Source organism: Pinus tabuliformis, chromosome 4_2, assembly GCF_031772625.1.
Source record: "Pinus tabuliformis cultivar Carrire ecotype Pingquan chromosome 4_2, CPIR1, whole genome shotgun sequence".
Taxonomy (NCBI): Eukaryota; Viridiplantae; Streptophyta; class Pinopsida; order Pinales; family Pinaceae; genus Pinus; species Pinus tabuliformis.
In genome coordinates, this window is record NC_142304.1 from 444,879,744 (window position 1) to 444,951,832 (window position 72,089).

Consider the following 72,089-nt stretch of genomic DNA (forward strand, 5'->3'; position numbering starts at 1 on the left):
TTATCCTCAAATTTTGTTTAAATAGGAGTGCACCCTTCATACAAAGGGTTTTCAATTGTTAACTAATTAGTCATTAGTATCTAGTTTCTAGTTGTTAGATGGAGGTTCCAAGTTCCATCCAAGATGTGATTAGTAAAGTGAGGATAGAGAATTCTTGTAATATATTGTAACTCATTTTATGAAATACATATTTCCACTTTGATATCCAAGATGTGATAGTTGTTCAAGTGTGCTTATTGAGGAATGGAGGGCCCCCATCAACCACAGTTTGCACACCTTTATACATATTGGTAATATAGTGTAGTTGTTTTATTTCATTTATTTTCAGCAAGTGTGTTTTCATTTTATGAAAGTGTTCTTTTCCTTTCAACAAGTGTGATTTCATTTCGGCAAGTGTGTTTGTGATTTCAATTCTTCAAGTGTGATTTCATTTATGCAAGTGTGGTGTGATTTCAATTCTGTAAGTGTGATTTCATTTATACAAATGTGGTGTGATTTTAATTTCAAGCAAGTGTGATCTCTTTTATGCAAGTGTGATTTCAATTTCTTTATGTTTGGTTTGGTTTGGATTATATTGATTTAATTAATTTTTTAGTTAGTTTCAATTGCATTAGATTAATCTATTTTGATAAATAACTACCTAGTACATATAGTACAGGTATACCTCGTCAGTTCTACGAAACCCGGGTTGACAATTAATGACAGGGATTTAACTCGCAATTAAATCACCCAACAAGTATATTTATGTATTCTTGATTACATGGTTAATGAAGATTCATGTTTCCTTCCTTTATATCAACATTTGCAATGATTTATGTTCATGTATTTCTTTATGTTTTGAGCTAATAAAATTCTGCAGAAGACTACTTGTCTTTATTTGTTTGTGCTTGTGTGTAGGCTTGAGATTGATAACGAAAGAGAGAGATCACTTGATTGTTGCAAGATGATTCTACATCAGACCCAAAACCCTTCACAAAATTGCAATGAGGCAAGGTACTTGCTCAAATCATATAACATTAGAAACTACATGGAAACTATTTGAATGATCATTTGAATTGGGTATTTTTTTTGTCTTGAGTTAGCCATATCTTTTTGCTATCTGGTGATCCTACTAGGGCATAGGATTGCAGAGGAATGACTCATTGTGTGTAGAATTTACTACAACAATTTTCTCATGGATATGATCTTTTAATTGATGGAAAGTATCCATGTGCATTATTTCATGACCATGTATTTTCATTTCATGTCATGTATCTGCAGTGTATTATGTTGGTGACCATGCTTTGTAATTTATTGTATCAAGAATGGGTATGCCTACCCCAGTGGTTATCTACATGATTGGTTGATGAGTGTTATAGGTCATGAATGGCTTCTTTTTCTTTGACTCCTTCCTTGCACCACTACAATATTTCCATCACCATAATGTGTTTCAGCCATCAATTTCTATTTTGACCTCATATATTAGGAGGTATCTATTATAGCCTTATTTTTCACCTTATCAATTTGTTTGGGAGACCCATCTTGCTATGTGGATGAGACTACTTTTATTTTCTAGGAAACCCAATTTGAAGCTTCATTGCTCCTTTCCCATTGGCAAGGAGCGAGCATTACTTCCTCGTCCTTTATAAGGGGTAATGACTGCCTAATGCATCCTAACATAGTGTGATGACATTTCTTTGCTTCTATATTTGCTCATTCACGAGGAAATCAAACCCATACACCTCCAAATTATATAGGTGGATAAACCATCAATGAAAATCCAATCCTAAATTTCCTAGGTAATCAAAGAATATATAATAAGCTCATAGTAATAGTTTATTAGTCATTAAAAATAAAAATAAAAATTGGACAGGGTTCACTTTCTTTCTTGCTTATACAAAAAAAATAAAAGGGGTAGTTTGGCCACAATAGTGAACTAGAGGGTTGGGTGTGATACATATTTATATCAATAAGTGGCAACCTTTAGTTGTGTCTCCCTTTAACATGGCACTTTCTTGTTCCATTGTATTACAATTGGATTATAACTTGCCTATGAGGTGTACCATACATATGAGCCATTTACTCCTCTATATGGTTACTCTTCCAGCCATTATATAGTGTGTTTCAATGCCTAATTCATTGTTACACAATATCTTGTGGTTCCTTTGTGTCAGTGATATGAAATCATTCTTATGTTTTGTAAAATATGTTCAAGGGAAGTGTATTCCGGTGTCAATGATTTACAATTTTGTTGACCTTCCATGTTGGCCATCCTTGTATCAATTTTACTTAGTAACTTTATCTATTCACATCTTAGCTTTGTTAAGGTTCATGTTGTTGGTCACTTTATTTTTTTAATGATAAAACAGTCGAGTGCCACATTAATTATCAATCCGGGAAAGTCTGATTATTCCAAAGGTGACTACGTACTGTATGTACTCAATCTTAATGGTATTAAAAGTTGTAGTATAAACAGTCTACTATCTTATGAAATCCATACTCTGTGTTACAGCAGTTATAGTAGTTACAACCTATTGCAGAAAATGAAGTAAGAACAAATATCTTAAAAGAAACAAGTCTGCAAAAGGAAGTGATGGTTGTCCTGCAACAAAGGATCAGGACCCTATCCTCAGAGTAAGGACTTTCAGCACCTGCCTCTGTTGGCCAGTTCACGCATACACTCTGTGAATCCTAATCACCGGTGAGGTCTTCATATACAACAGTAATCAGCTAAAAGGAAAACAGAGTTTTAGCAAAAGTAAATATCATTAGAAGCAGTAACTGTAATGTAAATAGAAATCACACACACACACCACACAACAGAAAGAAGATGGGTGAATCTTGTGATGAAGGTGGGCCCTGTCCCTCTCACAAGATTCCCCAAAACACAGGAATTAAAATAAAATGCTCAGAACATAATTGTATTCATCTGCCATTAAACCATATTATAGAAAGAGATTCAGTCTTATCACTTCACTACAAGTTCTGTATTACCAGTTGTTACCCCCTTCTCTAATGTAGATGTCTCCTCTTTATAGAGGAGACATCTATTACAACAGATTTTCATACATTCAGTTTTAACCCTTTTGTACCAAAAATAAGGAAGCCAGTTTTCGATAACAAAATATTGTTACGGCTACGAAGATCATGACCAATATAGTAATCGGTCAGACTCTTTTGCCGATGCAGATTTTTTACGCAAATCCCAACTGTTCCTCAAAATGCGCATGCTGTTCGTGGTGTTTCAGTGTCGAGGTTCATGTTGTTCTTGCTGTTTCAGCTTCACAGTTTGCGCTGTTTCCGCTGTTTCAGCAACGAAAGAATGTGATCCTGCCAGTTAGGCAGTTTCAGCAATTAGTCAACACTTTAATCATTTTCCGGAAATAATTATAAAGATAGCATGTTTACGTGTTAAATAATTAAACAAGTAGTAATGAGGAAATTTATTCTGTACTTTTTGGAGTGATTAAGCCAAAACACCTAGCAAAGGCTTTCGCTTAAGGGTTGAAGAGGGTAATACAATGGTAAAATATACACTCAAAAATAGACAAAATGGGAACCTAACACATGTAAATTGACGGAAGATACCTCAAGGCCCTCCTTTGATAGATGTCTTCCTATCAACATAAATTCATTGTCTAGGAAGTGCATCTAGAAACTAGTAGTACCTTGGAGCTTATAGTCATCAATGGTAAGTTTCCTTGTGATTGACAATGGTTTTTATCTCATTGAACCATGATCGATAAAGTCTATGATTTTTTGATGTTAGCTACTCTATTCACACTCACTAGACTATACTATGTACCTTGGGTTCCATTTTCCTAATTGGTGGGTCCTCTCACATTTGTTAATAATATATCGCGATGACTAGTAATCAGATGATTTCTACCATGCTTGGCATGAACTCATTTATTCATATGATGTAGATTTGTACCATTCGTAACATCGAGGTATTATCATGACTCGTGGCTCCTTCTTGAGCTGAACGGTCTATGCCTTTAGAGTTGAGCCTTTGTTGACTCTCTTGGGTAGCAAGGTGTTGTCATTGCGATAAACACCCTCCAACATTTTGTGTACACTCGAATTTTGGAGGCTTCTGTGGATCTTACGATCAGTCGTTCCATAATCACTTCTTGTTCATCTGATTCTTTTGATCTCCCTTCTTGGACTGGAAGTGTTGAAGTGAATTTCTCACACATGCTTAGTCTGTAACAAGTGCATGAGAAAATTATTTTACTCAAGATTGGACAATCATATCACTTTTCTATCAAGACTATGCATGTGTGATGTCCAATCCATGTCGACGGTCATTTCAAATTAGCAATGACAGTTCCTCACATTATAGCTACCATTTTACTTCTATTTTGGTGAGTTTTTCAAACTGTCGCTCCCTTGCACCATTGTTTTCGCGAGTGTCGCTTTCATGTTTTCAGCTATCTCTTTCGCTTGCTTGCAATTTAACTAGTTTTTTTTCATGTTATTTTTTCTCTGGAATGTGTTGTTTTCACCGTCGTTCGTATATCGAAAGTTTCATTCACATTTTTACCTTCATATAGAAAATTTTGTCTTCTGGCATGGGAATTGCTGCTTATCATGCAAAGTGGAGTTTTGGGTTGTTTTCAAGGGGAAATATTTGTGATAATGATTTTTTCTTATCATTTAGGCATGTTTCGCATTCATTTCCAAAGATTCATGCATTGTCACACAAGTGTCATCATCATCATTGATAAGTCTATCTTCAGTGTTGCACTTGTCGTAAGTTTCTGCAAAAGTTGTCGCACTAAGGGAAGTATGCGTTCATATGTTCTGGATGATCTACGTTGTGTTGCGAAGTGTCTAAGTGTGTGGTCATAGTTACGTTCTATCACTATTCACATCGGTTTCTTTGATCCAACACTTAACCAAATTTTTGAAATTTCCTAGAAACCTAGCCTCATCCAGCCCTTCTAAACTTCGCATTGCGTAGCCTTAGCTCTTAAGAAACAATCTTGTCTCTTGGTGCTGCACAATGCACAGTATCTGCCTCCTAGAACTGCACATTTCATAACCTCAATGCTCTAGCCCAAGCCCTGACTCCCAGAACTATGCAATCACATAGTCCCCTTTGTCTTCTAGAACTGCATAGTTGGATGAACCAATGCCCAACCCCTCAGCCTAGTTCAATGAGCTCTCAAATTGAGCAATATTCTTCCTTAGCCTAGCACGATTTGTGCATTGTACAGTCTTAGATCCCATGCTCCACCGTTAACTGTCTGAGCTGCAAAACTACGCAGTCACTAGGCCTTTCCCTTGGCGCACCACTGGTTCTGGCTCAGTCAACGGATTATCATGGAACATCTTAGATAGGGGTTTATCAGAGTGATGTTGTCTTTTCATGAGTTGATTACAGACACAGGAACTCTACCATGCTATGGAAAGCAGATAAATAGGAAGACAAAGAAGGAAGACATGTTAGATGACACCTAAGGTGCCGATGAAAAAGGATGATCATAAGGCAAGAAGTCGAAGGAACACTGGAATATGATAAGGACCACATGAATACTACATTTGATTTACAACCTTTTTTAAGATATATCTGAAAAAAAAATCACATCTCTCATGAATTTGAAGTGAGAATGACAATTTATCATTTCCAAATCATTATGTCTTCAATATCATGTATTATCGCAAAAAATGAAACTCATTTCATGTATTTTCTTTTAAGTGTTTTGATCTTGTTTGCAATGTAGGCAAAGTGTCGTCTTTTCGCATACTAGTTGTCACATAACATGTAAAAGCCAATTCTGATGGTTTCAAGGGTCTACCTTCTTGTATATGATTTTTCGTAACCATGTAAACATCGATCACACTCATTCACAAAGTTTTACGCAATCTGGCACACGTGTCGTCACAGTCATCACAAAGTGTATCTTAAGTGTCGCACTTGTTGTAACTAGTCATAAATTGATCACACGGAGGGAAATATGTTGTTCATGTGTCATGGGTGATCTATGTTGTTGTGTTTTCAAGTATTCTAAGTGTGAGATCACAATTGAAGTCTTATCACTATACACATCAGTCTCACTAGTCTCACACTCAACCATTTCCGAAGAGGCTTCCTGACCAAGCAACTTGGCTCCACCTGACCTACCCGAACTATGCACTGTGAACTCAAGTCTTCAACCGAACATAAAGATCATAGTCCTGATCTTCCTTAAAAGAAATTACACCCCCAAAAGATCCTCCCTGAAGCCAACAATGCTACCACTTTTATAGGGAAGATGGCGGAGATATCTAGGTACAGAAAATAGGTAAAATAGTGATCCCTCAAGATCTCAGATCTTGAGGGATTCGCAAAATCATTAATACTGCGTTACTTCTTCCCTTTTCTGTTTTGTGCTGGTATCTCCGTGTCCTTTCTTGGGTTGATTCGTTGTGATCTGGTTCGTTTCCGGTCTTCCGTCAAAGGGACAGCAGTTAGCTCATCCTTGTCTTTACTTTTGGAATGGCCACCTCCTGTATTTCCTCCCTCCTGCACATAGAAATGATGACTATCAGTGCTTTTCATTAATCTCTCGTGTTTCATTATAAATTCTTATCATTACCTAGATTTCTCATGCAAAAGGCTTTTGAAATCTGATGAAAAGATAACAAAATGACCATCGAAACATACCTTCCTTGGTACTCCACAAAAGGGACTCATAATTGGACCAAATCAACCCCTCAGACATCTCAAGGGTGTGGAAACTTGGTTCCAACACCCCCCCATACTACTTCGGGTGAGACCACAGTCCGCGCTCTGTAGACTATTGTCGAAAGGGACAATGGTATAGGGATTTATTTGGCTAATTAACTCCAAACCTGGGTCAGGCCCCAACAAGCCAACAAATGGTTCCGTTGTCGGGACCATGATCTATTAGAGATGTCTAATGTTGTATCCAACTAAGAAAGAAATTGAAGATTGGTTGGATAGGAAGATCCACAAGTTTTGCAGCGCAGGAGAACAAGAATCCATGACTATCAAAGAAAAAGTGGTTAGACTGACACTTGTAAACAGAGATCCATGAAATTATCTTCGCATATTTCCCTACTGAGTTGTATGAGTGGATAACGAAGCTAGCAGATAGCCAAGGAAGGTGGAAACTTGATAATCCTATTGTGTGGACCCTAGAGTTGGTGTGCAGACTGGAAGCATTGGAGGATAAGATCTCGCGCACTGTTGATCATTGGCTCGATCGAATTATAGGAGGATTCATCATTGAGTTTGCAATAGATACTTCAACCAGCTATAGTGAGGTAGAACGCTGCTTCCTTAAAGGACCGTGAGGTAAGTACGTTAAGTCTCTGAACACTTGGATTAAAATGCTATTGTGTGAAAAGAAGATTATGCGAATGCATTGATGTTCATGGCTACACAAAGTGGAAGAATTTACAGAAATGAAGGAAGTACAAAACTAGAAACTAGCCTCTTGATTTCACCTCCATGAGGGGGTGAGGGAGAACTCGCGAAGGTATCACCAAGAAGTGTGATCAATTTGATAAGTCAAAGGATTTCGTGCATACCACCCCCACCCACACTGTGGAGTACTAAAAAGGTATGTTTTTAATGATCATTTCAATGGATTTTCAGTGGGACTTGTGAATCTTTTACATCATGAATGTGGAAAACAATAAAGAATTGTGACAAAATATGTGGAATTAGTATGCAATACTTAACCGCTGATAGTTGTCATTCTCCTGTGCAGGAAAGGGTAAAGACGAGGAGCTGCTGTTCCAAAGAAAAAGACAAGAATAGGGTAACTATTGTCCCTTTGACGAAGGACCGAGTGCAAACGAGGCTAAGCAGGTTGAAGCAAACTGGTCCAGAAAAGGAGGAGAAGGCACTGGCTCGGCGGAGGAGAAAAGAAGTGATTAAGGATTAACAGTTTGGCGAATCCCTCAGGATCTTCGATCCTGAGGGATCGCTGCTTTATTTATCTTATTGCTTAGACATATCCGCCGTCACCCTTATATAAAGCGACGACACTGTTAGCTTTGGGGATTATGCTTTTATGTAACTTTCTGTTAAGGATTGAACTTTGATCATCGAGTCTCGTTGAACTTGGCTCATTGTACTTTCTGTTTCATGCATTAATATAAACTTGGTGATTATCTTATCTCTGCGTCTGGATTAACTTAAAGCGGTGTACCCTTGAGGCTAAGGGCCTGGCCCTGGAGGACACTTTGTTCTATATCACTACGATTTAATTTCTACGTGGTTTGCTTATCGTCATTAGTTGGTAATCGGATATGCTTTATAAGTTACATCATATGCTCTGTTAAGATTCGTTCATTAAGGTTCTTTATATTGACTCTGCATTATATCGCCAATACCTTCAAAGTTGATTGAATATTATTAGACTTAATTGAACATTGTTATTATTTTGTTACGGAGCTCTCATGCTGTGCATTTGTGTTAAGGAAATTATCTGAAATATGTGTTCTTTATGTTTCAGGATTATTGCTGTTCCATTTTGAAACATAGTTGTAATTCTTGTTGATGATTGGTTTTAAATTAGATTACTTTTCAAGGGTGTTGTGTGTGTATGATTTCCAAATGCTGTTCCATAATTAGTAATTAGTGTTGTTCGCGCGTGTTGCGTGATTTGCTTGGAGAATGAAAGATTGGAGTTTTGATTACAATGAGTGCATTTGAGCTGATAGGATAAAGCTTGATTATTGCTCGCGAGGTTTAGTTATTCGATTGCTGTTCCATTTCAGAATTGCTGTTCCATTTTAAGCATTGTTGTTCCATTCTAGATTTGCTGTTCAATTTCTTATTTGTCGTTCCATTTTTACCTGCTGTTTCATTTACTCGCATTTGGTGTGAGAGACGATCTGTGGTTGTAGTGAGCCTCGACATTTACTGCCTCGCTCCCAGACCCGTGGTCCATGCTCTAATTTCCTTTTCATCAGTTTCCAAAGGGATGGGCTATTACTGTCGAACCCTTGATTGATAAAGTTGCCTACCTTTAGGAGTGTGTGATTTAGTCATTTTAAGTAACTTAGTCATAAACAAGCATCCGTTTACTCTTGTATTTTTGCAAAACGCTATACTACTAGCATTACTCTGACAAATAGCCTCAGATTGAGTCACTCTTTGAAATAACCAAATGCTCCCGGATTGACATATTAATGTGAGGTAATTAGAGGTGAAAGAGACCCTTTTTATAGCTCTACATTTTGGCGCCGTTGCTGGGGAAAGAGTGTAGCCATTTGTCCTTTTCAGAGTAGTGTACGAACCTGCTAGGGAAGAGTTGGATCTTAAAAACGAAAGGTAAGAACCTGCGTGCGGAGCATTTAAAAGCCTTGCTCCACTATCTGCTTTCCTAACAGATTTGCTGTTGCTTTGTTTGAATAGAATTTAGTAGTTCATTTGAGTGCATGACTAAGCAGAAAAAACCAGAAAAGAATATTAAGCTTCCATCCAAACTCGAAAAAGCTAAGGGGCCGGTGACCCTTGGCCGAACAACTTTCATAGATGAAATCTATAAGAAAACAAAATCTCAGCCATCAGTAGGTCCCAGGAAAATCATTTCTAAACAACCTACTAGTTCCCTTCAGGCCACAGGATCACCATCTGTAGCCTTTGCTGAGGTGCATAGTCAAACTGAAGAGCAGGACTTTCAGGAAATTGAAAATTCTACTCCAGAACTATTGCAGGAAGGGAATTTCAGCAACTTTTGTGAAGGAGAAGGAGAAACAGGGGAAACCGAGGAACCAAAATCTCCCATTGGAACATATTAGCCATTAAGCGGCCTAGATAAGGGGAGCACTGCGAAAATCATTGTTGAAGGAGTCCAATCTCCTCAGACATCAGGTATTCCTCTTATCCCAGATAAAGGAAGTGCCATAAAAACTATCCCTGATAAAATCGTTCCCTCTCAACCTAGGAATACCCTCCTAGATATCCCAGAAGGTTATTGGCATATATTAGATCCTATGGCTCAGAACCAGCCAAATACTCAAACCTCTACATTAACATACCCTATAGTGGATTCTGCAACAAATGCGCCCATGAAAGCTATCCCTCTTCAACATATCCCTACATTTCACGGTCTCACATCAGAAGATTCAGATGCATTTTTATTTGAATTTGATGTGTTGTGCAGGGGATATGATTACACCACCGATCCCCAGAAATTAAAATTATTCCCCTCTACATTAAAGGGGGCTGCTTTAAGATGGTTTATGGGACTAGGTGGTGGGGTCATCAACAATTGGGATCAAATGAAAGAATCCTTCTTAAAAAATATTAGGATTATTGTAGGTCTAGAGAATTGAAAGACGAAATATTCCAAATGACAGCCAAACCGAACGAAACATTAGAAGAATATGTGGAACGTTTTCAATACAATTTACAAAGATCTCCTTATGCATCACTACCTTTACCTGATAATGTGTTAAAAACTGCATTGATAAGGGGCATGAAGGAACAATGGATTGAAACATTAAAAATCATGGGAAAAGGGGATATTTATCAGGAGAATTTTGCTGACATTATTGATTTATGTATCAGGAGTTCGAGAGGCAGCACAAGAATAAAACCGGCAGAATATGATCGGTTTGCAAGAGACAATAAAATATCAACAGAAGGAGTAACGCATGTGGAGATTGGAAATTTATTAGAAACTTTTAAAACTGATATTCTAGGGACACTAACTACACAACTTGATATTATGCAGGCCAAACAGAAGCAGATGGAGGCAGAATAGAATTTGGCAATCTTCTGCCCACGATGTAGAAAAAACATAGTCACAAGGAGTGTCCACTGGATACAGTCCAAACATGTGCCATCTGTACAAATGATCATCTTACGAAAAGCTGCCCCTCACTTCCTGGATTAAAAGCAGTATACAAGGAAGCAGAGGAAGAACCAGAATCGGTGTACTTGATCAACCAGCGCCGCCAGTGGCAGCCAAGACAATCTGGTATGTTTTCAGACCCAACCTCTTCTTTTCAGCCTCCACAATATAATGCTCAACAATATAATATGTGGCAAAATTAGCCCCAACCCTCGTTTTCAAACTGGTCACCACCATCGTTTCCTTCTTCAAACCCGTGGTTGAATCAGCCAAGCCAATTTGGTTGGCCGAATTTCCCTTATACTCCACCATATTGGCAAAATATCCCATACCCTCCGCAATGGACTCCCCCTACTTCACAAAGTTCACCCTGGCAGACAAATTGGCAAAGACCAATGCAACAGCCAGTAGGAACTATTCCGCTCCCTCAACCTACTCTGCTAGCTCTATAATAAAATCCCCAGTCTAATCTGAGACCGCAACTCCCAGCCCAACCCAACCCCAATCCAAATAACAGATCGGTCCAATCTCTTCAAATCATAGAATCACTAGAAATAGGACCCGACCGGCGGGAGTGTAACGATCTTCAATTACGATCTGGACGTATCATTGAAAATGAGGGAGATAAAATAGTTCATATTGAAGATCAGTTATCAAGAGAACATCAGTTGCAACAAGAGGATGTAAATAAGCAGCAGACTCATAATCAAGCAACCACATCCTCTCCTTCGTTCCCAGAATGATTAGTCATATCTCGACCTTTACAGTATCCTGACTTTGACATTCTGGGAGAATTACAAAATTTGTATATAAAAATCCCATTCCTCCAAGCCATTCAAGATATTCCTATATACGCAAAAACTATTAAAGAATTGTGCATAAAGAAACCAAGGAGGAATATAAAAACTAATCCAAGAGTCCAAGTAGTCGGTACTTTATTTGATTTATTATCTGGGAAAGAAACACCCATTAAATATGAAGACCCAGGAAATCCAATTGTAACTGTTCAAATTTACGGTCAGACCCTGTCTAATGCCTTAGTTGATCTAGGAGCTGCAATCAATATTTTAACAACCACTACCTGTCAAAATCTCGGCATTACATCTATAGAACCTACCTCTACTTTGTTAGAATTGGCCGACCAATCTGTAGTTAGACCAGAAGGTACTCTACATGATGTCATGGTCTTTGTAGATTCCTGGGAATATCCAATCGATTTCCTGATAATTAATCCAAAAACCCGACTTGAGGGACACCCGCTAATCCTAGGTAGGCCTTGGCTTGCCACCGCCGATGCTTACATTGGTTGCCAGAAGGGAAATATGACCACAACCAAAGGACCTGATATCAAGAATTTGGTTCTATACCCTCCAGTGCAGCCAAGTCTCACAATAATTAAAACTAACAAGTATCCTGTATCATACCTTACTGATAACATTAGATCTCCATTGACTATACAAGAGGCACTTGATTTTAAAGATCAAACAGAAGATGATGCCATTAACAACTTCATTAGTCAAATTGAATCCGGATCCTGCACACAATGTCACATGAAAAAGTAGCATTTGATAATGAATTAGAAGAAGATCCTCTGAAAGACACACATGATCAAACAATACCTGTTACTTCTGTCGCAAATAGTAAAATTGTGGAAATTGAACTGGGAAAAACTTTAAATATCAATGCCAACCTCACATCTGAACAAGAAACTAAGCTCATCCATTTGTTAGGAAAATATCAACAAGCATTTGCATGGGATTACCTTGATATGAAAGGAATCGACCCACAATTGTATACACACCACATTTATATAGAAAAAGATGCTAGACCTATCTGTCAACCGCAAAGAAGACTTAATCCTCATCTAAAGGATGTGGTAAAAGTGGAACTTTAGAAACTTTTAGATGTCAATTTTATTTGTCCTGTTTCTGACAGTAAATGGGTCTCTCCGCTTGTGGTGGTACCAAAAAAGAATGGGAAATGGAGAATTTGTGTGGATTACAGGGAACTCAATAAAGCAACACAAAAAGACCACTTTCCTCTCCCATTCATAGACCAAGTGCTAGATACTTTGGCAGCAAAGAAATTCTTTTCCTTCCTGGATGGCTTCAGTGGATACAATCAGATTCAGATTGCCCCTGAAGACTAGGACAAAACTACTTTCACTTGTCCTTGGGGAACATTTGCCTACTGAGTTCTACCCTTTGGCCTATGTAATGCTCCCGCCACATTCCAAAGGGCTATCCTTAGCATTTTTGCAGATTTAATAAATGATGGACTTGAAGTATATATGGATGACTTTACACCATATGGAGATGATTTTGATCCAGCACTAAATACCCTAGAAAAAGTCCTACAATGTTGCATAGCTACCAGACTTTGCTTAAGCCACGAAAAATGTTACATGATGATGACTGAAGGACTTATTCTAGGACACTATGTTTTAGCAGCCGACATTCAGGTAGACCCGGCCAAAATCCAAATACTATTGCTTATTCCCACTCCTACTACTCAAACAGAGGTACGCAACTTTCTTGGATTTTCTGGATATTATAGACGATTTATAGAACATTATTCACACATTGCTGCACCTTTATATGCACTAACTGGTAACATTGATTTTCTTTGGACAGAAAAATGTGAACGTGCTTTCAAGGAATTAAAGAAGCTCGTATCCACAGCCCTAGTCCTTCGAGGACCAAACTAGGACTTGCCATTTCAGATATCAGCGGATGCCTCAGATACAGCCATTGGCGCAGTCCTTGGGCAGGAAGAGGATAAAAAACCATACGCTATCTATTACATCAACAAAAATTTATCCCCTGCTGAATTAAATTACACTGTTACTGAAAAAGAATTCCTAGTTGTAATACATGCTGTCAATAAATTTAGACATTATATTACAGGCTATCCTGTTATTTTGTATACTGATCATTCCGCCATAAAATATTTAGCAAATAAGCCTGTCACAAATGCCAGAATAACTAGATGGTTGATCTTATTGCAGGAATTCGATATCATAATCAAGGACCAGCCCGGCCAAGAGAATCCTGTAGCCGATTTTCTCTCTAGAATGCCAAATCCAATTGATGCAGCAACAGTTGAAGATCAATTTCCGGACGAACATCTGTTTGCTGTTGCCGTTCGAACACCTTGGTATGCTGATGTTGCCAATTACCTTACAGTAGGTAAACTACCAAAACACTTAACCCCTAATGAACGAAAACAGATTGTTCAGAAGAGTACTCGATTCTCCTGGATTGGGGGCTATTTGTTCCACACAGGGGCAGACATGCATATCAAGAGATGTGTTCGAGAAGATGAAATCTTTGACATCCTAAAAGCCTATCATGACGGACCATGTAGGGGACACTTCGCTGAGCGTAGAATTGGACACAAAGTATTACAGACAGGATATTATTGGCCCACGATTTTCAGAGATGCAAAGAAATTCGTCCAAGCCTATGACAGCTGCCAGCGAGCAGGACGTCCTGGTCAAGCTGACGAGATGCCTCTCAAACCACAGCTAGTCATCGAACCATTCGAGCGATGGGCTCTTGATTTCATTGGACCCATCAACCCCTTATCAAATCAGAGAACATATATCTTGGTGGCAACAGAATATGTCACCAAATGGGTTGAAGCAGAAGCATTGCCAAGAGCCACAGAGGACTCTGTCATACAGTTCCTGTTCCATCTATTTATACGTTATGGCCTTCCAAGGGAAATAATTACAGACGGAGGACCACAATTTGATGGCAATAGATTAGCTGCAACACTTAATAATTATCATGTCCAGCACAAAATCACTACTCCATATCACCCACAGGCGAATGGACAAGTAGAAAGCAACAATAAGGTAATAGAATCAATCCTAACAAAAACCATTGAGTCACATAGGCGTGATTGGGTTGCCCGACTACCTGAAGCACTCTGGGCCTATAGAACAACATGTAGAAGCACCACTGGTTACTCACCTTATCAATTAGTGTTTGGAAAACAACCCATTTTTCCTATAGAATTTGAAATCTAAACATTACGAACAGCACAGGAAGTTGGCTTAGATCTAACCGAGGCACAGATTAATCGACTACAGCAGATCAATGAATTGGATGAAATTAGGCTCTCTGCATTAGAAAATACAACATTGATTCAACAACAGTGAGCTAAATGGCATGACGCTCTCATCAAAAACAAAGTCTTCCATGAGGGAGATTGGGCTCTGCTATATGACTCTCGGTTTCAGGACTTCCCTGGGAAACTCCAGACTCGTTGGTTGGGACCATACGAAATCCAGAAGGTAAATGAAAATGGGACCATCACTTTAATCACCATTGACGGTTCTAGATATACCTTCAAAGTGAATGGCCACCGAGTTCGTCTCTATCGTAAACCACTCACTCGGGAATCCTTCTGACAATAGCTACGCAATGACACTGATATGGAGATTTTAAGAGAGGAAGAGAAGTCTTCCTCACCTGTAATTCATTAAGGAATTCATTTCTTTTTACAATTTGTACATAATTTCTTTTCTTCAAACTCGTTCGTGTACATATGTTTGAACCAAATGTGTTCTTTTTCTCAAAGATTTCGATTTTTGCCGTTCCTGAAACGAATGGCATTTGCGTGTTTCTGCTGTTCCTTTTCAAAAGGAACAACATTTTTGATTTCTCGATTTTTCTGTTGTTCCTTTTCAAAAGGAACAGCACTCTCGATTTTTCTGCTGTTCCTTTTCAAAAGGAACAACACTCTCGATTTTTCTGCTGTTCCTTTTCAAAAGGGACAACACTCTTGATTTTTCTGCTGTTCCTTTTCAAAAGGAACAACACTCTTGATTTTTTCCTGCTGTTCCTTTTCAAAAGGAAAATCACTCTTGACTTTTTTTGCTGTTCCTTTTTCAAATGAACGACGTTTTCTTGTTTTGCTGTTCATTTTCAAAAGGAACAACACTCTTGATTTTTGCTGTTCCTTTTTCAAAGGAATGATGTTTGCTTGTTTTGATGTTCCTTTTCAAAAGGAACAACACTCTTGATTTTTGCTGTTCCTTTTTCAAATGAACGACATTTGCTTTTTTTGCTGTTCCTTTTCAAAAGGAACAACACTCTTCATTTTTGCTGTTCCTTTTTCAAAGAAACGGCGTTTGCTTGTTTTGCTATTCCTTTCTCAAAAGGAACGTCATTTTGAGTGTGTTGCTGTCCTTTTTTTCAAGAGAGATAGGATTTTTTTTATTTTCTGCTGGTCCTTTTTCAAAAGGAACGACATTGGTGTGTTCTGTTGTTCCTTTCTCAAAAGTAACGGCATTTGCACTTTTGAGACCTATGCTCCTTTGTTGTTCTTTTCTCAAAAAGGAACACTTCTAGCATACTTTTTCTCTCCTTGTGAAACAAGCTTATCCCTTTTGCTGATCCAAATTTGAGGATGCTTCTTGCTCCTTTTCTTTCAAAGTCTTTTAGAGACAACTATGCACTTAGGCAATGAATACAAAATCACAACATACTGAAATCAGGAAATTATAAATCGTTATCTTTATAAGGCTCTGTATTGGTAAGAGGACAGAAGGAAGGACATACTTATCTTTTTTTGTCATTGTCTTACTAATTTTGCCCTGATTGGTTATCTTTATCATGCCATTCTTTTTAATCCCCTTTGATTTTTGTTTAGGAATAAGAGCAAAGGGTTTATATCCTCCTATTGAGATGATAAGACTTCTTCCACCATTCCTACTCTTAAGGAGTGTTGAACCACCCTTTGTGTATATATAAGGAAAAGTGCTTTATGAAAAAAGAAAGTAAAAAACAAATGAATTATAAATTGTCAAATGTAGGATAGGGGGTCTCATCAAGAGCCAGCCTACCATGATCATGAGGATGGAAGTGAAGTGGCATTCCCACTATGGCCACCACACCAGGGATATGGTCCAAAAGGTATATCAAATAAACAAACCTTGGAACATGAGGTCTCATCACGAGCCGGCCTGCCCACTCTTTGCCCCCTCCTCGTGAATGGCATTATGGCTAACTAGTTACCAAGCCAGCATAATGGCCTACACTTTGACATTACATTCCTTAATATGCACATAAAGGATCATGGTTCCACGGGTGAAATAAACAACTCTTCCAAGGTTATGGACATCTGTCAGCAGCAGAGCACTGTTAATGGTATCAAAGTCACATTGATTACACCAATAGGTAGGATACTAATACTCTTTTGTTTCTTATATCCTAAGCACTAATCATACATTATTTCCCGACTTATATATCGCATGAACATTTATTACACCAATCATGGCAAAGGAGGTGACAATGACCACTTGAGATTTGGCAAGTATGAGAGACGTCTTATCCCCCAGCCTCGCATCATATCACAACAGCCTCTTACGTAATATGCGATCCAACTTTACACCTCGATTTCGGTAATCCGTTGTTTTTCTAAACATGACATATTTTCATACGTTGTTCCTTTATGACTTGGTTATAGATCGGGTTCCGCTCCTTTCTTTGACGGCTGGGACAGCCTATCGCATTGTGGGGGGGGGGTTAACCTCATTATTCCTCGGGTTATGTGTCAGCTCACTATTCGGGAAAGATAGTGTACCAGGAAATGGCACGGTTTAACGGCATGATATTTCTATTTTTTTCTACACAAGTTGCTGTTCATAAGTCATTTCTATTGCATACTCTGTGTTTTTTTCTAAATCCTACGATTATTACCCTCTCTGTGTTTCAAACAGCACAAGCAGTTGCTGTTCCATTGAGAATCCACAGTGAAACCATGGGAGGCAGGGCAATTCGAAGTGAACCATAGGAGTTGACAGTCTCCGCTGCTGCTCGGGAGATCCTGGAAAGAACAAGATGGCTGACTTATCTCAATCTCCTGCAGGAGTCCAATGAAACAGTGGCGATGGAATTTCTGCAGAACCTGTAGGAGGATCACTCCACAGTGAGGGGGAAACGGATAGTGGTCACCGACGATATAATCGCAGAAGTCTCGGGACTACCAACCACCGGACCTGTATGGACACTAAAGAAGGAAAGACTACAAAAGATCATGGAAATTTTCTAGGATGAAGGCCAGAGCTTAACGATTAAGGGGAAGGGAGTTCTGCCAACAACGCTAGGAGAACCCTGGGCAGAATTAGCAAGAACAGTACAAAGCTACATCACCTGCGAGGGGAGAAAAGATTTGGTAAGGCCACGACATCTTAAACTCTTAGCTGTTCTAAAGTAGAAATGCTCTGTAAATCTTCTTGCACTTTTGAATTCTTTACTTCATGACGTCGCACGAAGCCTAAAAAAGGCACAACATGTAGAGTCAGTTGTCAGCCACCATGGATTAATCAGACTAATAGTTAGTCATAGCCTCACCCAGCAGCAAAGTGGGTGGGAAGAACTAATTGCAATAATTGAGGGGAGAGCGACAGCACCTTCCCCAAAATGTAAACATACTACAAGCACACCAGAACGTCCGGAAAAACGCAGAGAATTAGGAAAACAAAAACATGCTGCGAGCACATCTGAATGACCAGAAACATTCCAGGAATCAGCAAAGTGTAAGCATGACACTGATACACCGGAACAGCCAGAGAAACACAGAAAATCAGTCTAGTTAGCCCGGATAAGAGGGAGGCTGGAAAAACTCTAGGAAAGCACCAGCCAGCCAGTGGTAATTGAGGACGAGCAACCCTCACGGCCAGAAGTAGAAGAAGAACAAGTCGAAGGAGAAAAGGAAGGAGAGGTCAAGGAGGCTGAGAAATCCGAAGAGGAAAATGAAGAAGTAGCTGAGCATTCAGAAACAGAAGCTGAGCCTCCTGAGACAGAAGCTGAGCCTCCTGAAACAGAAGCTGAGCATCTTGAAATGGAAGCTGAGCATCCTGAAACGGAAGCTGAGCATTCTGAGGCAGAAGCTGGACAATCCAGGCAGGAGGAGGAAATGGGATAGCAGGTAGGTAGCCCACCACAGGACCCAATGGGAAAAGATGAATTGGCCGCAATCTTGGCCAATATGGGCAAGTATGGCCAACCTTCCACTCCATCATACCTCTGCGACAAACCCCAGGAAGAAGATACATTCGAAAAACCACATGCAGAAGAGGCGGAAGAAGGAAATCTGCCTGTTCATGATGAAAAGGAGATAGGAGACACTGAACAGGAACAATCTGTTCCCAAGGCACCAGAGGAAATTCCAGAGGAAGTAGGGATAGAAAAAGAAGTCACGGAACCAGTTAGAGTTCCTACCCCAGAACAACCAAAACAAAAAAATGAAGAAGCACCCCAGGAGAAAGATCCAGGGACTAGTCACGGCCTAGAATGCAACAGAAAGCCTGCTGTTCCTTCTAACAAAACATTGGAAATTAGGGAATTACGAAAGGAATGACGGAGGTTATTGAGCATAATAGCCCAGCTCCACCAGCAGATCAGGATCCTGAAAGCAAGGCAGAGGGTAAGGAAGACCGCCGGGAAGAAAAAGATGACCACTGCAGTAAAAATCCACAGGATAAAAAGGCGGAGGTCCAAAAATCGCCCTCCTGATCAAAACCCTGCTGAAGATCCAACTGCTGTTCCAAATGAGGCTAAAGGTCCAACTACTGTTCCAAATGACGCTGAGGGACAGACTGTTGTTCCATTTGAAAAGGAACAGCAGCAAGCTGGTATTTGTGTTAAAAAAGAAATGGACAACAAGGAAATTCAAACAGAGGCACCACCCTCAGGAGTGATAAGGGTTCTGAACTCGAAACAACGCAATAAGAAACTTCAGGTAAAACTCCCAGCCTCCACTGCTGCATGGAAAAGAGATCCAAAGATAAGGACCTTGCACAAGGGATTAAAACAGGCTCCGTAAGAAATGGAGAGGCTCAGAGAGCAAACAGTCCCTCGCGAGAAGTATGAAGAACTACAACAACAACTAAGGAACGTCAACCAATCTGAAAGCCAGGCCTTTGAAGGGTGGTGAAAGGAATAAGAGAAAGTTGTAAAGGTAACCCGTAGGCTAGATACTGTTATCAAACAGATGGATACCTTGTGTTCTTTATACAATGATGTTTTAGCATGTAGGGCCCCTGCCAAAAGCTATGCTCTGTTTTTACTGGAACGATACTTACAATTAAAAATAAAAGCCATTAAAGCAGGCGCTTCGATACAAATTAACACTGTCAATGACTTTATAGATTATTGTAAACATTATGGGGTGAAGGTCCAAAGATTGCTATGTGAATTTTATTTGCATAACCTCGTGCTAGATCAGGAGACTGAGCTGAACCCTGGCCCTTTTGTTGGGGACTTTCAATTGCAAGCATTCATCTCATTCGGGGTTAATCAGATTAAATGAATCAAAGCCTATAACACTTTCCAGAGGCAGGAAAATGGCCTAGACTTGTGGCTAAGGGCTGAGCCTAGGGACCCAGTACAGTTGTGGAAAGCACATAGAAACCTCATGAGAACTCCGGATGTCATCGAAACGTTAGGACTGATGCACGAGGCACTCATTCAACAAAGTTTAGAATATTTTCTTTCTATCAAAGACCTCGCTATTGATGCAGCCAAATTCCGGTACCGAATCTATAATCCAAACATCCAACTCAGGGAGCCATTTAAGTATGAGATTTTTCAATTAGCTGCCAACTGTTTGAACCTCTATGGCAAAAGCATTTTGAGGGCAGGGCCATCCTGGTTAGGATATAGATTCCGCAGTCCAATTATCTGGCACCCTGCACCCGGATATCAAGCCCTATATGAGATGCCTGAGGGTCAAACAAGCCAGTTATTTGACTACCTAGTCACTCACCATGGCTGTAGGCCTCCGCATGAGATTCCTTCTCCAGCCTATTCTCTCACTGCTTTGCATGTCAACTACAACGTTTTCATGAGGGCATGAAATAGGGTAAGCAAGGGGGTGTGTGGAGTACTAAAAAGGTATGTTTTTAATGATCATTTCAATGGCTTTTCAGTGGGACTTGTGAATCTTTTACATCATGAATGTGGAAAACAATAAAGAATTATGACAAAATATGTGGAATTAGTATGCAAGACTTAACCGCTGATAGTTGTCATTCTCCTGTGTAGGAAAGGGTAAAGACGAGGAGCTACTATTCCAAAGAAAAAGACAAGAACAGGGTACCTGTTGTCCTTATGACGAAGGACCGAGTGAAAACGAGGCTAAGCAGGTTGAAGCAAACTAGTTCGAAAAAGGAGGAGAAGGCATCAGCTCGGTGGAGGAGAAAAGAAGTGATTAAGGATTAACAATTTGGTGAATCCCTTTATCTTATTGCTTAGACATCTCCTCCATCACCCTTATATAAAGGGACGACACTGTTAGCTTTGGGGATTATGCATTTATGTAACTTTCTGTTAAGGATTGAACTTTGATCATCGAGTCTCGTTGAACTTGGCTCATTGTACTTTCTGTTTCATGCATTAATATAAACTTGATGATTATCTTATCTCTGTGTCTGGATTAACTTAAAGTGGTGTACCCTTGAGGCTAAGGGCCTGGCCCCGGAGGACACTTGCTTTTGTATCACTATGATTTGATTTTTGCGTGGTTTGCTTATCGTCATTAGTTGGTAATCTGATATGCTTTATAAGTTACATCATATGCTCTGTTAAGATTCGTTCATTAAGGTTCTTTATATTGACTCTGCATTATATCGCCAATACCTTTAGAGTTGATTGAATATTATTAGACTTAATTGGACATTGTTATTATTTTGTTACGGAGCTCTTATGCCGTGCATTTGTGTTAAGGAAATTATCTGAAAGATGTGTTCTTTATGATTCAGGATTAATGCTGTTCCATTTTGAAACAGTTGTAATTCCTGTTGATGATTGGTGTTAAATCAGATTACTTTTCAAGGGTGTTGTGTGTGTATGATTTCCAAATGCTGTTCCATAATTAGTAATTAGTGCTGTTCCATTAGCGCATGTTGCGTGATTTGCTTGGAGAATGAAAGATTGGAGTTTTGATTACAATGAGTGCATTTGAGTTGATAGGATAAAGCTTGATTACTTCTCGCGAGGTTTAGTTATTTGATTGCTGTTCCATTTCAGAATTACTGTTCCATTTTAAGCATTGTTGTTCCATTCTAGATTTGCTGTTCAATTTCTTATTTGTCGTTCCATTTTTACCTGTTGTTTCATTTACTCGCATTTGGTGTGAGAGACGATCTGTGGCTGTAGTGAGCCTAAGAATTTACTGCCTCGCTCCCAACCCGTGGTCCATGCTCTAATTTCCTTTTCATCAGTTTCTAAAGGGATGGGCTATTGCTGTCAAACCCTTGACTGATAAAGTTGCCTAGCTTTAGGAGTGTGTGATTTAGTCATTTGAAGTAACTTAGTCATAGACAAGCATCCATTTAATCTTGTATTTTTGCAGAACGCTATACTACTAGCGTTACTCTGACAAATAGCCTCAGATTAAGTCACTCTGAAATAACCAAACGCTCCCGGATTGACATAATGTTAGGTAATTAGAGGTGAAAGAGACCCTTTTTATAACTCTACACACACTACCACCAGTGTCACCGCCTTCAGCCCCATCTTCACCCATACCACCTCCGTCACCACCACGAGTCGATATGGCAAGCGTGATAAAGTTGCCCGTATTCAAGGGAAAAGGAAATGAAGATCCAGACCATTTTTGGTTCGTGATAAGGGCTGTATGGGAAGCGCAGGGAGTTACAGATGATAATATAAATAAAACGACACTGGTCAACGCTCTGCAGGTGATCCAAATGGAAAATGGCATCAACCCATGGTACTCATCCACCCATATTATTCATTAACCCATGGAATTTACCCATGGTATTGTAAATGACATCTGCCCGTGGTATTGTAAAATCCTCCCATGGTATTCATTCACCCATGGAATTTACCCATGGTATTGTAAATGGCATTTGCCCGTGGTATTGTAAAATCCACCCATGGTATTCATTCACCCATGGAATTGACCCGTGGTACTGTAACTGAAAAAAACTATAAGTAACAAGTCACATTTTGTAAAAGGATAAATTGTCCGCCACAATGTAGCCTTTACAGTTCAGAGACATGTAGCGACCACATCTCTTCTTAGAGATAAGCTACCATCGCCCTAGCTGGTTTATTTCCATTACTATTTTAAATAAAAGTTTCTTTGTGGTTTTGTTTATTGGGCATTCTCCTTATTTTTCTTCTGACAATTCAAGTTTTCAGATCTTGGGGGTCTCTCTCCCCAAGATCCATTTCAATCTTTTAGATCTTGGGGGCCTTCCCCCAAGATCCGGATCAGCAGGATCGCGCGCTAACCTGGTATATCAAGTATTCTAATGACAATCCAAATGCAAGTGTCGTGGATATCCAAATTCTATTGAACAAAGAATTTAGTAGGCCAAAGTCAAAGGTGAAGTCGATCATCGGGTTCAAGGATATCACAATGCTGCTAGGCAAGACTCCTTGGGAGTTGGATCAGAGACTGAAGTGCACAATTCGCAAAGCCAATATGACTTTGACGAATGGACATCATCATGAATGGTTTGTAGCATCGCTAACGCTGCATTTAAGGAACGTGCTGTCACAACAGAGGTTAACCTCTCAGGCATAGGCCTTGGAGATCGTGATGAGGCTGCATGAAACCCCGATACAGGAACCTAACATGGGAGTTCAATAGATCCATGCTTAGTTGAAAAACTTATGCCTTGAGATGCAGAGTCTGAAACAAGACATGACAACTCGCCCAAAGGTGCGTGAAGAGGTATGGTGTGTTAAATGTAAGGGTTAGGGACATGACAAGAACCACTGCTCAATGTTCACGAATTACCTCGCAGGAGGAGATATGATGCCGTTAATACCAGAGGCACAAGAAGGACCTAGCGAGACGCCTGCTTTGTGGTGAACAATTTTTCAAATAGGAGGAAATCGTGTTATAGACAACTGTCATCTGTTGCAAAAGTACACGTAGAATTCGCTGCAGTTGTTCTGTAATTTTTGTAGTTCAGTAGGAAATGATGAGCGCACTTGTAGAAGTTATGAGCTGATGATGGATAGGAATCCCACCTACAGAGTTCAGAACAAAACACGGCCCCTTGGCTAGAATGCAGCGATGGCACGAACCGGATTTTAGGGGCGCAGACGAGGCCAAGGTGGAGGAGGACCTGGAAGAGGTTGCGGACAGCTGATATGTTACAATTGTGGAGGGCCAGGGCATTACACCCATGATTGTACGAATCTAATGTGGCCGTCATGTTTATATTGTACATTGTTTGACCACGAGACAGAGGATTGTCCCACACTGATAGCTAAGCTGCGCGACAAGGGAGCACTCCAACCTCCCCCGACTTGGAACCTATATATGATGAGGTCTGAGCCACGTGAGAAAGACCCTAACGTGAACATTATGCTCTAAAGTGGAATTACGATAGGGGATGATAAAGGAAAGCAGCCTAAAGATAATACTTGGGTTCGCAAGGCTTTGATGAGAGAACCAGAATTTGATTTGGAGCACGCTAAGGAAATCTTCATGGAAGCTAGGAAGAGCTTTGTTGATGCCTCCACTTTAGAAAGCAAAGACAGACCAAAGCCAGCAATGGACCCATCGATGCTCACGACATTCCTAGAAACATGCATGAAGCTACTGCGTGACAGCAAGGATGTTAAAGGATTGTAGGAACTCATTAATCGATGCGCTGGGACTGTGCCAGGGGAACTGCACGTAGTCTGGAAGATTGGAAAGCACGCGACGAGGATAGGAAGAGAAATGCGATTGACCGCACAGATTGGAGAATATGAGGTGGACCAAGTGATTCTGGACCTAGGATTGGATGCGAACGTTCTGTTGAAGTAGACATGGGAGCATGGAGAGGCTTACACTACAATGGCCTCCTATCTAGCTGCAAATGGCAAACCAACAGAAGATAATATCTATGGGGAGATTGCAGGGAATCACAGTGGATATTGAAGGAGTGAGCGCGCTAGTAGACTTTGAAGTCATAGAGATTGTTGATGGTATCAATCCCTACCCTGCACTATTAGGAATCGATTGGGCCACTTACATGAACGGGGTGATAAACCTAAAGAAGCACAAGATGATTTTTGAGAAAAAGTCCCTGCACGTAGTAGTACCTTTGGACCCTGCAGAAGGATTGCGCTACATGGAGCCAATGCGCGACTATGAGAGTCATGACGAATTAGATTGCATCTACAAGATAATCGTGCAAGAGCAAGACTGGGTAAATCCCACCACGGATGGGTGAATCTCATGGGAGCGCGAAAGCTCCTATACATTGGATTTGGGCAAAGATTTAGAGTGATGGCAGAACTGGTTACACGAGGTAACCATGCTTAACTGCAACATGATGACAAGATCGCGTATCAATGGAAGTAAGGGATTTGCCTACTTATGATGGGTTAAGTGAGATGGATTCTTCCTTAAATAGATTTGAAAGGGAGGTGTCGGAACAACAACGTTTCGAGGCTTTGACATGGGTATTGCTCGCTACGCCCGCGAAGTGGTGGGGTACGCACCAAGGATGCTTTGAGGACTGGCACAAATTCAGATGAATGATGCACATGCATTTTGGGAATCCTCAGATGTGATTAACTGATAAGATTTCCGGAAGGAACGCTCCGCGCGTGCACCTGTCCAGATGGATACAAGCATGTCTTAAAAAACCTGTGCAGATGCACACAGACGTTGCATTAAGGGACATGATTAATAAGCAGGTGCGGGCAAGGCAATTGTGTGAACGAATCCTTCAGTTGGAACAATGGATTATGGAAAGAACGAGCGTGCAGAAGGTTATCCATGCAGAAGCCTTTAACGAAGTATGCGAAGCACTGAACAAGGTATATGATGCGCAACAGACTGATTAGGACCTGCGCTTACCAGCGGTTCTGTGGGCTTATAGGAAAACGTGCAAGAAACTGATGGAGCAGATGCCTCCGAGGCTGGAATATGTAGCAAACGCCGTAATCCCCATAGAGTATAATATGGCTAGTTCGCACATAGTAGCACCAGTAGATATGATGGCTCGCAGAGCCTTGGAAGAAGGGATCGTGTAGCTAAACGAAGCAGAATGCTTGGGACCTGAGGAAGAAGTCTGATAGGGTGATCTTAGGCTCCAAGAACTTCTGAAGGAAAGGGTGTGATTAAGGGAGAAAAGTGCTCTGGTGGAAGTGGAAGTCAAGAAGCTGGAGGACGAAATAAAGGAGGATTTTCTCGATAAGAAAACTAGGGTGATAAAATAGGGTTGGCACGATTACGCTGACGAATATGGGGACTACCGCCAAGAGTTGATCAGCTTGATGACTTGGATTGGACTGCATATTACTAAAGGGATCACCCATGGTGGCGCACTGTAGATGCTAAAGTGTGTGACACAGTTAAAACCAGTTAAAACCCTATACAGGTGGCGTGGCCACTTGACTAGCTATGGGAAGTACAGTCTTGGTGCTCCATGTAGTTGAAAGGAGGCGTGAGACTATACACTACTCTTCCTGGGAGCTGCGCGATGTTAGGACTGCGCGCATGAGCAAAGTGTCACAAGGTCTGCGGCTGCGCAAGGGGGGCTGCACTGCCGCGCGTGTTGGCTGGAAAGTGACCATTGTAGTCACTATTCACGATGTGATGCTTGACTTGAGACCAAATGTAGCGGGTGGCAGGTATTTAAGATGCACTTTATGGGCAAGATTTGGGAAAATTTTCCGCTAAGGGAGCATTAATGAACCAGATTTGGGGGGAATGGTCAAATTCAAATTCAAAAGGCGCTATAAAATACAAAGGGTTGCCCTGCAGACAACACTTGGTCATTTTCGAATTGAGCTGTTGTGCACCCTGAGTATCTCGAACTAAGATCTATTTTTCCTATGAAAAGTGTTGATTGAGTCCCTGATTGAGCACTTGAGATATTTCTAGATGAGAAAGATAGTAGCATCTGAGGAAGCTAGGGAAATTGCAGAGATGACCGTCAAAGAGGTCGCGCAGGTTCTGACTGTAGAAGATGCCCCTGAAGGCACTGGGATTGTTGCGGAAATATCTAAATCACCATGCATGCTGAGGCCAAAGAAAGATAAACAACCAATGATTCAGGTGCGTGTGTCCCTACGAAACCTGTTGTGCACTAGATTAACGATGGAGGAGAAGGGGAAAGCAGTTAACCTTGAAACCAACGGGGAGGAAGAAGACTTTGAAGACCTTATAATTGAAGAAAACGAGAACGAGGGCATGGAAGTAGAAACTAAGGCTGCACACCCTCCAACCAAGCTACCTGCGTATATCCCCCTGTGGAAGGGGAAGGCAAAAGTGCCCAAGGACTCGAGGAGAACACGAGCTCTTTGCAGACTCCGCTCCTCGCTGATGATATCATTTTTGAGGGCATGCACCTGGGACAGTGTTTCAGGGAAAACTAGTGTTGATTCGAACTGCTAGTCTCACTAAGACGGGTGGCTATCTTAGAAACAAAGAATGAAATCTTTTCAAGAGTTCCTTTAAGTGTGATAGATGGAAGAGAAGCATAGAGGACCAACCTGGATCTCTCGCTTTGATCCTAGCTTGATTTCTCCTTTCCTTGATAGAATTTGCCACTTCTCTCCTACTTGTCCCACTTCAAAGAGTACTTGTAGAGTCAAAGTAACAGCAAACTATCAAGGCATCTCTATCTAAAACATCAAAAACAATGCAGAATCAGAAACACATTGACCATACAATTGCATTCATAAACAATAAGATTCACAAATACAAAATCATATGGAGGAAAGCTCAAAGAACTTTATTAATAGAAATGTAAGAGAGGATTACAACCCAGCTGTCTGATCCAGCATCATCCTCCTAGTTGTAGAAGCCCTCTTCACCTCATGAACAAGAAAATCACCCAACAATGCAATGTCTCTTCTCACCAACAAACTAACAACACTTCCTTACAAAATACAAAATTCCAGCCTCAAGATCTCTCAGATGAGGGATCCATTTATAGATGTCTTGCAAGGGTGTGAGTTAGCTCTGGGTTTTTGATTAGTGTCATTCCACTGATAGTTCTTGGTTCCACTTGGATATTTCATGACCTCTTACTCATCCGTGGGAAAATTTAGAGAGGCAAGTGTCACAAGAGAAGTTTCTGGAAGATTCCATGATCATCCACCTTGCAAATTGTCTCTGCCATTTGTCTATTCTCGCTCATCGTACCCCACAGAAGACCATTTGAGTATGCATCACACCTGGCCAATTAGGCAGTTAGTATGCATTGCACCTTGTCCATGGAGCAGCCTGTATGGTCTAGTTTTGGCTAGTTCTGAGTAGTTTTTCAGGTGGAACTTCTGGGAAATTATGTAATCAGTTGACCATGATCCTTTAGGGTATGAAGCAACAATTTTAGGGAATTGAGGAGTCCTTAGTTTATGGACATATGAGTTTGGGGTTGCAGTGCCAAAATATGTCTATAACAGATGCCCCCTAAAGCATGAGGTCGTAAATCTTCTGATGTTGGGTGAAATGATTTATTCATGAGGATCCAAGGTATTCGAACTTGAAGGTGACCTGTATAAGATACAATACAATACATAATCACCATATTATTTTCATGATCTAGCTAAGGCAGGCATTCCCATGCTCAGCTTCATAAATTCATTTTCATGTACATAGGACAGACAATCGGCTGCTATTGTAGACTTGTGATTCTTCGCATGAAGAGTCATCTTCCTTGGCTAGATGACTATCTGTGTAGCGTCTGTGTACAATTGATGTCTTTATTTTCCTGAATATACCCAGATGGATGAAACTAGATCCAGGGTCTTCAAAACTCGTCCAATCTTCGCCCAATGTACAAGTTGATCAATGTGAAAATATGTTCTGAAGTCGAACATGAAAAGACATCGCCTGATTACTAGCCAATGATGTAAGCTGTTAATAGACGTGAGAGGAATCACCAATGATGATGATGACCCTCAAGGTACTACAGTACAATTCATGTGGTGTGAATACATGAGTTGATATTGAACACCATGCAAAGTCTTTCAGTCGAAGGCCATTGATGTAAACTAGTCGCCGGAAGTGAGAAACTTGCCATTGAGGCATGCAAGCTTCAAAGTATTGAAAGGGTTGTTTCTAAGTCAACTTCTTGGATAATGAGCTGATGTCAACAAGAAGTGACCTGTTGTAGGAGGGCCTTGATGTATCCCACATCTACGATGTGAAACGGAGCAAATGATTTTTGTGGAGGTGAAAACGATTTGATGATATGAGGTTCAGGAATGGTGGTCATGAAAAATGAAGTGTGGATGTAATGCAGTGGATGAGGTGTTTGCTGGATGGTGAATTCTCTGAATGAATTCTCTTGAACATATTGGCGACACTGATATGGACTAGTAGCATTAACCCCATGGATGGCATGGCAGACCAATGGTGACAGTGAACGGAAACCCAACCCAACTCAATCACGGTGATGGAGTGAAAGTGTCATGTTCAAGAGCGACTTGCTACCAATAGAGTTCTTCAAGTTTTCTTCCCATTTTTCCCCAGTCATTGCTGACCAGTACCTCTTTATTTTTGACAAGCTTGAGGAGGATAACATATGCTTGGTCTATAATTTTCCCTTCAGGCAAACCTGTCGCTTTGTGTTTAGCGAGCCTAGCGTCAGTGAGACTCGTTCTTGTTTGGGTGGACAAGTTTGTCGCTATTGTTTTAATGAGTTTAACGACAAAGATAACTCGGTCCTTTTCTTGTTTAGAGAGTCTGAAAACGAATGAAAAGGAGACTCCAAGAGTCCTTTTTTGTGTCATAATCCCTTAAGTCTGAAAAAGTGTAAAATAATACAGAAGGGATGACTCTTCGATAGCTTTAATGAGCCGACAATGACAAGCACTCGATCTTTTTTTTTAATAATCCCTCAAGTCCAAAAAGATTAAAATATATGAGAGGGATAGCGTTCCCCTTAATTTAACACGCTGGGAAGGTTAATAGCTCGACGATATTTTTATATTTAACGATTCTAAAAACAGTTTAAAAGAGGCTCGTTTTTTGAGGAACGAGTGGTATTTCTGGGTAGCAGTTGGTTCTAGGTAAGTTTGGAGCTTCTCAGAACATGGCAGTGTGAAGAGGGTAGTGATCAGAATCACTCATCGTAGATGTTCCTCAAAAGGGTAAACAATCAAGTGGAAGCATATGGTCGGCCGAATGAAATGGAGGTGACAGAAGGAACACAACCAAAGTTCAAAAGAGCAGATAGCAAAGCGATCACAAAAGGCTATTTACCAGAGGTGGGTTTAGTTTTTAATGAGCTTGAACATTGTGCCAACATGTGCTTAGTGCGGGTTGATTTTTTAACAAGCTTGAACTTTGAGGGAAAATTGCTCTTGATATTGGTCAATGATATTCCATTTACCGTTTAGATTCTCTTCTCGGTCGTTCAACCTGCTCAATTGCTCCATCAAATTGATTAGAAATACACATATATATGCTTGAAAAATGAATTAAAAACTAACATTTTACTTGAAGTACGTGAATAGTAACATAAAAAGTAGTTTTACCCCTCATTTTTACCATTTCATTTCAAATTTGGGATTTGGAGCTCTGGAGTGGTTTTCTACCTCAAACTTCATCAGCTGATTTCAGGAGATCCGGTGGACTATTCTCCACGCCGTCAGGACTAGGTAGGAGCTAACCCTGAGCTCTTCATTTTCATTCCATCCTTTTCTGATTTTGAGCAAGTTTTCCCTTTCTTTTGAGCCCCTGGGGTTTGAAGAAAACGTTCTCCCATCATCGCACCTGCCCTATATCGAAAGGTGCAATGCATACTGAGCTGTGCATTGGCCAATTAGTATGCATCTCACCTAATCCAAAGGCAGGGTGCGATGAGCATAGAAAGGAAACTTTGCACAATGATTTCTCATGAAATTTTTGCCTGTTTTTGCTCAAATTTGGATCCTAATTCATCTTTTGTCTGTGACTTGGATATTTGTTGGATCAAGATGGTCGTTACGTGGCATGAATGTGAGCATGAAGAAGAAGACATGATTGACTTGCATGATCAGGGTACTGTTACTGCATTGCAAAACTGTAGTTTGCTCAAATTCTTCTGTATATCTAGCATGAGGCAACAAATCAGCTTGTTGCAGTATTTCTGCGATGCATGGGATCCGGTCGACCAGGTGTTTTGGATTAGAGGTAAATCCATCCCACTGACAGTCGAGGACATCTACTTTTTAACGGGGTTATCGAGGCGTGGTGCCCCTCTTTCACTGTCCGGATCTTTCGGTGAGAGATTATATTTGTCAACTTTGTAGAGATGGATCTTAACCTAGTAGAGAGACAAGATCAATATCTGAGATGTGACTGATCGGTCTTTGAGGACCATTTTATTCACCTTTGCTAGATTGGCTGGTAGCGTAGCTCTTCATTTGGCGAACAGATCTTATGTGCATGATTATTTAGAATGCCTAGAACCAAAGGTATTCAATTGGTGTGATGCAGTACTTCTGGTGATAAAAGAACATCTCTCCAAGATAAAGAATGGAAGATCCAAGAACTTCAGATAGGTTCCATTTTGATTGCCTTTGCCTTAGAGAGGATCCCACTGATGCAGCCACAACATATTTCACTAGGATTGCCAGCACCGAGGGAACCCACGATGCAGAGATGGGTTGATCTCATGGATAGAGATGCTGGTCAACCATAGATTACTTTCTATGATGCCTTCTTTGAGCAGTTCGACCATCAGGAGATGGTATTCTCAGAGTATCTGTATGTCAGGATGGACTTCCGAGGTGACTCGGATTTGGTGTTGCCAGCTGGCGAGCAGTGGGGTGTGATAGGTAAAGATTTTGACCATATCTTTGTTTATCAGTTTTATAATGTTTTTTGCGATTTATTAAGACTAATTTGAACTCCTGTACTTGTGCAGATGTTGGGCCAGTGAGACCAGCGGCGCGCCCAAGGGCGGCAGCTGGTGTTCTAGCAGGAGAAGCTGTAGGGAGGGTTGTCCTTCGTGATTTGGACATTGCAGAGGCCCTGGTAGTATTGCAGGATCAGATCGAGTGTCTTACCCTTGGTATCTAGGATGTGAGGACCGAAGAGTTACCTCTGAGGCTACATCACCATACCACTGGCGTTCCGAGTCAATGGACTAGGCTCCTGTGTATGATTGCATAGGTGGTGACATGTTATCACTAGCATCATTAGTATATGATGCTTTTCTCCATTTATTTTTGAGTTACTTGGTCACATGACCGATTTTGCCTTGTACACAAAACATTATGTGAAACTATACGTAGTTATATATTTTTGATTTTCGGAGTTTATTTTGGTTAAGTTATGTGATCCAGATGCAGATGTTGATGTAAAATGCTTTTCTTCACAAATGTTGCAAATGTCTGTCTAACACATAATTCGCTAATGAATCAGTTAAAGTGTTTAAGTTTCTGGAAATGTGTTGATATTGAATGGAATCAAACTGTCTTTCCAAAATCTTGACTCTTAGGAACATACGGTAGATAGCTGGGTTCCGAACTGAATAGACGCCAGTAAGCTATAGAATGACGAGTTGCGAATCTAGCCTATCAATAAGTCGGCGTATGCCATGCGAAATGGTATCAAAGAGAATCTATATCAACGTGTTGTACTCAGCGATGTTGTTCGTTGATTGACCAATACATATCCCCCTGAAACTCACTAACTCGCTGCTTGGATCAAAGATGGTCCAGGCTACAAAAGATAGGTTTCGTGTTCTACGACTAGCTCCATTGGCGTACCCAACTAATGTTTCCAAAAAGTTCGACATCTACAATAAATGCAAAGTGGATTACTTAAACAAAATGACAACTCTTGACGAAAACAAAAATGAAACAAAAGCATTTAAAGAGATAACTACACTTGATCAAGCATAGTATTGCTTAAGATACAACGTGTTCCGAGGTTGTGATAGTGGAATTCCATCGTAATCTACCAGCTCGTAGGCTCCTTTTGCCAATACCCATTTAGCAATGTAGGGTCCCATCCATAATGATTGTAACTTACCTGCTCCCAATTTATCAGAGTCTTGATCGTAGAGTAAGACCAGGTCACCTTCGGAGAAGACACGAGGCTTGAAATTTTTGTCAAATTGTGCTTTGACATGTTTATTATGAGTTTTGTTAGCCAGCGCGACGTCACAATGAGTTTCATCCAAGCGGATTAGTTCCAAGAAATGAGCCTCTTCCTCTGAAGTTTCAGGGAGTAGATCGATTGCGAGCTTTAGAGATGAAATCTCACATTGAATCGGTAAGATAGCTTCCAGGCCGTACACCAACTAAAAGGGCGTAAACCCGGTCGCATTTCTCACTGAGGTTCTATATGCCCATAGAGTTGAGTACATGATTAAATGCCAATCCCGTTTGTGGGATCCAATCATTCTCTGCAACATGTGCTTGAGGACTTTGTTGATCGCTTCAACTTGTCCGTTAGCCTGCGGATAATATGGAGTAGAACTATCATGGGACAGTCCTAATTTGGCAGTCAATTCAACCACCATGTGATTGCGAAAATACGATCCATGATCTCTGACTATAGCCTGTGGAACACCCAACCTAGAGACTACATGATTGAAAAAGAAAAGAGCAGACATTTCGCCGCTGTTGCTTAATGTAGGCATCGCCTCGGCCCATTTTGTAAAATAGTTGACATCGACAATAATATACCCATGCCCCCAAGGCGAGGTGGGTTTACATGTCATGAAATCTAAGCCCCATTTGGCGAATGGCCCAACAACAACTATTGGATGCAGAGGTGCAGGTGGTAATATAGTTTTGCGATAAAAATTTTGACAACATGGTAACTTCTTATTGCTATTATGCAATCTTTGAAGATAGTAGGCCAGAAGTAGCCAGCTCGCAAGATTTTCTGTGCTGTAGCGTAGCCAAATAGATGTCCCCCACATGTGCCTGAATGACAGTCATTCAGGAATTTTTAGGCCTCCTCATGTGTGAGGCACCTTCGCAGAATTGTATCAACACCACGTCGGTAAAGTGTATCACCGACGATCATGTAGTCTTTTGCTTGGTATCGAGTACGTTGCTGTTCTGAGTGGGAGGTGTTAGGCCTAAAGGTTTGGGTTTGGAGATAGGTTAGTATATCTCCGCACCACGGGTCACTTGATGATATCAGAAACAATGATTCATCCATGATCGATGCTTGAGATGTTAAATCGTTGGATGATGATGGGAGGTCGCAAAGTAACTCTGCAAAAACTAGAGATTTCTTTGATTTGGATTTGGTGAATTCCAGATCAAAATCATGCAAAATGGCTATCCATTTTGAATACTTGCCCCCTAGCAATTGACGCAACAGGATGTAGGTCATAGGGTTGCAATCTGACAAGATGGTAGTTTTTCTAAAGAGTATATAGTGTCGAAATCTTTGTACTCCTTGGACAGCTGCCAAAGCCAACTTTTGAACGTAGGAGTACTTGCTTTTTGTATCATTTAAGTTGTGGCTTAAATAATAGATGGGATGTTCTATTCCATTATCTTCTTGTACTAAAACCATTACGATGGTTGTATCTGTGGCAGCGAGATACAGGGTAAAGTATTTTTGATAATCAAGAGCATACATTAATGATGCTTTTAATAGGGAACTTTTCAAAGCATCAAAGGAAGCTTGCACAACCTGATCCCAGTTGAAGGGAACTTCTTTTTTCAAAATATGTGTATAACCTTTAGCAAGTTTGGCGTAATTTGGAATGAACCTCCTTAGAAAGTTTTCTTTCCCTTGGAGTTTCTGAATCTGAAGAAAATTTGAAGGTGGAGGCATGTTGATGATTGCCTGAACCTTACATGGGTCGAGTCAAATTCCATCCTTAGAAACTACGAAACCAAGTAACCAACCAGAACCAACACAAAACACACACTTGTGTGGATTGAGTCGTATCTTGTAGTGTCGGCAACGTAGAAATATAGCTCTCAAATGTTGCGGATGATCAGTCCGCTTTCACGAATGAGTCGGTAAATCGTCGAGATACGGTTGAATGATGTGTTTGATGTCATGGAAGGCGTAATTCATTGCCCTCTGAAATGTTGGCCCTGTGTTCTTCAAACCAAAAGGTAGTTTGTGGTATGTGAACGTGCCCCATGGACATATAAATGTAGTCTTCGACTAGTCTTGTGGGCGGATATTGATTTGATTGTATCTGGAAAATCCATCCATAAATGAAAAGACTTCGCATCCAGCACATTCATCAATTATCTGGTCGATGAAGGGAGTAGGGTAGTTGTCCTTTGGACAAGCCTGATTTACATCCCTGTAATCGACGCACACTCTAATCATTCCTTGCTTTTTCATCATAGGAACAATATTCGATACCCAATCAGTGAGAGGAACGGGGTAAATGAAACCAGCATGCAAAAGTTTTTCAACTTCTGCTTTAATGGCAATAACTTTCTTCGGGTGAACCGGTCGAAGCCGTTGTCTTACTGGTTTGACATCAGGATACATCTTGATTTCATGTTCAATGATGCTCAAGTCAATGCTTGGCATTTCTTTGTATGACCAAGCAAAGACATCTTTGAATTCACAAAGGAGAGCGTAGTATATTTCCAGTTTTGAAGGAGAACAAGATTTGTCAACATGTATATTCTCTACAACATCTGGTTTGGTCGAGATATTAATGGAAATAGTGTCTTCAATATTGGAGAGATTTCACTCTGAATCCACCGTATTCTGAAGGATGATTAAGGTCGTTAGTGTAATCCTCGTTGTTATCTTGAGGTCGGGAACGATGGTGGTGATCATCCCATGGTGTTTCTTCTATCATCATTGACTGAATGATTCCTTCATCTGTAGAATGTACATGCGACCAAGGATCAGAAGAGGTACCATACTCTAGAGACCTATCTATCCAAACACTTGCTGAGCATTGATTTGGGTTTGTCGCCCATGCCTAGAATATTGATTGCTACAACAATTCTATGGGGCTTGGGGGCAACACCTAGCGATGATCCATGCTAACAAAATGTTCAGGATTCTTCTTAATCTTTGACGATGTAGAAGATATCATGTGATAGGTTTCCACTGTGGCCACTTCTGCTAGATTACTCGGAGGCAGAAGGGAAAAAGTGCCCATTAATGAAGGGTCTTTTAGGAGACCTACTTCGATATTTTGAAGCGATTGAGAGCTTCCATGGATCAATGGAATGCTTCCGGTAACTTGAGAACTGTTGGGGAGGAAGGTGAGTTGGTCAATGATTGTGATTCCGCCTTGAAAGGGGAATGCAATATTTCTAAAATATGTTGACACAACAACAACCATAACATAAATGCAGGGCCTGCCCAGTAGGATGTTGTAGTCAAGGTTTCGATCAATGACCTTGATTTCAATTTCTACTGTCTTGCCCCCCAGTTCGATTTGAAAGTTACTTAATATCCCATATGGCGTGTATTTTCTTCCATCGAATGCTTTCAATGTCGTTGATGATCGTGACAAGGGTGGAGAGCCTAAATTTTTCCAGCAACTCATTGACATAATACAAGTAGATTCTACCTCATCAATTATTGTTCAGTGAATAGTTTTGTTGAGGGCTTTTACCTGTATGAGGAAAGCGAGTTGTGCTGGTAATTGAGGTTCATATCCTTTATGATTAAAGGCCACTAGATTGGAATCTGCTAGATCAATCCCAGCTATTACTGATAACAAAGCTTGTTTTTGGGATGGATAATTTTGTAGTACTTCAAGTTTCGACATGGTAGATGGCGATTGGGCTAGATCCTCCACTATATTATAATTCTGTGCTACTCGAGCACGAGGATTAAATGTCGATTTATGTACTACTCCCTTAGGCAGTTTTATTGTTAATTCAGGAATGATTGGTGGAACAACTTTCGAAGAAGTTGTTGTCGAACTGCTTGGTTGATCGGTAGCCTTGCCGTTCGATGATTGTGGATGTCCATAATCCTTATTCCTTGTAGATATCAAAGTGTCATTTTGCTATTTTGAGATGGATAGCATAAGAACTTGGGATGGGGAAGCACGATCGTTAGCAACTAGCTTAGTTTCTTGATTTGAAAACGAATCAGTCAATGCCGCTGAGGTATTTGAAGTCTTTTTGAAAAACTTCTTGACTTCAATTTGATGTGGACAATCTTTTGTGTAATGGTCCTCATCATATATGAAACATGGCTGATTAGGTTTCTTCCTTCCAGTAGGGTTTCCAGAAGGTTTCTCATGAGTCGAATCCTCCTGTTTCTTCTTTTTGTTTGTCCCTTTCTTCTTGCCTCCTAATTTCTTAGCATTTTTTCCTTTGTCGATTGACACGGCATTGACCTCCGAGGCGAGAGGTTCCTCATATGATTTTTGACTAGAAACCGTATGGGCTTTCTTAGATGTAGCCTTTGCAACTTTTGTGCTTGTCGTACCTATCATGCCATCATCAGCATGAGAGTCTTTATTTCATTTAGGAGGAGGAGGAACGAAAAATTCTGGTCTAGGAGCGTCAGGAAATTTGTCGTAGAGCGTGCCAGATTGAGTGTAGATCAAGTCTAAATATTGCACATGAGAAATTACTTGCTCTTCTATAACAACTCCCCCCTTAGCCACATCCTATGTAATAGAGGGTAAAAATGACTTTATAAACCATTTAGCTAAAAGCTAATCAGGAACGTACATCTTCACCGTTCTTCAACGACACCGCCACTCATGAATATGATTAGATATATGAGTAGCTGTCATCTGTTTAAAGTTGGTAAGGAGTTCTTTCCCTGTTTCGTACCTTATGGGTAATTGAAAATGGGTTAAAAAGGTAGTGGAAAGGGTACTAAAGTTGTCAAATGAAGCTCTAGGAAATTCTATATACCATTTAGCTGCCGGACCTGTTAACGTTCGCTGGAAAAGGCAAAGCCTAATCGAATCATCATTCAGGGTGTTGGATGAACACCACAAATGGAAAGTCATCACATGATTCGACGGATCTTCACCCAGATTTCCATTGAATTTAGGAATATCAGAGGGAAGTTTATGAGGAATCATAGGCCACCAAGGGGCATAAGCAATTGGATCATTTGTCAGCTGATTTAGATATGGTAATTCTAGAGTTGCTACAAAGGGAAACTGTTGATTCAGGTTAGGCGAAGCATACCCAGGATAAGATGGAATCGCCTGAGCAGTAGGTCTTTGCATACCAGCATAATGTATTTGATGCTAGTAACTTTGATAAGGTTGATGGGCATAAACATTATAGTATGGTTGTTGATAACCACTTTGGAAATGCGATCGCCCATTACTTACAAAGACTTGTTGTTTAGGTCCTTGGTATGATTGCTGGAATTGCGGTTGTTGGTATTGAACCAACCATGGTTGTTGGACCATTTGCTGTTGTCCAACACTGGATGATTGACCAAGATGTAGAGTCATAGTACCTGTTTGAGCCTGATTCGCTCTAGATAAGGAGGCACTAACCTGAGGTTGTGATTGAATCGGTGAGACGAGAGGTTGTTGTATTGCAACCTGAGAAACTTGAGGTTGACATACAACAGGTAGCACTTGTACTTGCGATGTCATAATTGTAGGTGTAGTGGGAATATTTGACACAGGATGGACTGGTTGCATTTAATATACAACACTTGGTTGTTGAGGAAGTATTGGTACCCAACCACTGGATGTAATTCCAGTTTGACCCGAACTTTGTTGTAAACTCTCATATGGTTGTTCTCCAAGAGGGAACAATGAAAAGGCATACTGCCCCCCATATGGTGGAAATTCAGTACTTAAAGGATAGATTGGCCTTTGAAGACACATTGGATCAACTTGTTGAGTTTCAACATAAGAAATACCAGATGAGAATTTGGATGAGGAAATAGGAACTGACCATGTCGTCGAAATAGTCCCTGATTGGACTCCGGCTTGTTGTTGATAACTTGTCGGGACAGATGGTATACCAGAAATCATTGTAGGAATGGCAGCAGGAAGTTCTGTTGTCGCTGTGTCTGTTGACATAGTCCTAGATGTTAATGGTTGTTTAGACATGTTTAGTTTATCCAAAAGATTTCTTAGAAATTCGACAGGAACTTTCGATGAAAAAGAACTAACTTCTGTAGTAGAAGGATATAAGTGAATACCAATTCCAAATTGCACTAGAGTACTGGGTGGAAGATCCTCTACTATCTCTTCTATAGTAATCAATCTAGGTGGAAGAGGTAGACCGTAAGGTCCATAAAATATTTTTGGAGCCGAAGAAAGTGTAGCTTTTGCAGTAATGGATACTGGAGGGGTGACACCTTCTGAATTCTGGAATTCAAATTCCATATGTTCAGGTAAGTGAACTTCAGTTTCTTGATCAGTCCTAGTTGGAGCTGCTTCAGGAATAGAGGTGTCTACCATTACACTAGGATCAGTTCTAATGTCCTCTTGTAACTGCAGAACTTTTGTAAAGGCAGTTGTACCAGGGATAATTGGAGTAATTGTAGTCTGTGACGATGTTGAAACGCAAGTTTCAAATCAATCAGGTGAATTGGACTCAGTTAAATGAGAATTTTTGCCTAGGATGGTTTCGTTTCCGGGGTCAAAGACGGTTGACTCGCTAGTCTCTATGAACGACAGGGTTTTGATTGACTTTTTTCCACGATTGCGGATTACTTGATCAACTCAAAAACTAAAGGGAAAAATGTTATTCTGATTTAAATGAATTTTAAGACACTTTGACGTAACTTGCTTTTTCAATTTTTAAGAGTCGAGAAAAAGCTAAGGTGACTCTAGTCACCTTCAATTTTTAATGAGCCTGAAGTGACAAGTGCTCAGATGGACCTTTTCTTTTAAGGAGTCGAAAAGGAACGAAAGTGATTGCTCTGGAAGTCTAGATAGATGGTTTACCAAATTGATCATAAAACTGCGAAATACACCTTGGTGATAAATGATAGAGAAATTACCAAGGACTTATGTACGATAGTTAATCTTCCCAAATGTTGTATTAAGTGCATTACGATCGATAGGGCGGCAGACACGACTTCCTAAGGATAAAGGATAATAGCCTATTGTGGTCTCCAAATATATACACGATGGTACAGGGAGCACAAATCCATATTGGCACTTGTCGTATCAAAGAGGAGGAATCACCCAACCTACGATGAAAATGATAGTTACCAGGTTTTATGATGCCGGAACATGTCTCTAGCCTAGACTTCTAGATGTGTTGCATTAGATTCCAAAGCGTTTTTATGTTCATTGAGGTTTATTTTATGGTTGATTTTGCTTAGAAGTTTGTCTTTCAAGGTTCCCCACGTGATGTAGATGTGAAATTCCTAAATATGCAATCTAAAATGATAAACAATCGTTTATGTTATTTTAGCAATGAAAATCCTAGCTACAAAGGAAAGAAGATAATGATTTTTCTTTCAGCAGAGAGCATAGAGCACACATTAAATGCACTTTCCTAAACCAAATTTTGCAAGCAGTCAAAATGAAGATGCACATGCATGTTTTTTTTCCGCCTTCTTAATGCGTGAATGAAAAAAAGAATGCTAAGTACAGATCTGAACTATTTTCTTTCAAAGCAACAATACTAGCAATTATCTTTTTTCAAAATGAAAGGAAAACTAAGACGATACTTTTTTATTTTGAATTTAAAACTGTTTTCGACACTTGAAATACTAATAATTTCAAAATCAAGTATAATGAACTATCTAGAAGAGGAAGACTTTATGACACTCTTCTTTTGATTTAGAATGACAATTACGACACTTGCATCAAAGAGGACAGTTCGATTAGGATACTTTTGACAAAGGAAGATTGCAAATGATTGACAAATACACAAAAACATTTACAATTCCTAACTGATGGAGGCTGAAATAATGTGAAGGAAGATGGTTACAGCAAGAAGGTACTGATCATGAACAACCAAATTATTGAATAAAGCTAAAAACAGAATGAAAAACCAAATTTCAGAGAAGAAAACACAGTTTACTCAATCATTGCACCTACAACATAGGGAAATAGGGATTCATCTCACTTGAAACACACGAGAGGTGCAATGCATCCAGGTTGCATAGTTACAGACAGTGTGATGAGCAAGTGAGCGAAACTGAGCTTGGTTTTTGCTCAGAACTTGCAGCTAAGTTTAGTGATTTAGGCTGAGTAATGATGGACAGTAAACACAAAGCATAAGGGTAGGATCTGATGAGGTTCTAAGCTACCATAAGGGCACTTAGGATGCTTTGTAAGTTAGTTGTTCAGTTCATAAACCAACCCAGAGATTGATTGAAGCAGCGTTTATCTACTTCGCAATTGCATAGCAAAGGCGTTTCGAAGGCTAGCTGGCTTAACTTCAGGCTCTGTCTGTAGTTTATAAAGCAAACAATAAACAAAAAAATCAAACTATTCGTTCCCTAGTGGAGTTGCCATTTTGTTTCAGGGAAAACTAGTGTCGATTCAAACTGTTAGTCCCACTAAGATGAGTAGCTATCTTAGAAACAAACAATGAAAGCTTTTCAAGAGTTCCTTTAAGTGTGATAGATGGACGAGAAGAATAGAGGACCAACCTGGATCTCTCGCTTTGATCCTAGCTTGATTTCTCCTTTCCTTGATATAATTTTCCACTCATCTCCAGCTTGTCCCGCTTCAAAGAGTACCTGTAGAGTCAAAGTAACAGCAAACTATCAAAGCATCTCTATCTAAAACATCATAAACAATGTGGAATCAGAAACACATTGACCATACAATTGCATTCATAAACAATAAGATTCACAAATACAAGATCATATGGAGGAAAACTCAAAGAACTTTATTAATAGTAATGTAAGAGAGGATTACAACCCAACTGTCTGATCCAGCATCATCCTCCTAGTTGTAGAAGCCCTCTTCACCTCATGAACAAGAAAATCACCCAACAATGCAATGTCTCTTCTCACCAACAAACCAACAACACTTCCTTACAAAATACAAAATTCCAGCCTCAAGATCTCTCAGATGAGGGATCCATTTATATATGTCTTGCAAGGGTGTGAGTTAGCTCTGGGTTTTTAATTAGTGTCATTCCACCGATAGTTCTTGGTTCCATTTGGAGATTTCATGATCTCTTACTCATCCCTGGGAAAATTTAGAGAGGCAAGTGTCACAGGAGAAGTTTCTAGAAGATTCCCTGACCATCCACCTTGCAAACTGTCTCTGCCATTTTTCTATTCTCGCTCATCGTACCCCACAGAAGACCATTTTAGTATGCACCGCACTTGGCCAATTAGGCAGTTAGTATGCATCGCACCTTGTCCATGGAGCAACCTGTATGGTCCAGTTTTGGCCAGTTCTGAGTAGTTTTTCAGGTGGAACTTCTGGGAAATGATGTAATTAGTTGACCATGATCCTATTGGGCATGAAGCAACACTTTTAGGGACTTGAGGAGTCATTAGTTTATGGACATATGAGTTTAGGGTTGCAGTGCCAAAATATGTCTATAATAGATGGGTGCTGAGCTTGAAGTTTGAAGATTGGGATCTCGCTGACCACGAGAAATTCCCACACCTAGAGACTGCACAGCTCATGAAACCCAAGACGAACACTGTGGTGGGAGTTATAGAATTGGAGCCATGGAAGTGGTTACACGGAGTTGAAAAGGCAAGGTTATTAAATCTACTATGGGTGCTGCACTACCACCGCACCCCAGTGACGATCTTCGTCATCAGGCAACTGCTATGCCTGGTGTATGGTGGGTGTTTTTTGCTAGAGGAGCTCATCCCCATCACGGACCACTTAATCCATCGCATTACCCGGCTTCTGTGTAAAGGAGAGGACCTTGCAGACATCTCAGAGGGGAAGAGCAGCGATTTGGCCATCACGGAGGCCATGAAGAAGAAATACAAGTTAGAGAAGAAGAAAAGGGGCTACAAGATTTCCAGTATCAACAACAAAGAAGTCAGGGTGGCGACTTAGATACTGGTGGGTAAGGTCATGCAGAAGTGTCGCAGGGACGATGTACCCACACAGGTGGTGGCACTTGCTAAAAAGTGCATAGAAGGGGTCCAATTTAACTGGTCTAAATTCTTGTGAAAAGAATTCCTGGAGAATTTTCGTGAGGCACAGGAATAATGAAAAACGTTCCACTATGCATGGCTTCTGCTATCCATAGTGCTGGTGGTAGGGGAATTGCTAAAGGACAATCAATTCCCCATGATTGCAAGGGATCTTTTGGAGGCCACGAAGTAAGCTTCACTATGGGCCACGAAAGACGTAGACTGGATCCGCGACAGCAAGATATTTTGGGTGTTCATGGAGATGAACATCAGAATGGGGATTAACCACAAGTTGCGATTATCACCCACTGTCTACAACAGCTAGCAAAGGTTTTCAGAATTTAAAGCGGACTTTCACCACATATATCTTAGAGCGTGCAAGGGCTTGACCAAGAAATGGAGAGAGTTACCCTTCATAGCCACTGATGATGTGATTTTCGATGTACTAGAGACATGGCCACTAGAGTGGCACACCCCAGACATTGCTGTAGTGGAGAAGTCTGCTACGCAAAGGAAGAAGGAGGAGGCCAAACTACACATGGCATAGTTGGCAGAAAAGAGAAGACAAGAAGAAGCAACATCAAAAGCACAAGAGGCATGGGACACTACGCAGACAATAGCAGAATAAAAAAAGGTCACAGTAGTAGCAACACAGGAGGCAACAGAGAAGGAGCGCGAGGGCCAAAATTTTTGTTCGCATGGGCAGGAGAAAGTGATGGAAGTAGAGGAAGAGGAGGGCGGTGTGGACCCACAAACAATGTCCACACAATTGAAGCACCAACACCTAAGCAAACAGACAAGGCTGCGCAAGAAGGTGAAAGAGTCCAAGCTGGCGATCGGCTCGATCACCCTTACTGAGGGTGATATGCACGACATAGGTGAGACAATGCACGATGTCATCAAAGAGGCCCTCCAAAACTTTGCGGAGGAGAATAAAATTGAGTTGGGGGCCCTTCGAGCGCAGATTCAAGAGTTGCAGGTGTGCACTCCTCAGGTTGATACTCTTTAGACCAGCCTCATAGTAGGGACAGCTGCAGTCGAGCAAATGCTATGCGCTCAGACAACCAACATAATAGTGCTGCCAAAAGGGGAATTGGTTACGGCAAATGAGGCTGACCGGCCTAGGGTTAGTGTACTAAAAGGGATAGGGATCAACATGGCTGTATTCCTGCGGGAGACGCTCTATGTTCTACACGATGGGATTACTGTAGAACTGCGGGCTAGGGAGAGCCGTGCATTGCAGGTGATGAGCGAGTAGAAGATCAACATGGAGCAGTTGATCTTGCAGTGCGAAGACGTTGTGTCGCAAAACAGGCCGACAGTACATGTTCTGGATGAAGCCTGCCAGATGGTGTTGGGCGTGGAATCCCCCCCAAGGCATGTTTTGGGGCTTAAAGCCTAAGTTTTGACTAAGTTCATTGTAAACACTCCGCGAATTATGGGCACGAGGTGGGAAGTTGTAATAGATTCATAAGGTTGTCCGCCCTTATTTTTGTAATGTAATGTCAGTTTGAAAGATCCACCCATGGTCCGCGGACCATGGATTGTATAAATAGAGCGAGGCTCTAAGTGTAGAAAATAAAGGAATCTAATAAGAGGATGGAGGAATATAAGAAGTATTAAGTTGAAGTGTAAGTTGTATCTCTGGGTCGTAGAGTAGTAGAAGGCTCTGCAACTGAGTGCACAGAGGTCTAGTAGTTTGTAGCTGAGTGCACGGACCCCTGCAGCTAAGTGCGCAGGGTAGGTCAAGTCGGTAACCGTGGGAAGAATTAATAAAAGAGAAGTTTTACCATATTTCTATGTATCTTTTCCTGTTTTATGTATTATTGGGTATGAATAGCAAGTTTACTGTTTATTTACTGCACGAACTCATATGAATGTGCTAAATAAGTAAATATAATATAAGGGATCTGTTTACATGAAGATAACTAATGGTTATAAGAAGATAAGTAAGATCTTGGGTGTGACTTTGGGAAATAGTGCAGATTGCTACTCTAGCAGCACAAAAGCCCCACAGCCTTTGGTTAGGGCTATGCGAAGGAAAATATACCAGGGTGTGAAGACCAGGGAAGGGTGCAATGTAACCTATGCGAAGGGACTCACAGTTGGACCAAATCAACCCCTCAGACATCTCAAGGGTGCGGAAACTTGGTTCCAACACCCCCCCATACTACTTCGGGTGAGACCTCAACCCGCGCTTCGCAGGCTGTAGCTGAAAGGGCCAGTTGTACTGGGATTTGTTTGGCTAATTATCTCTGAACCTAGGTCAGGTCCCAACAAGCCAACAAATGGTTCCGTTGCTGGGACCGGGATTTGCATAGAGATGTCTGATGTCATATCACTAGAATCCAACTAAGAATGAAATTGAAGGTTGGTTTGGCAGAAGAATTCACGAGTTCGCAGCGAAGGAGAATAGGAATCCATGACTATCAAAGGAAAAGTGGTTAGACTTCTACTTGTACATAGAGATCCACGAATTTTTCTTCGCATCTTTCCCTAATGAGTGTTATGAGTGGATAGCGAAGCTAGAAGATAGCCAAGGAAGGTGGAAACTTGATAATTCTATTGTGTGGACCCCAGAGTTGGTGCGTAGATTGGAAGCATCGAAGGATAAGATCGTGCGCGTTGTTTATCACTGGCTTGATTGAATTATAAGAGGATTGATCACTGATTTCGCGGTAGATACTTCAGTCAGCTATAGCGAGGTAGAACGCTGCTTCCTCAAAGGACCACAAGGTAAGTACACTAAGTACTGAACATTTGGATTAAAGTGGTACTGTGTGAAAAGTGGATTATGCAAATACATTGACGTTTGGGGCTACACGAAGTGGAAGAATTTATAGAAACGAAGGAAGTACAGAACTTGAAACTAGTCCCTTGATTTCATCTCCGTGAGGGGGCGAGGGAGAGCTCGCGAAGGTCTCACCAAGAAGTGTGATCAATTTGATAAGGTAGAGGATTCCATGCATACCACCCCCACCCACACCACCACTAGTGTCACCGCCTTCACCCCCATCTTCACCCATACCACCTCTGCCACCATCGTGAGTCGATATGGCAAGCGCAATAAAGTTGCCCGTATTCAAGGGAATAGGAAATGAAGATCCAAACTAGTTTTGGTTCATGATAATGGCTGCATGGGAAGTGCAGGGAGTTATAGATGATAATATAAAGAAAGCAATGCTAGTCAGTGCTCTACAGGATCGCGTGCTGACCTGGTATATCAAGTATTCTAATGACAATTCGACTGTAGGGGTCGCGGATATCCAAATTGTGCTGAACAAAGAATTTAGTAGGCCAAATTCAGAGGCGCAGCCGATCATCGGGTTCAAGGAGATCACAATGTTGCCAGGTGAGACTCCTTGGGAGTTAAATCAGATACTGAAGTGCACAATTCACGAAGCCAATATGACTTTGACGGATGGACAACATCACAAATGGTTTGTAGCATCTCTAATGCTGCATTTAAGGAACATGTTGTCACAACAGAGGCTAACGACTCAGGCAGAGGCCTTGGAGATCGCAATGAGCCTGCATGAAACCCTGATATAGGATCCTAACTTGGGAGTTCAGCAGATCCGCGCTCAGCTGAAAAACCTATGCCTTGAGATGCAAAGTCTGAAATAGGACAGGACAGCTTGCCCAGAGGTGTGCGAAGAGGTATGGTGTGTTAAATGTAAGGGTCAGGGACATGACAAGGACCACTGCCCAGTGTTCGTGAATTACCTCATAGGAGGAGAGCCGATTCTGTTAAGATCTGACAAGCAGAAACTAGCGCGACGCCTGCTTTGTGGTGCGCAATTTGTCAAATAGGAGGAAAGCATATTACAAACAACTCTCATTTGTTGTAGAAGTACACGCAGAATTTGCAGTAATTGTTCTGTAATTTTTGTAGGTCAGTAGGACACGATGAGCGCACCTGTAGAAGCTATGAGATGATGATGGATAGGACTCCCACCTATAGAGTTTAGAATAAAATGCGACCCCTTGACCAGAATGCAGGGATGGCGCAAATCGAATTTCAGGGGCGCAGATGAGGCCAAGGTGGAGGACCTGGTAGAGGTCGTGGACAAATGATATGTTACAATTGCAGAGGGCCAAGACATTATGCCCATGATTGTACAAATCCAACGTAGACATCATGTTTATATTGTACATTGTTTGACCACGAGACAGAGGACTGTCCCACACTGATAGCTAGGTTGCGCGACAAGGGAGCGCTCCAACCTCCCCTGACTCAAAACCTGCAGATGATGAGGTTTGAGCCGTGTGAGGAAGACCCTAATGTGAACATTGTGCTCTGAAGTGGAATTATGACATGGGATGATAAAGGCAAGTAGCCTGAAGATAGTACTTGGGTTCGCAAGGCTCCGATGAAAGAAACAAAATTTGATTTGGAGCGTGCTAAGGAAACCTTCATGGAATCTAGGAAGAGCTTCACTAATGCCTCCACTTTCAAAAGCAAAGATAGAATAGAGCTGAAAATGGTCCCATCGATGCTCACGATGTTCCTAGAAACATGCATGAAGCTGCTGCGCGATAGCAAGGGTGTAAAAGGATTGCAGGAACTCATTAATCGATGCACTGGGACCGCACCAAGGGAACTGCATGTAGTCTAGAATATTGGAAATCACACGATGAGGATGGAAAGGGAAATGCTATTGACTATGCAAATTGGAGAATATGAGATGGAACAAGTGATTCTGGACCTAGGATTAGATGCGAAGTTCTGTAGAAGCAGACATGAAAGCACATGGGGAGGCCTATGCTGCAATGGTCTCCCATCCAGCTGCGGATGGCGGACTAGCAAAAGAAAATACCTATGGGGATATTGCAGGGAATCATAGTGGATATTGAAGGAGAGATCACGCTAGAAGACTTCGAAGTCATATAGATTGTTAATGATAGAAATCCCTACTCTACGCTATTAGGAATTGATTGGGCCACTGACATGAACGAGCTGATAAACTTGAAGAAGTGCAAGATGATTTCTGAGAAAAAGTCCCTGCATGTAGTAGTAACTTTGGACCCTTCATAAGGATTGCGCTACATGTAGCCAGTGTGCGATGATGAAAGCAAAGACAACTTGGATTGCATCTACAAGATAACTGCACGAGAGAAAGACTGGGCAAATCCCATCACCGATGGGTGAATCTCATGGGAGTGCGAAATATCCTGTACGTCGAATTCAGACGAAGAGATAGAGCGATGGCAGAACCAGTTACATGAGGTAACCAAGCTGAACTGCAACACGATGATTGATTGTTGCATTGCGTATCAACTAAAGTAAGGGATCTGCTTACTTTTGACGGGTTAAGTGAGGTAGATTCTTTCTTAAACAGATTTGAAAGGGAGGTGTTGGAACAACAATGTTTCAAGGCTTTGACATGGGTACTGCACGCTACGCCCACAAGGTTATGGGGTACACACCAAGGACACTTTGAGGACTGGCACGAATGCAGGAGAATGATGTTCATGCATTTTGGGAAGCCTCAGATGCGATTAACTGACAATATTTCCGGATGGAATGCTCTGCACGCGCACCTATCCAGATGGATACATGCATGTCTTAAAAAACTTGCGTGGATGCACACAGAATTCACGTTAAGGGATGCAGTCAATAAGTAGGTGTGGGTGAGGTAATTGCACGAATGACCTCTCCAGTTGGAACAACAAGGTATGGAAAGAAAGAGCATGGTGAAGGTTATCCATGCAGAAGCCTTTAATGAAGTATGCGAAGCGCTGAACAAGGTATATGATGCATATCATACTAATAAGGACCTGCGCGTACCAGCGATTCTGTGGGCTTATAAGACAACGTGCAAGAAATTGACGGAGAAGATGCCTCTGAGGCTGGAATATGGAGCGAACACTGTAATCCCAATAGAGTATAAGATGGCTAGTCCGTGCATAGTAGCACCAGTAGATATGATGGCTCACGGAGCCTTGGAAGAAGGGATCACACAGCTGAATGAAGCAGAACACTTGGGACCTGAGGAAGAAGTCTGATAGGGTGATCTTAGGCTCCAAGAACTTCTAAAGGAGAGGATGTGATTAAGGGAGAAAAGTGCTCTAGTGGAAGCAGAAGTTGAGGACAAAATCAAGGAGGATTTTCTCGATAAGAAAACTAGGATCATAAAACAGGGTGCGCACAATTACATTGATGAATTTGGAGATTGCTGCCGAGATTTGATCAGCTTGATGCCTTGGATTGGACCGCATATTACTAAAGGGATCACCCATGGTGGCACATAGCACATGCTAAAGTATGTGACACAGCTAGCAACAATAAAAGGTGGATGTTTTCTAAGAAAAGTGATGGAGGATCGCTTGAAACCCTATACAGGTGGCACGGTCACCTGACTAGCCATGGGAAGTATAGTATTAGCACTCCAGGCAGTCGAAAGTAGGTTTGGGACTATAAACTAATCTACCCGAGAGCTACGCGATGTTGGGGCTATGCGAAGGAACAAAGTGTCACAAGGTTCACGACCGTGCAAGGGGGACTGCACTGCCACACGGGTTGGCTAGAAAGTGACCGTTGTAGTCACTATTCACAATGTGATGCTTGAATTGAGACCAAATGGAGTGTGCGGAAGGCATTTAAGACACACTTTATGGGAAATATTTGGGAAAATCGGCTGCCAAGGGAGCATTAATGGATCAATTTTGGGGGAACGGTCAAATTCAAATTCAAAAGGCGCTATAAACTACAAAGGACTTCCCAACAAACAACACTTGGTCATTTGCGAATTGAGTTGTCGTATGCCCCACGTATTCTGAGCTGAGACCTATTTTCCCTATGCAGAGCATTGATTGAGCCCCTGATTGAGCGATTGAGAGATTTCTGGACAAGCAAGATGGCAACATCTGAGGAAGCTAGGGAAATTGCAGAGATGACCGTCGAAGAGGTTGCGTAGGCCCTAACCGTAGAAGATGCCCCTGAAGGCACTGGGATTGTTGCGGAAATCCCTAAATTGACGCGCATGCCAAGGCCGAAGAAAGATAAAAAACCAATGATTCTAGTGCATGTGTCCCTGCAAAACCCACTGCGCACCAGATTAATGATGGAGGAGAAGGGGAAAGCAGTTAACCTGGAAACCAACAAGGAGGAAGAAAACTTTGAAGACCTTATAATTGAAGAAGACGAGGATGAGGGCATGGAAGTAGAAACCAAGGCTGCGCACCCTCCAACCAAGCTTCCCACATATATCCCCCCATAGAAGTGGAAGGAAAAAGTGCCCAAGGACCTCGACGAGAGCAAGAGCTCTCTGCAGACTCTGGTCCTCCCTAATGATATCATTTTTGAGGGCACGCACCTGGGATAGGTGCCAAGCTTGAATTTTGAAGATTGGGATCTCACTGACCATGAGAAATTCCCTCACCTAGAGACCACAAAACTCATGAAGCCCAAGCAGAACACCGCATCGGGGGTTATAGAATTGGAGCCGCAAAAGTGGTTACACGGAGTTGAAAAGGTAGGGTTATTAAACTTGCTCTTGGTGCTGCACTACCACTGCGCCCCAGTGATGAGCTTTATCATCAAGCAGCTGCTCTGCTTGGTGCATGGTGGGTGTTTGAGGTTGGAGGAGACCATCCCCATCATGGACCACTTAATCCACCGCATTATCTGGCTTCCATGTAAAGGAGAGGACCCCGTAGACCTCTCGGAGGGGAAGAGCAGCGATTTGACCATCACAGAGGCCATGAGGAAGAAATACAAGCTGGAGAAGAAGAAAAGGGGTTACGTGATCTCCAATATCAACAACAAAGCAGTCAGGGTGGTGACTCTGATACTGGCAAGTAAGGTCATGCAGAAGTGTCGCGTCGATGAGGTACTCGTGCCAGTGGTGGCACTTGTTGAACAGTGCACAGAAGGGGTCCAGTTTAACTGGTCAGAATTCTTGTGCAAAGAGTTCCTAGAGAATTTTGGCGAGGCACAGGAACAAGGAAGAATGTTTCACTATGCATGGCTTCTGCTGTCCATAGTGCTGGTGGCAGGGGAATTGCCGGAGGAAAGCCAATTCCCCATGATTGCAAGGGATCTCCCAGAGGCTGTGAAGTACACTTCACTGTGGGCCATGAGGGATGCGAACCAGATTAGTGATAGAAAGATATTCTGGGTGTTCATGGAGATGAACATCAGAATGGGGATTAACCTCAAGCTGCAGTTATCACCCACTATCTACAACACCCTACAAATGTTTGCAGAATTTAAAGTGGAATTTCACCACATATACCTCAAGGCATGCAAGGAACCTGCAAAGAAGTGGAGTGAGCTACCCTTCATAGCCATAGATGATGTGATTTTTGATGTATTGGAGACGTGGCCGCCGGAATGGCGTGCCTCAGACATCGCCGCGGTGGAAAAGTCTGGTGCGCAAAGGAAGAAAGAGGAGGCCAAACTGCACATGGCATAGTTGGCAGAAAAGAGAAGGCAAGAAACAACATCAACAAAATCACAGGAGGCATGGGATGTTGCGCAGACAATAGAAGAATAGAAAAGGCCGCAACAGTAGCAACACAGGAGGCAGCAGAGAAGGTGCGTGAATGCTAGAATTTGCCTTCACATGGGAGGGAGAAAGAGATGAAAATAGAGGAAGAGGAGGGGAGTGTGGATCCACAAATAGCATCTGTTATCACTCAGGTTGTTCCCTGCCTCCAGAAGGGAATACGGCTGAGGTAACCACTAACCAATCTTTTAGTTGCAGATTCTAGCCAATCTGCAACCAGAGAGGGCTCTCTCTTTGTAATTTAGCTTTGTTTTGAAGTATTTTAGGCTAGTTATGATGCACAGAGTTTGGTTTTTAGTTTGTTGGATGGTGATCTCAAATAGAGCTGGGATGCAAGTCCAAAATAGTTTATACCATTGGGAAATGGGGTCAATGATGGTGTACTGCTGAAGGTGTTTCTTTGGTAAAGGGTAAAGCTACAAAGCAAGGTAGGCAGTTTTGGAACAATTTTTAAATCTGGAAATTGGTAGAATGTAGGCCAGTGGATGAAGGGCACTCAAGAATCCTTCATCATGCTGGAAGAGGGAAGGTGCTTGAATATTATCAAGGAGCAATTAAGAATTCCTAAATAATATTCAAAATGAAAGAATTAGTGAAAACAGGAGCAGCTAAGAATTCCTATTTATGACTAATTCTAAAGAAAAAATAATTAATAGTAGAGATTGAACACAGAATGTATTTAAACAAATTCTGGGCTATTCTTTTTCTCTATTACTAAGACTATGAAACATGTATGAAATTTGCAAACACAGAAAACATAAATGCAGGTTAGAGCAACTTATTGATCCATAGAAAGACACAAGAATTCTGTAGCAGTTCCCAGAACATCAAATCCACATTCAGATGTGTTATAGACATTTTTGGGCATTGCAACCCCAAGCATAAAATGTCCATAAACTAAGGGCTCCTAAGTCCCTAAAAGTGTTGTTCTAACCCCTAAAGGAACAAGGTCAACTGATTACAGCTTCTCCCAGAAGTTCTCCATGAAAAACTGCTCAGAACTGGTCAAAACAGGATCATTTCACCTTCTCCATAGGCAAAGTGCGTTGCATCTCACCTAAGTACACTCTGTGGGTGCGTTGCATTTCAAAAAGCCCTTCTATGGGGTGCGATGGGCGAGAAGTGACAAATGGCAGTGTCATTCCACGAGGTGGAGAGGCATGGAATCTTCCAAAAACTTCTCCTGTGACACTTGCCTCTCTGAATTCGACCAAGGATGAGTAAGAGATCATAAATCTCCAAGTGGAAGCAAGAACTATCAGAGGGAAGACACTAATCAAATCACAAGCTGACTCATCTCGCTTACAAATATCTATATATGGATCCCTCATCCCAGAGATCTAGAGGCTGTAATTTTGCATCTTGTAAGGAATTGCTGTTGGTTTCTTGAGACAACATCATAGTGTTGGGTGATCTAAGCTTTGTATGAGGTGAAGAAGGGCTTACTTGCTGAGAGGATGATTCTAGGTCAGAACAACTGGTTGTAACTCCCTTGGCTCTTTCTTGATTATCAATAAAAGCTATTCAAGTTTTCCTCCATACTCTTGTGTCATTTATGTTTTATGCATTTGTATGGTCAATTTACATCTGATCCTAGATTTTTTATGATTATAGATCCATGTTCTTGTATAGTGTTATGCTACTCTGATTCTATAGGTACTCTGTGAAGCTGGGCGTACAAGGAAGCAAGTAGCAAAGGACTATCAGAAGAGAGAGGAATCGAACTAGGAGATAAGCGCAAGACAGAGGTTGGTCTCCTTTGTTATTCTCTGATCTATATTTCATAAAGGAAAAATGAAAGTAGCTTTACTTTTTTTGTTTCTAAGGTAGCTACCACACCTTAGTGGGATAAGCAGTTCTGTGTAGACACTTTTCCCTGTAACAAAATGGCGATTCCGCTGGGGAGCGACTAGGTTATTTGTTTATCTTCCTTGTTGTTTATTTTATAAACTTACAGATGGAGCCTGAAGTCGAGCCAGGTAGAAAATGCAAAGTAGATAAATGCCGCTTCAGTAAATCTCCGGGTTTTGTTTATGAATTAAACAACTGATTTACAAACTCTCTAATTGCCCTAGTGGTAGCTCTAGTAACCTCCTTAGATCTACCCCTGATTGTTGATTTACTGATTACCATTTGCTCGGCCAAAACCCCTGAACTGAACTGCAAACTGTGACCCGGAACCCAAGCAAAGTCTCGTCTTTGGCCTAGCACAGGATCTGTTCTGTGAATATGAAATTCAGCACACTTCCCAAGTGTAGTAGGTGCGTTGCATTTCAAATTCACTGTGTTACATGTGCACTGATTAGACTAGGCATTGTTCCTCAGTTTTGGTTTCTGTGTTCATTCTTTTCAGTTCTATTCATGAATTTTGCTACCTATAGTCAGTATATCTCTATTTGAAACCCCTTTTCCTTGCTGTTATTTCACCTCCATTGTGCAAAGAACTGTAAATGTTTTTGTGTATTTGTTGAGTCATTTTCAGTTCTCCTTTGCAAAAAGTAACGTAGTTGTACTGTCATTTCTCGATTTGAAAGTGTCGCAAGTGTCGTTTTCAGTCGTAGAAGAGAGTTTGATTGCTCTTGATAGTCGATTACCCTGTTACTATTGTATTTGATCTGAATTTGTAGTTTTTCCTAGTGTCGAAAGCAAGTATTAATTTCCGAATCGTAAAGTGTTGTGATCGTCTTCATTTTTGTTTTTGAAAAGAAACTTGTTAGTAATTGTCGGTTGAAAAGTAATTCAGATTTGCGCATTAGTTTTCTTTTTATCATTCACATACTAAGAAAGCCAAAAACAAATACATGCATGTGCATTTGCATTTATACTGTTTGATTGGTTTGATTTAGGACAGTGCATATAGTGTGTGCTCTTTGCTCTTTGTGAAAGAATACTGTTTCTATTTCCTTAGTAGCTAGGATTTTCATTGCACAAAGAAGATAAAAGATTATTTATCATCTTAGATTGCATTTTAGGAATTGTACATATAAATCACGCGGTGAACCTGAAAGGCAAATTTCTTAAGCAAGATCAACTATAAAATAAATTTAATGAATCTAACAACGCTTTGGAACCTAACGCACAACATCTAGAAGTCTAGGCTAGAGACATATTCCGGTGTCGTAAATCTTGGTAACTGTTGTTCTCACTGATGGTTGGGTGATTCCTCCACTTTGGGATGATAAGTGCCAGTACGGACTTGTGCTCCCACGTACTGTCGAGTATATTTTGGGAGACCACAATAGGCTTAATCATTTATCCATAGGGAGCCGTGTCTGCCGCCCTATCGATCGCAATGCACTGAACACAGCATTTGGGAAGATTGATTGCCGTACCGTAAAAAGTATTCTGTAGTTTTGCGATTGGTTTGGTAATCCCTCTACCTAGATTTCCAGAGCAGTGCCTTTCGTTCCTTTTCAGACTCCTTAATGGAAAAGGTCCATTTGAGCACTTGTCACTTCAGGCTCATTAAAAATTGAAGGTGACTAGAGTCATATTTTGTTTTTTCTCGACTCTTAAAAATTGAAAAAAAAAGTTGTGTCAGACCGTCTAAAATTTATTTTAAATGGAATAATCATCACCCTTTCCTACGTTGATCTTAGGTTGAGAAAATGGAATCCACCAACCAAGGAATTCCCCTTGGAGGAAATCCTAGTCCCTTCTCCTCTTGGGGAGATGTTGGTGCACCCCATATGGCCACATTGTCGCTTCTAGAACTGACAATCGGCTTGCCCGTATCACTCTTCTCAACCTCTGTCGTTCAGAACACTGCAATTCCTGAACAATCTAGTCAGCAACTAGATGATTCCAGAGTTACCCACCAATCTTCTACTTCCTCCAATTCTTCCTCTCCTCCTTCCTCTTTGCTTGATGGGGCTGGTAAAGCCAAAAATCAAGTACCTGAGAAGAAGAAGGAAAAGAAGAAGAAAGAGAAGAAGAAGAAGGAGCCGAAAGCAAAAGGGGGCAACCAAGCATCGTCTAGTGAAAATCCACACACTGCATCGACTAGGCCTAAATCACCATGTGTCATTTGCAAAGGAGACCACTATCATAGAGATTGTCCCTGCATCCCTCGGATATTAAGGGATTGGTCTCCTCGTTTGCACAACTCGGTGTCATCAACCTCTGATGATCATGTTGAAAACACACCGTCGACTAGTGAAAGTGAAGCCCCAGGACAAAAAGGAAAATATAGATTTCCTTGTAAATTGTGCGAAGGTGATCATGTCGTCCACTGTTGTCCCTTCTTAGACGAGGCTAAAAGAGTTTTGGACGATCGTCCGGTTTCAATGTTACGACTTCCTCCTGGATATAAAAAACTCTTGTCGAGTCCGTCACTAGTTGAAAATCCGGCTGACCCACCCAGGTGGTCGGCCGAAGCATCTATCATTGAAGACAAACCATCTGAACCCATACCAGACAAAAGTCAAAAGGTCGAGGCGGCAGTTGACCCGGTCTTTCCTTCAGAGGTTCCATCTTCAGATGATACAGTCACCGAAGAGAACAAGGATGACACCGTCCAAATTCTTTTTGTAAGCACAAAATCTGATGAACATGGAGGCAATTTACCCATTCCTTTACCGCAGGAAGGAAGTTCGTCAGAGTCGTACCCGGTCGTCTATTCGGTCCCACCTCTAAGCAACCTAGTTGTCTCCTTTGACTGGATTCAACTTGGCAGACCTTGTTTACCAGCTAGTGTACCATTCCGAATCATTGCTAAAATATATAGAATGGTTATGGCCGGTACCATCATAGATGAAGGGGCTTCTGTGAGTATCCTTTCCTCGATTGCTTGGAAAGCGCTTGGTTCGCCATCGCTTTTGCCTGAGATGAGAAATCTAATAGGCTTTGACAAAGGAACCAGTCGACCATTAGGGATCCTTCCCAATGTGCCCATAACATTGAGAGGGAAAACCGTTCAAATGAATGTACTGGTAGTCCAAGGACCCCTAGATTATAATCTACTCCTTGGACGAGACAATATTTATTGCATGGGAGCAATTATTTCATCACTCTTTAGAGTAATGTGTTTTCCTCACGAAGGAAGAGTGGTCAAACTCGTAGACCAGCTTTCATTTCCCGGTTCACACATGGCAAATAGTCATATACCATCCGTAAATGGTCTTTTCACACAAGGAATGTCTCATCAATCTCCAGTCCATCCACCTGATGAGCGTGAGTGATTCGGGGGACATGACTGAAACCTAGGGGGCATGCACCCTGGTCTGCTTCAGCAGGGAAAACTTTGGGTATAGGGTAGGTTTCCATGAGAGATATATGACTAGTCTATACTCCCATTCGTGATTGGAAAATGGGGTTAGACTGGAATAAGATTCCCTCATCAAAGTTGTGTGAGTGGATTGTCTCACCTTTGTCTATTTCGGTAGACATCGCCGAAGAAGTGTTTTGTTTGCGGTGTGAATAGAACAATCTTTGGTAACATGAAAGAGGTAGACCTTTCTTGATAAAACAAATGTTTTGTCGGTAGAATGAAAGGTGACCTTGAAGCTTTATTTTATACCTGGGGGCATGCAAACCTTTTGGTGTGCAAGCGAAGAATGATCATTTATATGCTTTTTGGATTGGTCATTTCCTAACTTGCATAAAGGAAGGATGTGGGGCAAGACTCAAAAAATTATCGTTTTCATATATGAGACATTCTTATTTTACGACTGGATTAATCGAGCAGTTTTAGCACATAGTTCAAGCTCATTAAAAAATAAACATAAGTCATGAGCAAATGTTTCTCCCCGCGTTTAAGCTCATTAAAAAATGAACTATTTCCCGGTAAATAACCATCGTGAATGTAGTACTTCAGCCTTTAAAGCCTTGGTCATGTTCTCATCATCACCTCCATTCTGTATTGGCCGATCATTCACCTCCACTTGATTGTTTACCCCTTTTGAGGAAGAGTTGCGAAGAGTGATCCCACTAGCCATCCTTGTAACACTGCCATGATTGGAAAATTCCAAACCTTACCTGGAATCAGCTGCTACCCAATTTTATCACTAGTTCCTCAAAAAACGAGTCTTATTTAAGCTCTTTTCAACTGACTCGTAAAATATGAAAAGGTTGCCAAGCCATTGGCCTCTCTAGCTTGTTAAAGGGACCGGAAGTGCTATCCCTCCTTTAGATTTTAATCTTTTTGGACCTGAGGGATTATTACACAAAAGGATCGAGCGCTTGTTTTGTTCGGCTCGTTAAAAGTATCGAAAATTCATCCCTTTTGTATTGTTTTATACTTTTTCAGACTTAAGGGATTAGATGACGAAAAAGTAATTTTGGAGTTTCCTTTACGTCCCTTTTCAGACTCTCTAAAATTGAAAAGGACCGAGTTATCTTTGTTGTTAAACTCGTTAAAACCTAATAGCGACAAACTTGTCCATAGCAGACAAGAACGAGTTTCACTATCGCTAGGCTCGTTAAAACATAGCGATGGGTTTGCCCGAAGGGAAAATTATAGAACAAGCATATGTTATCCTCCTCAAGCTTGAAAAAAATAAAGAGGCACTGGTCAGCAATGACTGGGGAAAAATTGGGAAGAAAACTTGAAGAAACTTTGTTGGTAGCAAGTCGCTCTTGAACATGACACTTTCACTCTGCATCCACGTCGAGTTGGGTTGTTTCATTCACTGGTTACATCACCATGGTCCCATCACACCATCCACATTTGGGGTTAATGCTACCAATCCATCTTGTAAGTGTTGCCGATATGTTCAAGAGAAGTCATTTAGCGAATTCACCTGTGTCTCACCCGCTACCATACATTTATGCTCCATTCTTTCATGACCGCCACCCTGAACCTCATATCACCAGATCATTTTCACATCCATTAAAATCATTTGCTCCATTCCATGTCATTGATGTGGGATTCATTAAGGCCCTCCTATGACAGATCGCTTCTTGTCGACATCAGCTCATTATCCAAGAAGTTGATCTAGGAACACCCCGTTCAGTACTTTGAAGCTTGCATGCCTCAATGGCAAGTTTCTCACTTACGGCGACAGGTTTACATCAATGACCTTCGACCGAAAGATTTTGTGTGGTGTTCGACGCCAAGTCCTTTATTCACACCACGTGAATTGTACTGCAGTACCTTGAGGGTCATTATCATTATCGGTGATTCCTCTTGTGCCTGTTAATAGCTTACATCATTGGCTAGTAATCAGGTGATGTCTTTCCATGTTCGACTCCAGAACATCTCTCACATGGATAGACTTGTACTTCGAGTGAAGATCGAACAAGATTGAAAACCCCAGATCTAGTTTCATCCATTCGGGCTGCGATATATATTCAGGGAAATAAAGATATCAAATGTACATCATTGCTGCATAGATAATCATCCGATCAAAGGGATGATGGCTCTACCAGAATCATCAGTCTACACTCAGACGATTGTCTGTCCTATGTACATGAAAATGAATTTATAAAGTTGAGCATGGGAATGCCCGCCTCAGCTAGATCATGAAAATATTATGAAGATAATGTAGTGTATTGTATCTTATTACAGGTCTCCTACCAGCTTGAAAGAACTTCGGATCCTCATAATAAAGCATTTCACCCGACATCAAAAAAGATTAACGACCTCATGCTTTAGGGGGCAACTGTTATAGACATTTTTGGGCACTGCAACCCCAAGCATAAAATGTCCATAAACCAAGGGCTCCTAAGTCCCTAAAAGTGTTTTTCTAACCCCTAAAGGAACAAGGTCAACTAATTACAACTTCTCCCAGAAGTTCTCCATGAAAAACTGCTCAGAACTGGTCAAAACAGGATCATTTCACCTGTTCCATAGGCAAAGTGCGTTGCATCTCACCTAAGTACACTCTGTGGGTGCGTTGCATTTCAAAAAGCCCTTCTATGGGGTGCGATGGGCGAGAAATGACAAATGGTAGTGTCATTCCGTGAGGTGTAGAGGCATGGAATCTTCCAGAAACTTCTCCTATGACACTTGCCTCTCTGAATTCGACCAAGGATGAGTAAGAGATCATCAATCTCCAAGTGGAAGCAAGAACTATCAGAGGGAAGACACTAATCAAATCACAAGCTGACTCATCTCCCTTACAGATATCTATATATGTATCCCTCATCCCAGAGATCCAGAGGCTGGAATTTTGCATCTTGTAAGGAATTGTTGTTGGTTTCTTGAGACAACATCATAGTGTTGGGTGATCTAAGCTTTGTATGAGGTGAAGAAGGGCTTACTTGCTGAGAGGATAATGCTGGGTCAGAACAACTGGTTGTAACTCCCTTGGCTCTTTCTTGATTATCAATAAAAGCTATTTAATTTTTCCTCCATACTCTTGCATCATTTATGTTTTATGCATTTGTATGGTCAATTTACATCTGATCCTAGATTGTTTATGATTATAGATCCATGTTCTTGTATAGTGTTATGCTACTCTGATTCTACAGGTACTTTGTGAAGCTGGGCGTACAAGGAAGCAAGTAGCGAAGGACTATCAGAAGATTGAGGAATTGAACTAGGAGATAAGCGCAAGACAGAGGTTGGTCTCCTTTGTTCTTCTCTCATCTATATTTCATAAAGGAAAAACAAAAGTAGCTTTACTTTGTTTGTTTCTAAGGTAGCTATCACACCTTAGTGGGATAAGCAGTTCAGTGTAGACACTTTTCCCTGTAACAAGATGGTCCAGCAACAGTGAACTTCAACAGTCTTTGTATTAGACAGTCTCAAAATTTACAGCGCAGTCAAGAGAGAAAATCACCAACCCCAAATACATTTTATGGGGAGGTCTTTATACAAAAATGAGATACAAAATATCTTGTAGATAAGTCTTCATGCAATAAATTCCTTCACCAACTCTTTAGAAGAAGTAAATAAGAGAAATAAATGCCATAGTAAATGTTGGCGTGCTAGCTGTCCAATTTGTCAAAGATATTTGACTTTCTAGACTAAGCGAGTTGGCTGATGGCTGCGTCTTTATTCTGCGTTTCCTGTGTTTGCAGTCTTTTTGCTGTGTTTCTGTGTCATTAGTGCTTGATCTTTTGATAAATGAGCTGCAGTCACAATTTGGCTTCTTCTTTCTGCTATTTTTACTTCTTTGATAGGTGGCCCGTGCCTTTGAATTTGCTGACCTGTAGCTGACCCAAAAAGAGGAAACAGAAACAAAATCATCTTCAAAAATTTCTAGCATTCTCTGCCACCAGTCTTCTGTAGGCAACTGATGTCTTTGTATTTTTATCCGTGTTTCATTAGCTTCAGTATATCTATAAAATTTGGGCTGAACCTCAAAAAGGTGATTTATCTCATGTTAAATGTAGAACAGATTTTCTAATTTGTCATAAAGACTATGTCCAGAGGGAGGCCCTATTTCTTCTAAGGCACTAGAGGATGCTGTAATTTGATTGGAAACATAATTATTCACCCTGTTGGCATACTATTCATGTGTTAGCAGCCTTCCACTGCTGGTTAATAAGCTGGGTAGTCCTTTGCTCTGTAATGTTGAAAACATTAGTTTGAAGGCATTTATTTCTGCCTGCATTTCTTGACATTTTCTTTCTAGAGTATGTACAAAATTTCTTAGGGTCAACACCTTCTTCACTATCAAAATGGTATCTGTTCGGTTCCTAATATCTAGAGCTGCCAGCTGCTCTTTAGTGTGAGTGTTCAAAAATTGAATCATCCTATTGGCTTGCTCAGGCATATTTCCCAATGATGCTCTAGCCTTTTGAGTGTCAAATTGAGCTTGGCCTATCAATTTTATTTGCTCATGTATAGTCTGGATTGATTGCCATTGGTCAGTGATAGATTGGCCAATCTTGGCCCACAAAATTTTCTTGATTTCAGCTAGAGTTTTATCTAGAGTAAGCTCTTTTTCTAAAGACTTTATTTTATTGTCTAGGGCCTTTATTTCCCTTGTTTTCTCAGCCACTGTTACCTTGGACTTGTCATAGCTTACTTCAAGTTTGGCCAACTTTTCCTTGGCCTCTTTCAGCTCTGTCATTTGAACTTCTAGCTCTTTGACTGCTTTCATCATTTCTTCCATACTCAAGCTAGATTCTGGTGTTGTTGTTGCTGCTGCTGCGGCATCTGTAGTTGATGTACCTGTTGTTGATGCTGGAATGACAGGAGGAATTGCTGCTACTGCTGTGGGAAGGGTAGTGGGGACTGTTGGAGCTGTTACAGGTGGCTGGGAGGTTGACTCTCCCTGCTTGCCTTGCAATGCTTTCTCCAACTCTTCCTCCATTTGAATAATCCTTTGATTAATCCTCATGAGAAAATCCATTGTATCTTCACCTTCTTTCTCTTGCACAAGTTCTATAGTTTGAGGGTGCATGGTTGCAGGTAGCCTTAACTACTTTCTAAGTGCAGCAATATCTTCTTCCTTTTTTCTTATGAGGGCTTTGATGCCCTTGGCATCCTTAGGATCATGCCATAGTTCCATAATAATTTCCTCCAATGTCTTTATTCTATTGTCTTTGGCCAAGGAAGACATTCTCTCCAAATCCAGTTGAGTATTTGTATTTTTCAATGATTCTTTCAATTGATGGGCCAACAATGCCTTGTCTGCTAGAGTAGCATAGACCATTTCACCTGTCTGTTTGTGTAGCTTAATTTGGTCCATCGGGTGTATGTCCTTGGCGAGGACCTCTAAGTTTGTCTTTATGTAATCTGCAACTGTTTGTGGCTGTGGTATCTTAGGCCTGAAATGACTTAAAATCATTTTCTCCTCCTTAATGTCAAAGCTGCCATTAATCTCTACCATTTGGAGGGTGTTGTCTTGAGAAATTGATCATACAACTGTATTCTAAATAACTCATTTTGGGCCTTGATTTCCATGAAAGTTCCTTCAATGCCAGATGGTTGTGCACCTTGCTGCCTTGAGGAGGACACCTCCATACCATGTTGCCTCTCTGTTTCCTCTCTTTGGGAGCTGATGGATGCTTGCTGACTGGTTTCCCTCTCCCTCCTTGGGCTCTCTATGACTTCTTCACTAATTTCCTCTTCAATTTGAGGATCAATTCTCTGCCTTTTGGCCTCTGGCTACTGTGTTGACCCACTAGCAGGTGTGGTTTCTTCCCAGTCCTGTTTCTTGCCTATCTCCTCATTGAGAGGAGTTTGCAAAGCTGGTACCTGTGGAGCCTCTGTCTGCAGTGGAGGGGTTTGCCCTTGACTTTGTTCCTTTGAAGTAGTTGGTTGTTCTGTCATTGTTTCCTGCTCTGCATCAACTACCTCCTTGCCCTTTGCTGTTCCTGTTGCTGGTGTAGACCTTTCTTGGGCAGCTTGTGGAGCAGCAACTGATGTGCCTTCTCCAACTTGCTGTGGCAGTTTGAATGTCGCCTGCTCAAAAGAATCCAAGTCAAGAGTCTTTTCCAAATCTTTTACATTTTGCTCCATTATTTCCTCTTGGGTGAATTCTTCAACTAGTGTCCCTTCCACCCACTCATCTTGGTTGGCCAATTGTTCTATTTGTGGGATTTTGCAATGTTCATAGGCTAAAAACCTATATTTTATTTTGTTGGCATTGATAAAACCATTTGGGTCATAAGGTACCCACCAAAAACTTCTTTTTAACTGGAATTTCTCCCCCAATGTTTGGTCAGCATCTTGCCATCCTTCTTTTTTGTTCATGACAAAGGGGCCTAGTTGGTCTTTGAATTTCAACTGGGCCTTTTTCTTGGTGCTATGAAAATGAGTTAAATCAGAGTTGATAAATTGCCTGTAATATTCCAAGGCAAACAGTCTCATTGGCACATATCTTGGCAGCCTGTAGGGACAGAGCTCACAGCCATATATCCTGATGACAGTGTGATTCTGGTAAAAGTACCAGTCACCTATTCTGTAGTTTTTTGAGAGCTGCAATATTTTCTGCATGTCATAGGATAACCTAGCAGGAGGAGTTCTCATCAGGAGAGAAGAGACTGGATAGACAAACAGGTTAATGAACTCACAGTAAGAGTAAGGAGAGTGTTACACTAAAATTTGTCACCATGAATATTTGCAGTCAGTATGGCTCCATCAATTGTCATACTATCCTTGTTGGCAAGTCTTATACCTCTGCTCCTCATGTCAAACTCCAAGAAAGAGGGAAAATTCCTTAAAATCAATATAACTCTGGTTACGCAGTTTCTCTTAGCCTTACCTGCGGGTACGCACCTCAAGTTCATAATACCTGCGTACTTGTACGCTCTATCTGTAAAGGGGTGGGTACGTACTCCTATAAAGGTCAAAAGGCGCAAGTTTTACTCCAAAAAAGTTACTTTTGGTCGATTCTAGAGCATTCTAGAAGATGGTTTGACGTGGATTGAGCACCTCCAGATGGTTCATGCATCCCAATGAAAGAGGAACTTATCCCATGAAGAGGGGAGCTATCCCATTGAAAGAGGGGCTTATCCCATTCATGGTGGACCTGATTAACTTCCTCCAAAGCACTATAAATACAGGCAATGGGCCAGAGGGAGAGGAGGTTGAAAGCTGAACATTCCTAAGGGTAGATGCTGCTGAAATTAGGACTCCCTTTTAGAGCTTGAGAGGAGAGATTCCAATCCTTTCTTAGCTTCATTTGGAAGTGGGTGAGCTGATTAAAGTAAAGGAGAACTCTTGCTGGACCCTGGGAGGGATCTGCACAACACCAAGGCACTGGTTGTAATGGTTTCTTTTGTTTCCAATTAATGCAATTAAGTTCATTTTTCTCAACAAGTTGTTATATATAATTTGTTTCATAAACTCCTTGGTCTTTATGATGAATATGTTTTATTATATGAGTTATTCAGGTGCTATGTAATCGTTTTCTTGTTAGTGAATGCAGGCTTCAAGGAGAAGGAGCTCATCTGGATCGGAGAGGCTGGACTACAACAAACAAGCGTTGGACTAAAGGTAAGCCTGAAACACCTGGTTGCTTTTATTTTAAATGCATATTTAGGGAAAGATAGTGCTTGATTGTTTTGTTTGTCACTAGAAAGCCTTAGCTTCTAGGGAGGTCGGTTTTGTCCACAAAATTGACTCTTTCCGCATGACAAAATGGCGACTCCGCTGGGGAATCCATGGATTTGATTGATTCTTTGATTTGAGAAAATCTGATTTCTTTCTAGTTTTTGACTGATTGACTGTGAATTTGGGTGGAATAGCCTAGGGTTGAGTTAGTTTTTATTTTTCTTGATTTTGAGAGCAGTACGCACCCTCTGCGTTAAGCACAGTGCATACCTGTACGCAGTGCTGCTTTGTACATAGAGCGTGGCCGCACCTGTGCAAACAGGCTGCCTGCGTACCCTGTCAAAAGACTAGAAAATTTCCATTTTTTCCTTTTTTACCTTTTAGATTTTGTTTATAGCTTGTTTTTGCTGCCCAGATCCATTGTTTACCTGTCAAAAGTTTTCATCTAAGCTTGTTTCATTAGCATCAAGGGTTTTAGTGAAGTTCATAGAAGTTCTAGCCCTAGGGTTGATTTTTGCATTGGTCTTGTAGTGACTTTGGCTTTAGAAGTTGTAAAAACCTTGGATCTCCCTGGTCTTTTCAGTCTTCTTAGGAGTCAGACCTTTCGTAAAATCCACCTTTGTGAGAAACCTACCGTTGTGTTGTCTCTTTGCGGAATTTCGAGAAGGCTTGTTGGTTAAGCTGTGAATTTCATTCTTAAGAAAAAGAACAAAAACTTTTAATTTTGTTTTTGACTAGTTTATGATTCTGCATGAATTAGTCCTTGGTTGGATTGTAACTGAGTAAAACAACCTGGAATTATATTTTGTAGGCTTTTACCTCATTAGATTTGCTTTTAGGTGAATTTCTCTTAGATTTGCATAGATCTTAAAATTGATTTTCGTTTTCATAGATCTTAGATTGATTTGATTGTCATAGATCTTAAGATTGATCTTTGTTAAGTAGTTTTACATGCTTTGTTAAATAGGAAAAATACAAAATCTCTTTAAGAAAGTTTTTTTTTGTAGCGTTTGAAGTCTTTGAAAAGAGAAAGGATCTTTTTGTGAAATAATTAGTGGTCATGTGTTGTGTGCTTTGGAAAAGATAAAAGAGATTGTTTCTTTGATTTTCATTACCAAGAAAGTTGTCTTTATAAATTTTGCATTCTCCAACTCTCTTAGCTAGGGAATTCATTGAAAAGGAAAGTTTGTTTTTCTTCATCCTAGGTGCATCTTTTTAGTGGATTTGAGTCGAGTCTACACACCATCAGTTTCATCTCCGCTACTTTTTGTCCTAAAGAAAAGCCATAAAAATTAACGCTTAAAGTAAAATCAACTTAGTAACTTTTTATTTACTAGGGCTCTGAAACACCAATATAGATCAGGCTAGTGTCTTGGAGTAGGAGAGTAATTAACTCTCCAAGACAGTAAAACCAAACAAGTAGCTTATCTTGTGGTAGGATAAATCCAACTGTTTCATTTGTACTCTGGGAAAGCTCCTCTTAAAGGGGAAGCACGAGATCGTGTCTGAACCAGTGAGGGAATCAATCCTCCTTCATTGGGAACGATGCCAGATATGCACGTACTACAAACGGTAAACCTCGGATTAACCATTATCGAGGAGCCTGGGGTCACTTGTTGGTAAACCTTGGATTATTGTCAAGGAGCCGGCAAGGGGATTGAGCTTGTTACTTTGCCCTTGCGTGCTATCGGATCGTAGACTGTTCCCCCAGGTATATTTGTTGCTGTTGGTGACCTTAGTGACTATTATCTTTAGGATTCTTCCTAAGGTGACGGTGGAGGGAAGATCCCACTGTACCTGGAGCAGACGTCAGCTAGACTCACTTGGATTTTCTGGGGGGTTCACTTCACTCGAGACGGTTAAAGTGGAGGAACTTGGTCCAGTCTATTCATTAAGCAGGTTGTCGGGGTAACTGTTCCACCCGCCACTTCTGTACTGAATTCGGCGATGTTGGATTTCATCACCAACTAGTGTTTTCAGTCCGAAAGGTTACTGTTTGTGTTTGGTTTGACGCCCTAGATTCTTTAGGCGTGTGATTCGAATTTGTTTGGTTCTTTAGAGACTTTAGGCAGTTTGCTTTGAGATTTTACTTTGTTTGCGTGTGCAGTAGTTAAAAGTTTTTAGCTGTGGCTGAATTACCAAGACAGTGCCGTAGACTTCGGGGCCAGTCTCCTGAGGTTGTAACCGTGGCTGATTTGTTGAGGAAGTCCCGTAGACTTCGGGGCCAACCTCCTGAAGATGTCCCGGGCCATTACGAAGGTTTGAAAGTCCTTGTAACTCCTAGTGGCAGTAAAGTAGGGTCACCTGAAAAAAGAGAGTCTTCGTTGGTTGTTCATCCTGATTACCAAAGTCTAGAAACAGGTTATAATCCTGAAGCTGTTTCAGTTTCTGAGCTTCCTGGTAGTTTTTCATCTACTAGTGATATAGGCGAAGAACCTGAGATATCTGAACCTGTTACTTCAACATCGGGGTTAGTCTCTCCAGCTTCTAGTGCTCCTAATTCACCTAGGGTAGAAAGAGTCATCACCGAAAATCTTCCTTCTGGTTTGATAGCTATTGAAGAGCTTGCTCCGGAAGAAGAAATAGGCGTCCCTATCCCTGAGAATCAACCTACTATTGATCTAAGGGAGCGTGAATCCATTTTTTACAGTCCACCTAGAAGTACTACTTGGTATCTTTCTTTAACTAATTATTTGGACAACTCAGTGTCAAGTTTTTCACCACCTCGTGTTTCTTATCCACCTAGAGGTATTTATACTCCCGTAAATATGTCAGGTCAGTCGTCCATGTTTACTCAGTCGCCTGAATCTTTTTTGTACGGCGGTCCTTCTGTTCTTGCTGGGTATCAGTCACTGTCTGGTACTTTTTCGGGAGCATCTCCTCAACCCATTGAACAACGGATGTTCACTGGAAGCAATGGTACAAAGCCATTGAGTGTAGAAGACATTCTTATGATGTCAGGTTCTATTCCCGCTTCTCAACCTCAAGGTGGCCAGTTACCGCCTTGGGGGCAGCCTCAATTAACGCCTGGGGGGAAACCTCAAGGTACACAATTTGCATCTGAGGGGCCACCTCAAGGACAGTATGTGCCCATGGTACATTACATTCCTTAAGGTCAACCCCAGACTCAATATGTGCCCCAAGGTCAACCCCAGTATCAGTACATGCCTCAAGGGTATCTACCCCAAGGTCAGTACTCGAGTCAAGGTTTCCAACCACCCCAAAGTCAATCTTATGTTCAAGGTATGGGAAATGTACCTTTCACTTATCAATCCTACCCTCAACCCAGTTATGGATCTCAATATCCTCAACCTGTTATGGGTCAATACCCCAGAATGAACATAGTGTGGGACCCATCGCAAGTTCAACAGGTGTTGTAGCCAAGTGTACAGTTGTCATCTCAAACTGGAAAACCCTTAGTTTCTGGTTCACTCCAGCGACCAGTCTAGTCTAATATTCAAACTTCTGTACCTTCGGTAGTTTCTCAGTCTGGGCCTATTTCGCCTCGTACTCCATCTCAAACGGCTGCTGCAACTACCGCAACATCTATTCCATCTACCACACTTACTTCTGGAGTATCGACAGCTCCAGTTTCTACTGTCCTTGTATCTACTCCTCAGACATCTTTACCATCGTCTGGATCCACGATTCAAACTACGGTTCAGATGCCTGTAGGACAACCTGGTTTAAGTACGGTTGTCACAAGTCAGCCACAGTTCACTTATCAACCGTACCAGGGTCAGTACCAATTCGGTCCTTCTGTCTAGCAACCAGTTTACTAGTATCAACCGTATCCTGGGTATACTTATCAACAATCACAACAACCCCAGTACGGTCTGGTTAATCCTGGTTTTCCAAGAGGATAGAATATCCCGAATGCGATTCCTATTCCTAGTTATCCTGGATATCCTCCTCCTGGGGCTGGTATAGTGACCCAGAGTTTTAGGGATCCTAATCGGCAGCTACCGTTTATCGCAACTTTGGATTTACCAGACTTGTCGTGCCTAATGAACGATCCAATTAATTATCTTCTGTTCTGGCCGCCAATGCCGAATAAGTTGCCCAGTGATATTCCCAAGTTCGAGGGTAAGTCTGGAGAGGACCCGTCGAATCATGTGATGACTTACCACCTCTGGTGTGCCTCTAATTCCATCTCGGATGATTCGATCCGCTTACGTCTTTTCCAGCGCACTCTCATTGGTCTCGCGGCCAAGTGGTACATTGAGTTAGCACGGGCCTCTTTTTATAATTTTAGCCAGTTAGCTACCTCGTTCTTAGCTCATTTTCAGTTGCTGGTCAGATATGATAATGACATGGAGTTACTAACTTCATTAAAACAATCGACATCCACTTATATTTCTGATCATATTCATGAATGGAGACATCGAAGGTGGTTAGTGAAAGTTTTTATCCCGGACCAGATCTTAGCTGAAGGGTTTGTTAAATCATTGTTACCGAAGATTACTGAAGACGTAGCTAAGGCCGGAGTAGTTACTGAGGAGTAAGTGATTACTCAAGCACAGTACCTTGACTTAGTTTATACTCAGTCAGGTACGTTACACGAAAAGATCCCAGATCTTCCAAAGTCAAATCAAATCGCAGCTGCTCCGTCAGGGTCTCATGCTGCTGATGGCATGATTGGTACGGTGAACACTAAAAGCAAGAAGAAGTCTTCCAAGAATTCTTCTCCTATTATAACCTTACTAGACTCCCCGACAGGAGATTATTCTGCTGAACTCTCCGCCGATATTCACGCTGTAGAGTCATCTACGGCTAAATCAAAATCCGGTGGGAAGAAGACAGGCAAGAAGAAGAATAAAGCAGACAAAACTCCAAAGGAGAAAATTGAAAAGGCGGAATCCAATGATGAAAAGCGCAAGCTTCGTTATCCATGTCTTATTTGTGAAGAAGAACATTTTACAAGAGACTGCCCTCATCGAGCAGAGGTTGCGAAGATCATCAAGGGTTCCCAAATTCCTGCTGTTTTGAAGGATCCATTTCCGAAAGATAGCAAAATGATAGGTTCTTCCTCAACTGCCACTGAAGAACCCATATTGATGATGTCTCATGTAAGGATTGCGACTCAATCGCAAGATTATGGTAGTAGAAGTCTTGTTGATGGCAAAGAAGCAAAATCTTCTCATTCTAATCCATCAACCTCAGCTCCTGGTTCCGATCCACTACAGATCGAGAAGCCTAACCCAGACTTAGTGATCAAACCGCCCGCCAAGGGTGTACTTTGAAAGTCTAGTTTCAATCCACATGCGAGAGCGGCCCAGAATTACAACATTTTTGAGGACTTAGCTTTTCACCCTCAACAATGTCGGCTTTGGAAGTGCTGCAATCATGTCCAGCACAACGCAAATTACTTTTGTCGGCTATAGGAGCTGTTGATGTTCAGGACCCGAACCTAATAATCTTTGATCTAGAAAATAGTACACCGCGTTTAACTCATCAAATGGCTTTCCAGATCCCAGTGATAGTCAAAAACAGGCCTATTCATCGGACTGTAATTGATGAGGGAGCTTCCACGTGTATTATGTCGATGCAGTGTTGGAGATCGCTTGGTTCTCCTTCACTCAATCAATCCCCGACAATTCTTAAGGCCTTTGATGGCCATGGGTTCCATCCTTTTGGCATTCTACAAGATTTGCCTATAGGGGTTGAAGGAAAAACCGTTAGTCTAGATGTGGAGGTGGTTGATGCCCCTCTAGACTACAACCTTCTCTTGGGTCGAAGTTGGACTTACGCTATGGCAGCGGTCATTTCATCGGTCTTCCGAGTAATAAAGTTTCCACATAATGGAAAGATCGTAACAATAGACCAGCTGGCTTACTTTTCATCCGACCCAACCTCTTCAGAGAGTATCCAGCATGTCGGTAAAACGACTATCCCATATAAGGATGTTGGTGTAGGATTAGTTAAAGATGCCGGTTTACTGGGAACTTTTCCTTTTCCTCCACTCAACGCGTCATCTTCATTCGCAACTATTCATATGATTACATCAGACACTATTTATTACGACGATCCTTGGATCGTTCCTTCTGAATCTGAAATAGACTCGTTTGGTAATTCTATGCCGTTGAGTCCATATGAAATTGCCTATGAAGCCGTGCAGTCTTTTACCGACCCGTGTTCAACCAAAGTCGACCAAATGAATGTGGTCCGTAAGGAATCACTTTTCACATCAACCTCGGAGTTAATAGCGTTTCCCGAAGTTGTGTCATCTGACAAACAACTTCGTGAAATCCTGTGTATAGATGATTTACCATGGGAGGATCTCCATCATAGATCTTCGTTTTTACCTGAGGATGATCGTCTTGAAAATTATTTCTCATCAGTTTTTACAGCTGAATATGTCAAGGAAGCTCAGAATCCCATGAAACATCCTGATTCAGAGCTGAATTTGGGAAATATCTCTCGAACTATTCCCATTGACATTTCAGTTAAGCCCGGAATTGTTGAAAACATTCATATAGGTGCCTCGTGTACCGATGACGAAATTCAGACATACAAGGCCCTATTTCAATAATTCTGCGACGTGTTTGCCTGGTCCTACGAAGAAATGCCAGGAATTGATCCCGCTATTGTTGTTCATGAGATCAAGACTTACCTGGACGCTAAACCCGTCCGGAAACGTTTGCGTCAGATTCACCAACGAAAAGCTGCTGCAATTAAAGTAGAAGTTGAAAAGCTGTTGAAAGCAGGTTTCATTTATCCAATCCCGTTAACGGATTGGGTGTCGAATATTGTTCCGGTTAACAAAAAACAAGGAACAATAAGAATATGCATCGATTATAGGGACATTAATCGAGCTTGTCCAAAGGACAACTACCCAACACCCTATATTGATCAAATCATTGATGATTGTGCCGGTAGTGAAATATTTTCCTTTATGGACGGTTTTTCCGGTTACAATAAAATCAATATTCTACCTGCCGATCAACCAAAAACGGCTTTCATTTGTCCATGGGGGACATTTGCTTACTGCAAATTACCTTTTGGGCTTAAGAACGCCGGAGCAACTTTTCAAAGGGCGTTCATGACATCAAACACATTGTGCAACCGTATCTCGATGATTTGCCCGCTCATTCATTACATCGAGCTGATCACCTTGTCCATTTACGAGCAATCTTCATGAGGTGTAGGCATTATCGTATTCGGTTGAACCCACACAAATGTGTCTTCTGTATAGAAGTGGGACGATTGCTAGGATTTGTAGTTTCGAAAGCTGGCATTCGTGTCGATCCCTAGAAGGTAGAAGCTATCATCAAATTGCCTCCTCCTTCGAGTCTTCGCCAACTCCAAAGTTTGCAGGGGAAAGCAAACTTTTTACGACGATTCATTCCTAACTACGCCGAGGTTACAAAGGGTTTTACAAGGTTGTTGAAACAGAACGCTCAATTCTCTTGGGATGAGATAGCTCAGAAATCTTTTGATGCACTCAAACACGCGTTGACCCATGCACCGTTGTTGCATCCTCCCAACTACAACCAGGATTACTTTTTGTACCTCGCCGCCTCCCATTCCACCATTGGGATTGTCTTAGTTCAGGAAGACGAATTCGGAACGGAACATGTGATATATTACCTTAGTAGGACGTTAAATCCCACTGAGCTAAAATACTCACATGTGGAGAAATTGGCATTGGCAGCCGTTCAAGCTGTCCAACGTTTTCGTCACTACATTTTACTCTGTAAAACTACAGTCATTTCGGATTGCAACCCTATGATTTACATTTTGACTAAACAATTGCTAGGGGGTAAGTACTCCAAATGGATTTTTATCCTGCAGGAGTTCGACTTGGAGTTTGAGAAATCTAAGTCTAAGAAATCTTTAGTTTTTGCAGAGTTAATGTGTGACTTCCCGCGTGCTGACACGGAAACTATGGCAGAGGAGCCCATTGCAGACGAATCTCTATTTCTAATCAGCACTTTAGATATGTGGTATGGGGATATCATCATCTAT